The sequence below is a fragment of the Drosophila guanche genome, unplaced genomic scaffold (assembly GCF_900245975.1).
Source record: "Drosophila guanche unplaced genomic scaffold, DGUA_6, whole genome shotgun sequence".
Taxonomy (NCBI): domain Eukaryota; kingdom Metazoa; phylum Arthropoda; class Insecta; order Diptera; family Drosophilidae; genus Drosophila; species Drosophila guanche.
The window spans coordinates 7,126,650-7,197,162 of record NW_022995744.1 but is presented as its reverse complement, the minus strand read 5'-3'; the positions used below and the strand labels follow the sequence as shown (position 1 = coordinate 7,197,162).

General features: G+C 44.4%; 5 protein-coding genes across 9 annotated transcripts; 2 read left to right on the top strand and 3 right to left on the bottom strand.

Annotated features, from left to right (window-relative positions):
• Positions 1-10,474: 10,474 nt before the first annotated feature.
• On the bottom strand, positions 10,475-13,606 carry LOC117580117 (zygotic gap protein knirps). 2 transcript variants are annotated; one of them, XM_034266406.1, is made up of 3 exons: positions 13,575-13,606; positions 12,614-12,691; positions 10,475-12,475 (listed from the first exon to the last, which is right to left on the bottom strand). In XM_034266406.1, exons 2-3 carry the CDS (start codon positions 12,689-12,691, stop codon positions 11,078-11,080), a joined length of 1,476 nt encoding a protein of 491 aa, XP_034122297.1. In that variant the 5' UTR covers positions 13,575-13,606; the 3' UTR covers positions 10,475-11,077. The 2 variants fall into 2 exon arrangements, with proteins under 2 accessions (XP_034122297.1, XP_034122296.1); XM_034266405.1 differs by lacking the exon at positions 13,575-13,606 and adding an exon at positions 12,795-12,869.
• A 17,409-nt stretch (positions 13,607-31,015) lies between these two features.
• On the bottom strand, positions 31,016-59,633 carry LOC117580121. Of its 2 annotated transcripts, none has more exons than XM_034266414.1 (6): positions 59,553-59,633; positions 33,954-34,524; positions 33,157-33,287; positions 31,577-31,770; positions 31,389-31,516; positions 31,016-31,324 (listed from the first exon to the last, which is right to left on the bottom strand). In XM_034266414.1, exons 2-6 carry the CDS (start codon positions 34,361-34,363, stop codon positions 31,306-31,308), a joined length of 882 nt encoding a protein of 293 aa, XP_034122305.1. In that variant the 5' UTR covers positions 34,364-34,524; positions 59,553-59,633; the 3' UTR covers positions 31,016-31,305. The 2 variants fall into 2 exon arrangements, with proteins under 2 accessions (XP_034122305.1, XP_034122304.1); XM_034266413.1 differs by lacking the exon at positions 59,553-59,633 and adding an exon at positions 36,044-36,158.
• Positions 32,000-33,164, top strand: LOC117580126. Its single transcript, XM_034266419.1, has 3 exons — positions 32,000-32,065; positions 32,128-32,445; positions 32,897-33,164. The coding sequence occupies exons 1-3, from the start codon at positions 32,000-32,002 to the stop codon at positions 33,050-33,052; spliced, it is 540 nt and encodes a 179-aa protein (XP_034122310.1). The 3' UTR covers positions 33,053-33,164.
• On the top strand, positions 47,976-62,106 carry LOC117580118. 3 transcript variants are annotated; one of them, XM_034266410.1, is made up of 4 exons: positions 47,976-48,414; positions 54,259-54,576; positions 60,044-60,828; positions 60,859-62,106. In XM_034266410.1, the coding sequence occupies exons 2-4, from the start codon at positions 54,486-54,488 to the stop codon at positions 61,270-61,272; spliced, it is 1,290 nt and encodes a 429-aa protein (XP_034122301.1). In that variant the 5' UTR covers positions 47,976-48,414; positions 54,259-54,485; the 3' UTR covers positions 61,273-62,106. The 3 variants fall into 3 exon arrangements, with proteins under 3 accessions (XP_034122301.1, XP_034122300.1, XP_034122299.1); XM_034266409.1 differs by having other exon boundaries at positions 47,976-48,296; positions 60,044-62,106; XM_034266408.1 differs by having other exon boundaries at positions 60,044-62,106.
• On the bottom strand, positions 54,747-56,480 carry LOC117580125 (putative gustatory receptor 77a). The gene is made up of 2 exons (XM_034266418.1): positions 55,271-56,480; positions 54,747-54,952 (listed from the first exon to the last, which is right to left on the bottom strand). The coding sequence occupies exons 1-2, from the start codon at positions 56,405-56,407 to the stop codon at positions 54,791-54,793; spliced, it is 1,299 nt and encodes a 432-aa protein (XP_034122309.1). The 5' UTR covers positions 56,408-56,480; the 3' UTR covers positions 54,747-54,790.
• Positions 62,107-70,513: the final 8,407 nt, after the last annotated feature.

The window sequence follows — 70,513 nt, the reverse complement described above, 5'->3', positions numbered from 1 at the left end:
ACGAATCCCTTACAAGTAACAAGGAAACATTTAGTTCTTCCGATAAAAATTCATATCATCCCTGGGGTTTTTCTCTCTCTCTCTCTCTCTGTCTGCCTGTCACTTGCCCGCCTTCTGTTTGGATTCTTTTGGGTAATGCATCGCCGTTTAACAATTCATAAACATGGCTCTAACACTGACGCCACTCGTCTCGGATTTATAGAGCACACCACACACACTCCTTCTGTGTCCCCCTGGCACAAGGGAAGTAGTGCAGACAGGGCCTTGCTTATGTATGCAAAACTAGTTCTCGTTTTAGGGCCATGTCTGGGAATCGAATCGAATGGGAATCGAAACCAAACCAAACCAAAACCCAAATGGAAATGGAAAACCGAAATGCAATACTATTTGGGTAGGCACAAGGAGCCGAGGGGAGGATGGATCGCTGGCTGGCTGGCTGGCTGGCTGGTGCGGGGGCCACGCATTTACACGGCCTGGAAGACCATTTTGCGTGTTCGACAAATTTGTAGCTGGCCGCCTGTCGTCCAGACCAGAGGGCCCCCTGATCACGTTTTAATTGTACACAAAGCGACGACAACAAAATGTTTTGCTACTGTCCAACTGTCGACCGTCGTTGTGGTAGTGGTAGACTGGCGCCTGGGCCGCAGGCTAATTAACATTAAGTGTGGGGGTGGAGGCAGAGGCTGAGGCAGAGGCAGCAGTGCCCCGGGGGGATGGATGGTTAGACAGTGTAGTGCAGTGCAGTGTGGCGGGTGGGGGGAAGGGTAACTTTCAAGTCCACAGCCAAACTATCCAAAGCCAAAGCCTCTTGGGTTGTGTTCCCATTCACACTCCAGCTAAAACGTTTTACTTTCTTAAATCGTTTTTAATTTGTGTTTGTTTGTCAAATGGCAATGTGAAACCGATAGACGGCATTTGATAAGAGTGGCAGGAAAGCTGAATAGGGTAGGGGGAGGAGTGAAGATTTGGAATTGGTGATGCGCAAGAGTCACGCAGGGGGCAGGCAGGAAGGGATTTAAATTTATGCGAATGTAGGGAGTAATTAGAGTTGATAAACGCAGTAGAAAATATCACTTGTAACCATCCAATATTCAGATACTGTAAGGAATATCTATTTATTTTAGTAATAATAAATAAATCCTTTAATAAACTCTTCTCTTGGAACGTGTCACGAGCACATCTAAAACTAAAACTCTAAGGAGAACACTCAAAGCATTAACGAACACCTTTGGAACTTAAGTTTGCACTTTCCAAAGTATTTTTCCAACAATCTCTATCAAACGCTTTCCATCTCGTGTCACGGGCACATCCCCAGCTCATTCGGACTCCCGAGAGATCATTGGAAAGCGCTCTCTGGCGTAAGTATCTCAAGGGTTAGCCCCCTAAAATACAAAAAAAAAAAAAAAGATTGTTATGCCTGGCATTTAATTGCCTTGTAAGTGAGGAGCACCGGTAGCAGCTTCTCATTGTTTCGATGTCTCTGCGCTTCGATTCTCGCGTTGCACGCATTTCACAGGCCACAGAAGAGGCACACAAGCAACAACAACAAACAACAGAAGCAACAACAACAACTGGCATATCTCGGGTCGGGTGTGTTCGTTTTCTCCCTGTCTGTGTTCGATATAAAAGATATCGAGTATCGACGACTACTTTGGCTACTGATTTTTGCACCTGTTTAAATGCTTTTGATATTTGTGATCCCATTGATAATGGCCTGGACATAAAACTAGGATGCCATTTAACGAACAAAACACATGCCCCGAATGCTGCACCTTCCCTCCCCAGACCAGAGTCTTGATTGCGGAAATGAGTCGAAAAACGATTCCAGCGAAAGAGTCGCTGCTGCCGCCACATTTATTGGCACATTACCAAGGCACGCATCGAGGCACGAACCAGCAGCAACTTGCCACAGTAGCAGGGAGCGGTGAGGCAGAGGGCAGGCAGCAGTTTGCTTAAACTCTAAATTATATATAAAGCACATGTCACGGGGCACATCCCTGCATACAAATGATGGCCAAATGATGGATTGGCCAACTTCTAGACAGGGCCCAGAGCAGCAGCAAGAACCGAATGGATATGGCTAAGGGCGCGGCTCCAAAAGTCATTTATGGCTGGGCAGGGGATCTATAAATATGCCAAGGAGTTTAGTTACTCGAAGGGGTAGCATCTATGGATCTTACAGTATCTGTATCTGTAGTAAAATAACTTGAACGAATTCTTATGATGTTCTCTACGGTTAAATCCATTTTTGAACCCTTTTTTCAAACTACTCCTTTGGGTAGAGTATCACAAAGTTTGTCAATTTATTGTATCTGTGTCTAGAATTATGCAAATGAGTTTTACCTTGTGGCTTTACCAGAGTGGCATTACGCTGCGCTCAATGGCAATTGCAATTGCAAAAGGTTTAAGCCAATGGATAGGCAAAGGGAAGGGGGGACAGGGTAAAAGCCACTTGCCCCAATGTATCTCAAGCAGCACTAACAGCAACAACAAATGCACAGACACAACAGACATGATGCACTCTTGGACCATGGTCAATAAAGAGACACAGAAGACGCAGCACCGTAGACGAGCGAACGTCTTGTGAGGAGACTGAGAACCAGAACAAGAACTCTTTTGATGTGCAGCCGCCGCCTCCGAACAACACCAAAAGCGGGGCCATTCATTGAAGTCGATTCTCTGACACCTCTGCCCGAGTCCCGTGTCCGTGTCCGAGTCCAACTCCGAGTCCGACTCTGACATCCACTCTCAAATGGTCTAAAAGGCCGCGGCCATTAGCCAATATAGCAGCCACGCAACGTTTTGTATTTTATCATGTCTACAAAAGTCAAAAAGCCATATTACATCATAACCGAAATGGCAGGCAGGTCTCTCCCCCCGTTCCACCCTCCCTCTCTCTCTCTCTCTCTCCATCTGAGAGATGGAAGATGAAAGATGCGATGCAGATGGAAATCGAGTTGGGATTGTGGAGTGGTGGATTGGAGGGGAGGGGTTTTCGTGCCTAAGTGGCCTTTTGGGAAAAGTGTTCTAATAACAAGCCAAAAGGAGATGGAAAATTGTTTGCATTTGTCAAATACTCGCCCCGAAAAGGGTTTCCCTTACCCAACCTCCTTCGCTCTTCTCACAACTGACCGCCGCCGCCGTCGCCGCCAGAGAGAGAGATCGCCAGAGAGATCAATCGGAGATGGGGGCGTGAGGGCCGCCGATGATCGTGACTAACGTGAAATGCACAGAAGAACTCGAAGTACAGCGGGGAAAACTCTTTTCCTTTATGTGTGTGTGTGTGTGTGTGTGTGTGTTTGTGTGTGCTCTTGTCACGAGCTCCTCAGTTGCATCGCATCGGGTCCTTTTTTCCAATGTGTTTCGGGCAAACAATGCAACACCCAGAGAGCGGAAGAGAGATCTCTAGAGCCGTTCTAATAAGCCGAACTCTGGGCCAAACGATCATGTTGTGCAAACAGGAATGGGAGTGAGGGAGTAAGGGAGTAAGGGAGTGGGGGAGAGAGAGCAAAGGCATCTCCCCGCCTAACAAGGCCATGAAAGGAGTTCATTGTGCGTCGCTGTCCATCGCGTCGGTCACTCTTTGAGTGTCATAAAACTGGTCAAAAGAGACGCGAAAAGAACTTAAAAGCCAGCAAACAAAACGATCCATCCACTGCCCTGGCCTTAGCTCTGCCCTGCCCTGCCCTGCCCTGCTCTGCATTCTGTGTGCTGCCCAGCTAGAGCAGTTAATTAGAATGTGAGGATGGATGTAGGTAGGGATGCTGTGGGATGGATATGGCTATATGGTGTAAAGGGTTCCCTTTCAACAGGTATCTCCCACTCCATGCCATTCCGCGGTATTCCATGCTATTCCATGGTATTCCACCATCGATGGCTGCTAGATGGATGGATGGATGGATGGTGTGAGAGAAGTGCGCTAGACAAACAAGCTGGAACCGAAAGGCGGCTCTTGATTGAGTGGCTTGCATATTGAAGAAGGCTTGCAAGGCAGAGGCATCGGCACACACACGAAAAACTCTCTGTATGGAAAATCAAATCAAGTCACCAGCCATGGCCATGGATCCCCACTAGTTATGGAGTCACGTCAGAGCAGAAACTGCAGCTCTAGCTCCTCAATGGCGTGGTGCAAAAGCCTTGGCAATATTTACCAAATGTCAATGCAAAAACGTAGAAGGTGCAATGCAGCAGAGTTGTGAAGAAATACGAGGAAAATAAACCAAAAATCCAAAAGCAAGCGAAAGGGCAACGGAAACAGATCTCCGGCAAAACGAATAGAAAATGCTCTTATGGAAATGGGAAATGGTAGCACAGAGGTTGCCATTCATCTACGGATTCTGTCACAGTCTTAACGATCCTTTTTGCCTTTTCCGAGAGTATAAATATCACTAAACACAGGCGCAAACGATCGCGCACGTTTGGTAATGGATCACACGATCTTTTCTCTTCTTTTCTGTGGCTGTGGCAAAAACCCAACCAAGACTTGAGCCAAGTGCATGCCCATGGCCTGGGTAGCTGTGCCTGCCAATGGCTCTGCCTCCGAGGAGTCTCTGACTGTGGCTCTTCGTTCGGGGGTCTGGGGTCTCGGTCTCGGTCTCGGTCTGGGTCTGGGTCTGGGTCTTTGGTCTGGCAACTAAAATGACATTGACAGTGACACTGCTCCAGCAACTGCTCTTGCAGAAGCCCAAGCGATTGAGTGTGGAGTGCAGTGTGTGGAGCGAGCTCTGGGTTTTGGGTTAATACGTGCACTAAGCATATCAGTTAACCATACAATAACCCAGAGAGCAACCAGCCAGCCAGCCAAACGTTCGCATAAGTGTTGCGAGCTGCTGAAGAAGCTTTAAGTGTCAGCTCAGGTGATTGCTGGCCTGAAGTGGAAGCCGTGGCAAGAATGGGCCATGCAGCAGCAGCCGGAGAAGAAGGTCGCACACGTTGCAATCGGAGCACAGGCACAGCACAGAGACCCCAAGCCACACATAGAAGAGGAGATCTGTCCTAATGATGTCAACCCTTTCCACATACGACACATAGGTGCATCCACATGTGCTGCATGGGATAGGATAGAGGGGATTTTCAGCCGCTGAACTGCTGGACAGCTGGCTTTGCCCCATTAGACTAATTTAACGAGCTGTAACATAAATTCTCCATCCATCCATCCATCGATGAGGAGGCTGAAGAGGAGTAGGACGACTCAGATCAGAGCTCCTGCTGCGGTGGTCGATCTACTGATCTCTGGATCGTTGGATCGTGGGTTTTCCCACTAAAAAAATTTGTGACTTTTTGACTTCTTTACGAGCTATCAAAATCACTTGTGAGAGAGAGAGAGAGAGAGAGAGAGGCTCAGGCAGTGGCGACTGCGTGAGGCCTTTAAATCTAATTTCGTTTTCAAAAAATAAATAAGGGTAACAAGATAAGACAAGGCACTAAAAACCAACAACAACAGCAACAGCAACAGCAGCAACAACAACCAATAATCAGGCAACCAGATACAGGCCCGGGCCGTTGGACGATAAGGATCAGGCAAGAGGGAGAAGGAGAGGTCCAGACCAGACCAGAATCGAGTTGATTTTGTTCTGTTCTTCACTTTGTGAAGTTGGAGTTGGAGGAGTTCGTTAGGCGTTTTGTCCTCGTAAATGTTTGAGGTGCTGGATGCACAAATTAATATTGTGGATTGCGGTGTGCGGTGTGCGGTCCTCTCTCTCCCTCTTCACTCCTCTGTATTCGCTGTCGGGGGCCAAATACACACCGTAAACGAAGACAAAAGGACATCATCAAGCAACCAAAACAGAACAATGGGCAAATTTGTCGTAAAGATGCAGCAGCAGAAGCAGCAGAAGCAGCAGCAACATAAACAGCAACAGAGAGAAAGTCCACGAAAGGATTTATGCAGCTGTAACAGTGTCTGGTCTGGTCTGGTCTGGTCTGGTGGTGCTCTGGGTCTGGGGGTTAGGTCATTCTGGTCATTACGATTCAGGATGATGATCATGATGATCATGGAGGATGCTGCTTTATCGTTGGCATGCGTATGCCTGACCTGTAAGTTCACTGGACACGCATGCGCCTCTGCAGAGCAAAAGAATGAACTGAAAATGTACGAAGAAATGGCAATTGATGGACCCAAAGGTTACCCTGGAGGTAGTGAAATGTACTGAGAGTAGAATGGAAGAAGTAAACCTTCTCCACTTGATGTTGGACTCGATATACCTCTTATTGATGGGTCAGACACACACAGGAATGAATCCGAATGAACGAAACAGATACGAGAAGCACCAGAGACCAGACCGGATCAGGTCGTACCTTAATCGCAGCACTTTAATCGACACGCAAAGTTCGTTTAAGTTAAATAAACGTTTAAACGAGAACACGGCGCACAAGAGAAGGGCACGGGGAACGGGGGCAGAATGGGAATGGCAATGGGAATGAGCCGCAACAAAAGGCCAGAAAAGAACAAGCGAACGGCATGCGCTACACGCAGAACTTGTCCAGAGGAGAGACCAGAGATGGGGAACACAGGGGAAGGCAGGGACTCGTACTCCACGAGTCGTTGGGTAAAAGGGCCACAAATGGACAGAGAGAAGGAGAACATCCATCCGAAATGCGTGCCCCGGCTGGGTGTGTACGAAATGTTTAAATTAAGGTGCATATCAAGTGCACCAGATCACTAATTACCAGCGCCAGCTACGGACTACAGCTACAGGCCAGAGCCTGACTTTGGGAATCCCTTTTGGCGTCTTCAGTTTTTGCAGATCTCGTGTGAGCCAAGCGCCTACATGGATCAAGAGAGACAGAGAGAGAGAGAGAGAGAGAGAGAGCGGGGTTAAAGGTGGGAATCGAAAATCAATAAAGATGAGCCCCAGATATTGTGCGGGGTATTTGCCAAGTGCCGTGTGATTTGCTCTTGGCCAGCTTTAAGTGGGTTAATGTCTTGCTGGAAGCAAGAACAATGGAATTGTCCATCAACCGATGGATGCTTGGGATAACAAATGCATACGAGTATCTGTATACGATTGGGAATGGAATGCCATGAATGTTTGTTCCTAGCAGCAAAACTTCCTGAATTCTTAAAGCTTCTTCAACTTTAATGATCTCTGACTGGCAATCACACAGCTAGATAGATACTCGCACTCGCACTCGCACTCGCACTCAAACTAGTACTCGTTTTGACTATTTGTCAGTGATTTGTGGCATTTGCTAAGAACACGCCCCATTCCGCTGCCTTTGGGGGCTGCATAAAGAAGTCTCTCTCGAGAAGTGATTAAGGCCGCTACCGGACACACACAGTCGCTGGGTGTATGACGACGTTTGCCTTTTCAACAACAAATTTAATGCAAATTTGTGCATAAACATGTTTCCATTATAATGTGTCAATAATAATATTTGCCATTATATTTCCACATACGAGCATTTCTATGTATATTGTCTCTCTTCCATTCCATTGTCAGAGTTCTTAAAATGCAAATTTTGCAGCCACTCCACTGGGGTTGCAATTATTTAATTTAATTTCATAAACATGTTCTTACGTCTCCTCCGTGTATTATACGACGATATATGCTTTGCATGCATTCATTTGAAAGCTGAGGGAACATTAGCATTAGCATTGCGAACGGTGATAAATAATTAAAAAGCGACTGCTGCAGGTGCTGCTTCGCTTCGCGTCTTGAACTATTTTTAAAGATGTGCTCAGACGACGCTGTCGCAGAGTCCGGCACAGTCTTTGTCTCCAGCTGCTCCACGGAACTCCTCCATTAGTAATGCATCTTTCAAACACTTACACACACGGACAGCAAGACAGCCAGCCAGCCACAGACAACGACTCACCTGTTGTTAGATTGAGAATGGGGGGGTAGAGCATCAATAAAGCATCTTGAAAGCGTTCTTTGGCGCCATGTACCATGAGTATCGATCGTAATATGATCCTCCAACCCGCTTGTCTACACACAACCAGCGACCATGATGGGCCCATCGATGTGGCGCCTGCCCCGGGCCTGGGCCTGCCTTTTTGACAGTCAATAAAATTTTGAAATGTTATACTTTTTGGTTCGATTTTATTTTGTAACCCCCCGCTTTGCGTGTCTCTCTCTGTGTCTATCGTTTTTCGTCTAAATGGCTTTTTGATTGGAGAGAGATTGGGAGGCGATCGCGATGAGATGAGATGAACCACTTTTTCAGCCACGACAGCGAGAGAGGCAGGTGGAGGGGCCATAGAGACTTGACGAATGATATTGATATACCACTGAAATCGGATTTAAAGAGTTGTTTAGCTTAGAATGTGGGCTTAGCTCGGATGCCTTTAATGGGAATGGTTTAATTTATTCCATTTTATGGCTGAAAGAAAAACCAAAGACTTGGAGAACGAACTTTAGGCGCGGGGAGAGAAATTGTTAGAGAAAAGCATTTATTTGCTATTTATTTATGGCTGTGGAGTCCACGGTGTGGACTAGCTCGAATCCCTTTTAATTATAATTAAATTATTAAATTCAATTCAATTGCAAATTTCTCTAAATTCAAGCAAATAATTGTAGAATATATAAGAGATGGGTGATGGATCCATTCTTTTAGTTATCATTAATTTGTTCACATCTTCAGCATAAATCCTTCACATTTATTTTCCCAATTTAATTGATTTTCTAAAGTTTAATGTACTTTTTGTAGCTTTTTCTTTTCTTGAGCCTAAACCCTTTTTTATTTATTTATTTTCTGTCTGACTGACTGTCGCTTTTTCTTTTGTTTATTTACTATGACTGTTTAATAAACTATAAAAATAAATTTAGAAACAATGACGACAAAACACACGTTGGAATGTGGATCGTCAGTCGATGATTGTCAGGCGGTCAAAACGCACAATGGCATGGCGTGCGCTGCCTCCGCCTCCGCCTCCTCCTCCTCCATCCCCACTCTAGCTGCTCCATTATGCATATTGATGATATGTGGCAGCTCCCAAGCCCTCCCCCCTGGCCTGCTTTGATGGTTTATTGTCATCCGTTAAGGCGTCAACATATCTGACATGGCCAGAAGTCAGAATCGGTGAATATAATCGTAATGTAATGCCCGATTCTGCATCCAAGATACTTACCGACCGAATCCTGTGCCTAGGCTCTCTCGTGTCGCTGCGAGTTGTCTCATTCATCATTCAACGCCGTATTGAATTCACTTTACGGGGCACAGTCGGGTACGTCGGGCCATAAACAAAGTTTTGGGCCGTTCGGTGGAGCCCTGCTTCTGGCTGCTCGCTGCCTCACTGACTCCCTAATTAAGTGATTAAAATTCTGGCCATCAACGAGGCGTATGACTTTTGTATGTGTTAATATAAAGTTTATTATTTGAAGCAGCACGTGGTCGGTCGGTCGCCACTCGACAGTTGCCAGTGCTCTTGCTCTGCTCCAGGGATGGCTAACGCACTCTTTGGGCCATATAGGATCCGACCCATAGGCCTAATGCTCATGACCACAGCATATCAAATAGTAGAAGTCACCGAGTCGAACCGAACCGAACCGAACCGAACGACAAATATCTGTGCGTAACATTTGTGGCATTTATAATTTACAGCAATCCATCCATCGATTGCAATAGGCAGCACGACAGACAGACGGACACGGACAGACAGAGACAAAAGGCAGGCACTTAACGGCCTGCTATATCGGTTTTATTATCGACCATCGGGCATCGGTCGGTCGGACGGTTGGTCGATCGACTTGCAACAAAATGTTGATTGAATTTATGCCAAAGCATTCGCTTTTTGGTGTTGCCATTGACAGGCCCCGCCCCTGTTTTTGGCCCGTGTTTAGAGTAAAGACACCGCTCGCCCGATCAGATTGGATATTTGGTTTGGAGCAGCACTGATTTTGATAAAAGAATGGAATGGCGGCTGAATACCAATATAATTTATTAGCTTTGATCCTAAGAATGTTGTGCGGTAGCCAAAGAACAAACTCAGCTGCTGACAGCCAAATAGATACATCCGATAGCTAGCTATGGACAGAAGAGACCTGACAGGCATACACCATACCTAGATATATATTTCTTAATTAAAAAGGGGCATGAAAAGCTCTTCTTTAGCTATGAAAATATCTTAATTGATCGTTATTTTGATAGTACAATCAACGCAAGAGATACTTAAAGTCCAAACAGAATGAGCACGAGTCTAAGAACAGTTTTGAATGAGAGGATCTTATTTACTGATCATTTTGATGGAATTTTCAACGAAAATCACACCGTTTCCATTCCAAAAAGTATCCTGCTTTCAAGTATTCGAAGATATGCGATTATATCTGCTATTATATTCCAAATAAATGATGTCTCTGTATATGAAAAGTATCTTTAAACACATTCAAATTTGTATCCTTTCACACCTAAGCTGTGTGATGTTCACAGCCCAAAAAATAAATATTAAAATAATTTGAAAATTTAAATTTTCATAATAATTTTTATTATTTTCTTTTGATGCATAAAATTAAAAGCCAATCTATATAGATAGATACGTATGTATATAGTAACTACAACTAAAACTACAAATATAAAAATATATAATAAAATACTTAGCACAGAATTAAGATCGAACCTTAGACATGACAATTTCTATGTACAATAATAGCATTTTGAGGGTGTGGGTCGGGTCGGGACTTATTTTCTTGCTACTTTTCTCACTTTTGTTTATACTATAGATCCTAGACTTCCTCTTGGATACAATTCAAAATGAAGATACATTATGTACAGTTTCTTTTTCAAGGAGTTTGGGTTGGGTAAAAGGGGAAACATTTTCTCTGGCTGTAAAAATAATTTTTGGATTTGAGCTCTCAATAGGTGTTCGAGTACGAGTACATGTGTGTGTGTGTGTGTGTGTGAGTGTGAGAGAGAGTGCGATGCAACTATCTGGGCATCTCTTTCCAGCAAACCAGTCTATCGCCATCTCTGTCTCTGTTGCTCTCTGTCTCTGTCTCGTGTGCGAGTGAGGCCCGCACATGAAATTAACATTTAACAAAAAAAAATACACTAAAAAATCAACAACAAGTGGTGTAGGGTGGAGGGGGGCGAGGAGAGGGAACTGGGGCTCCTCCCACCGCTCCAACGATCGATCCGCTTAGACGCACACAAAGATACCGCGCATCGCACTGGCCGCATTGTGGGCCACCGCGAAGCCGCTGCGTGCCGCCGCTGTGGCTGCCCCAAAGGGAGACGACACCACCGCCTCCTGGCCACCGCCCAGCTTCTGCCGCTTGACGGCCTCGTGTTCGCTGGAGGAGGACGAGGAGGTGTGGATGGAGCTGCTGCTGCTGCTGGCGGTGCTGCACTCGGCCTCCAGCTGATAGAACTTGCGACGCGGCGCCTGCTCCTGCTCGTCCTGCAGGCTGCAGGCATCGCTGTCATTGAAGCTATGCACGGAGCTGCGCGACGTCTTCATGCTGAGGTCCATGGGTCCATCCTGGGCAACTGTGGAAGCGGGCTGCTTCTGCTGCGGCTGCTCCTGCTGCTGCGGCTTCTCCAGCTGCTGGTGCACTGTGGTCTCACCGCCAATCGAGCAGACGGAGACGGGCGACAGGGATTGCATTTTGGCGGCAAAGCTGAGGGGGCTGCTGCTCTGCGACTTGGCCATGGGAATGGGGCTGGAGTGGTGCGTAGAGGGGTGGCTCACGGACAGCTGGGTGGTGGGTGTAGCACGGATGGCGATGGGATGCATCAGCGTCTGGCTGTGGTGACTGTGATGGCTGTGCAGACTGTGATGGCTGTGCACGGACTGCACATCCTCCTCCTGCAGGCACACATCGATGGGAGTCTGTGGGCGGGCTGGGGGCGAGGGCACTGCTGCCACACTGGGCGGTGTGTAGCGGCTCTGGGACTCCACCGAACCGGCCGAGTCGACGCTCTGGCGGTGCTTGTACATCTCCTGGCGGTAGGCGGCATCCGCGGCCGCTGCAGCCGCCGCACTGGCATGGTAGCCGGGGAAGAGCAGATGCGGGGGCAGTTGGAAGGCCGACTGGGGGGTGGCCATCATGCTGAAGAAGGGCAGGGCCGCTGCAGCGGCGGCATCGGCGGGATGGCGGGCGCCGAAGGGCTCGGCCAGGTAGCTGGGATACCCCAGGAGGGGCATGTGTGGGTGGCGTTGGTGCTGCTGCTGCTGGGCCTGGGCCTGGGCCTGATGCTGCTGATGCTGGTGATGCAGATGGGCGGCGGCTGCGGCCATGTCCCCGAATCCAGGTGTGTGTGGGGAGCCGACAGGCGAGGAGGTGACTCCGCCCGCGGACTGTACCTTGCCGGCCGCAGCGGCGGCCTGTTCGTGCTCCTGCAGCAGGCAGTGGATCTTGAACCAGTTGGAGCGGCGGCCGTACCGCGAGCCGCCCTTGGACATGCCCACATTGTAGCACTTGCGGAGGCGGCAGGCCTTGCAGGTGGTGCGGTTCTTCTTGTCAATGATGCACTTGCCATCGTTCTTGCACTCGCTGATGGTGCTAATATTGTTGTAAGATCGGCCAAAGAATGACTGCAAATGGGAGAGAAGATGAGGAAAATAAGGGGTTAGTTGTGGCATTCGATAAAGAGCAGAACGAGCAGGGATTTTGCAGTCCCATTCCTCATTCATTCATTCTTCATTCAGTTTTTTCATGCGATAGAAACTTACCTTGCAGCCCTCGCAGGTGAAGGCTCCAAAATGGAAGCCCGCCGCCGGTTCGCCGCACACTTTGCATGTCTGGTTCATCTGTAATTAGTTGAGAGAGAGAGAAATCCATCGTTAGTAAGGGTTTAATCCACTGGTAATCCATTGAGTGAGTTGTCGCACGTTTGCCGCTCTGAACACTAACCAAATTGAACACCATCTTGCCAGGAGTTCGGTTTTCTCTTTCACTCTTTTGTTCTCGTTAAATTTTTCGGCACTTTTTCTTCTCTGAGAGAGGACGCTGCTGCTGCGATCTGTTCGTTTGGGACGCTGCTAAGCAACTGATGCTGACTCTCAACGGCACAGGACATTTATAGTAGTAGTACAGAAAAGACTCTACGCTGCGATCCTCGAAGGCATTTTTTTACGACAGGCAAAAAACTTAAGCTGCCGGATTATGCAACCCTACTATGCGTTCATTTTTCAGAGTTTCATTTTTTCGCGCTGTCCAGTCATAAAACTCAGGTAGCAAGTTTCCCTCCCTCCCTCTCAGTATGTACTGTTTTTTTTTTTATAGATGAAGTCATTACGCGGCAGGGCAGTACGGGGCCTGTGCAATTTCCATTACATTTCCCTTAAAAAAATGCAACAGCAGTCCAGACCTTGACGTCTGGCCATAAAAACACATTTCGAGAGTCAACAAACAGAAAGAAGAAAAAAAACGAAGATAAACCGAAAATATGAAAATTCTGTTCTGTGTGCCAAAAAAAAAAAACAAACTACACAAGAGATGGAAATGTTTTTCGCGTGAAACTGTAAAAAATCAAAGTAGTGCAAGAGATCATAAAAATGTGCTCTGCCGACGGGCGCGACCCAAAAAAAAAAAAGGAATACAAAAACGTGAATTGACTTTGCTTGGTGTCTCCCTCTAAGGCTCTCGCTCTCTCATTCCCAAAAGATCTTCCCAAAGAAGAGGAAAACTTACCTTTAGTTTTTGTTGTGTGTTGGGTTGTTGTAGATTTGTAACTTGTGTGTGTTTTTGTTGTATTATGAATTTTTAATTGCACGTGTGGATGCAGCAGCACTTTTTCCACTTTTTGTTCACTGAGTTTTTCCTTTAGATTTTTCTCTGATTTCTCTGATTTAAATTTTGGTTCTCACTTTTTTCGGTTCAGTCTCTTTCCGCTGATCTGATTGATTTCTTGACGCTTGCGACACACACGATATGCGATGATATTCGAGAGGCACTTCCAGTACGTAACGCGCTCTGGTCTCTGGTCTACTCTTTCGGTGTGTAGTGTCTCTGTAACTGACTCTTCGGGCCACTAGCTGCGACTGATTTCTGGCTTAAACCCGTCTCTGGCAAGAAGCATTTCTGTGTGTCGTGTCGCCCCGTACTGGCCCAAAACTCTGCAGCCTTATGTACACGCACACAGCCATCCAGCCACACAAACACTTTGATGCGGCGTTTACCCGTTTCTCTCTCACTCTCTGATAAATCACGATCAAACAACCACCACTGCAGAGCCTCACCACACCATCAACAGCAAAGCGGAGATCGAGAGCGGAACATCCGGAGAGCATTCGAAACACACGCACACACACACACACCCAGTCATTGAGTGGAATGTTAAGTCGCTGTTGGGCCACTGTTAAGGCTCTGCTGTTAGATGTGAACAGCTCTCGCTCTCACTCTGTGGGGAGCAGCTCTATTTGCATTGCTCTGATATTATTCGTTATTCGGTTATTTATTAAAGAGACACTCCACTTCCACTCACATGCTATATGGCTATAAGGGCGTCTGGAATTGTATCTCTCGCACTCACTCACACTCTCTGAATGCTATTGACTTCATTTTTAACATGGGGCGGGGCCTTTACGATCGCTCTGAAAATCGAAATGGTTGGAGGAGGCTTTTTCCGATTTTGTTATAAAAAATATCATGGAAGATCCGTCGGTGCATGTGGGGGGTTTACTTTGAGGAAACTACGATTGATCTAGGATTTTATGTGATAACCGCTATATGAATCATCTCTGACACAGCTCATGGAAACTACTTTTCATCATAATTGGCAGATATTTCAACAAATTCATAGAGGAACTATAACTCTACTTTAACTCCAACAATTCCCTATGTAAATTACCCAATGAAGGCTTCATAATATTTTAGTTCCATGTTTGACCACAAACTAAAGTCAATTTGCAGCTTCATTTCCTATTTTGTGCATACAAAAGAACCTTATGGTAGCACTTAACTCTTTTTATGAGAGCCAAAAAGGAAGTTAGGAGCTACCTGTTCCACACCACACACATCAACCTAACCCTTTTATGAAGCCTTTTTCCTTTGTGCGCCTTAACCCTTTTATGGAACTGCATTGTGCCCGGAAAGGGTTCGCTGAGTGGGAGATGCGAACATCCTTGACTTTATAATTAGGCAATTTATATAGCCTGGGGAGTATCTAAGCCGATTTTAGGTTTATATCTTGGCCATATCGAATGTACTTTTTGATGTAAAAAACATCGTTAGGGAGTGGATTCCTGGAAGATTCTGTAGTTTAGTTTCTGTTGCATCAACCGGAGGCTCTTCCATGTAAAAAAAGTGCCAACAAAGGCTTGCAAAAAAGTCAAAAAACATCTAGAACCCTCCTCGAAATGAGCTATCTTCCTCTCTCTTTCTGTTGAACCTTTCCACCGTGTTTTTTTTCTTCTTTTCTAATCGATTCATTTTTATTGACTCTCTGTCTGGTTCGCTGTCTGCTTTTCTCACACACCATAAAAAAATGAAGCAGCGTCTTGCGAAAAATTCTCTTAAAAATATAAAAAACACAAACGTTTTCGCGAATTTCCGCAAATGGGTAATTTTCCCCGAGTAATTAGTTAGCCCGAAAGGAGGGAGAGGAGGGGCATAAAAACCAAAAGAAACAGAACGAAAAAAATAAGGACAATGTGACTTTAATCCGGTTTAATCCCCTGGCTTAAGTTTTTTGCCGCTTTCAGCCGTTGGTCGTTCAGAGAGAGAGAGAGAGAGAGAGCGAGAGAGAGTGGGCAACAAAAAACCAGCCGCGGGAGTACGTACTCTGGAGACGACGAGTTGAGTGTCGCGTCGGCGGACACCGAGCACCGGTCACCGGTCACCGGGCATCATCATAATTATGATCCTAGGATAATCTGCAGCTTAGGTAAGCTGATCCCGCGATTAGGTAACGAAATCGCGAGCTTAGGTAGCCACAAGAATTGGCCTAAAAAGTAACCTAAACGCGACGAGACGCTCGGCCACGCACACGGCCGCGGGCATAGGCACGGGAGGAGGAGTCATAAAGTCAGGCTGGTCGGCCTGCGTCCTAACCATAAAAAGTCGAGCAGCAGTTGCCCGTAACCCGCGCCAAAACAGAGCAACCCAACAGTCCACCCATCCACCCATTTACACAGTTTTTTAAGTGGAAAAGGGATAAAACCGACCGTTGGTATCACATGCTCACAAATGTTTCACCTTGAGACACGGCACAGGGCCTCAGTTCATGTCCAGGACCTCATATAAAAAAGTCAATTGCTGCGTAGAGTTGCGTAAAAAATGAGTTTCCAGGGAAAACAGCGTCAAGGTCGCTAGTTTTTAGCACACACACGTTCCTTTCCAGTGCAAGGAGGCTGCTAAAAAACGGTCAACGCTTAAAAAACACAATAAAAAATAGAGTGTAACAGAGCTGACTTTTTGACTTTTCAACTTCGCTTAATTGCCCAAAAGTCGTAAATAGATGCAAACCAAAAGTAAATACAGACGGAAATGTTAGCTAGCTACTAAATTATGCCAGGCAGTACGAGCTCCCCCCGTCCGTTGCGTATATCAGGCCTCAAAATGTCAGAGAAGTCAACTCGTTTCGCATTTACATAGATTTGATTGCATCATTTTGACCAAACGACTGTATAACCAGCACATATCAATCACCCTCAGAGATGGGCAGACGGACAGGCACAGGCACAGGTCCAAGCCCAGAGTCGAACTTGCGCCTCGGATTTAGACTCGTGTTCGCTCTCAAAACTAATTTGCATATTTTTGATTTAACAGCTCGGACTTAGGTTAGTCGGTAACAAAGCAGCCAAAACACTGGACCCCCAGATCATTTTGTTTTTTTTTGCCAGCCACATCGTTATTGTTATTGTAATTATGTGTGAAAAATTTACATTTTGTCGATCCCTACACCAAGTTGGACGCGTCTACAAAGATACGCCAGATTAAGCCACGAATTCATCTTATTTTGTTAAATACTTGAATGGCCAACATTACAATTAGTAAATTGATGGCTTACAAGCCACAGATTTGGGCATAATACTTCAGATAAACCAATGAATCACATCACATCACACACATCGGGGATCGGAGATCGGATCGGATCGGATCGCCTTTGAGTTCGAGTCTGCTGCTATGGTTTTGAGATGTATTCATTATATTCGATGACTATTCAAGTTTCATTATAATACGAATACGAGTATTCACGAATACTGGCTGTAAAAATAGCTTCGATGACGACGGGCAGCAGCAGGAGGAGCCACCATTATTATTTGTTATTTGTTATATAAAAATAAGGTGGAAAATGTTTATTGTTTACAACAAATTTTCCCTCAGATACTAATTGCTTGGATCTATTATTATCTAGACATGTTTAGGAACTGCGGAATGTCTTGAAAATGAAAGGGAATTCTTTGCTATTATTTTATTTAGAGAGTTTTTTATTGGAAATCGGAAACCTCTCCCCAAAATCCCTACGTATAGCTCATCGAATGCTTCTCCTATACAGCACACAAATAATCATTTGCCATTTGCGAAAAATTAGAAATTCATTTGGAGGAAGGGGAAACGAAAGCAAGAAAAGTCAATAAAACTTGTTTCGCTAATTTCTCAGGGGCATTTGGAAGTGAAAAAGTTCTTCTACTGTATTTCGGTCTTTGATTTGTTGTCTGTTTGGTTCCATCTGACAAATGTCTTGTGTGTTTTTAATTGTGTGTGTTTCGGTAATGTCTTCATTACCTTACCCCTTTTTGGCTGCTCTCCTCCCTGCCCTCTCTCTGTGCGGATTGAAACTCGTTCTATGGTTTAATGGGCTTAGCATTTGGGCAGATATGTATGAATGCTTGATATATGGCTAGCAATTTTATTGATTCTCGCAACGGGATGGAACGCATGGATGGTAGTTGGTTTATCAGTGGACTGATCGGACAATTGGTTATTGTATTGGAATTATGAAATTATGCAAATATCGAATTATGATCGAGGCAGCAACCAAGGAGACACACAAAAGGGTTGAAATGTTAAGACATTTGGCAAATATAAGATTTATAATCGAGTGTGACAGCATAAATAATAATTACGCTACAATTATGACATTTTTGTTCGGGAATTATTCATAATTTCCACTGATAAGCCATTGGCCCAAATCTGTGGCTCTTGCTTACGCGAACTTCTGATGGAGTTTCCACCGATTTAATGTTCTGTTCCACAAACTTCCCACGGATCACACGGATCACCAGATACCAGATACCAGTTCGGAGATCGCCAGAGATCGCTAACGATATGTTAATGTTGGCTAGCCAAAAGAACACGAGTGCAAGAGCGAGTACCCACATGTTTAAGATTAGACATTACTCTACGACTCGGACTGGGACTGGGATTGGGATTGGGATTGGTATTGGGATTGGCAAAACCCCCTAGCGGAAGTCGAAGCTGCGTTTGCGGTTTGCGTACCGTGCCACCGCCGCCTGCTGCGGGGAAATGCAACAAATTTTCCAAAGCGTTTCGCGGTTTTTCACACACTCTCTGCTGATCTCAATTAAATCCGTTGCCAGACTCTCAAACTCTGGACTGGCTCTGTGGACTCTCTCTCTCTCTCTCTCTGGACTCTTTGGACTTGTTTGATCAGAGTATCCTGGCTTTGGAATTTTCGAAAGATTGCACAAGTAACACAAGCAGAGAGGAAAAGGGATCGCTGATCGGTTGACTGACTGCCTGGGGCAAAACATGGTCACCTAATCCACGTCTAATGCTCGTTAATCCATCGCCAGGCCACCGGCTAGCCACAAGTTAAGCTAACTGGGAAAAAACGCAGTCAATGGACAGCCTGCTGGGAAAGTCCCCGTTCTTCCGTCAGTGACCAACATCTTGTGCCTCGCCATAGCATATTTACTACGAAGTAAGTGAGAGATCACTCTGATCGTACAGATTAAACAATATGACTTTGGCAATACCCAAGGGAGAGATCATACATAATAAGTACAGGGAGAACGCACGGAACAGAGACTGGAGAATCTGCAGAGGAAGTGATTCCCCACTCTATAGTTGTTCCTATAGTTTGAGCATTTCTTGCACGATCTATAATTCCCATAGAAAATTTCATCAAGTGCAAGACCTCACATTTATTTCCTGGAATGCATATTACTCGTACCCGTACTCCTAATCGTACTCGAGTATAAATATGATTTCACTTATCAATTTTAATGATCGCTATAAAAATACTGACCGGATGCGAGTCCCACCCAATCCTCCCGCGTTGCCAAGGGCCCCAACCCATTGAGGGTTTCTGTTGGGCAACAAGTGCAACAGCCACAAACGCCCCCAAAAGCAGCACCAGCAGCAGCAGCGCCATCGTCATCGTTATGGCGTTGGCTCGGCCACTGGACACAAACAAACGAAAACAGAAAAAAAAAACACTCAGTTATGCAAAGCGCATTTGTGCAACGATCGGCGGACCATCGAGCGAACGATCGTTTGGTTTGGAATGGAATACGCCTTGGCATTCAGAACGCGCTGCATTTCCTGCCCGCCACAAGAGTCGGGTCAAAAAACTCGCCCACACTTCATAGAGCAAAGGAGGAGGAGGCAACGTCGCCAGAGACGAAGTCAGTGTCCAGTGTCCAGTGCCCAGTGCCCACAGTACCCACAGCCAGTGCCAGTGCCAGTGCCAGAGTTCGTTTGTCTAACTGTTATAATGCTTAATTAATTGATGTGCCCTTTGGCCGATTTAAAATGCAGCTCAGCATTGCTGTGGATCGGCCATAAAGACGTCTGGCTGGCGCCGGTTGCCAGAATTTAGGGGTTTACCCTTTCGAATCGATGGCCAGTGCATACCCTAAAGGGAGGACTACGGACCACGGACTCCGAACTCCATTCATGCCGATCACTGTTCCATTTCCAATTAGTTGCACGTTCTCGCTATGCTAATGACTGTTGCCTGTTGCCTGTTGGCTGTTGCCTGGCAGCAGCAACAGCAGCAAATGCATCGAATGTTCTTCTTTGTCGTGGATTTTTCCACCTTATCATGTCCTTCCGCTAGCTTTTGGCAGACCGCTTTTGCAGCGGCTTTCTTTGTGTCTTGAAGTCTCTTTGACTTTTTTGACAAACTCACATGTCATTTGATTTTATGTTCACACGGGACAATTTATATGCTAATTTGCAGTAGGGGCCATCAAAGGAAAGGCGCAATCCAAGCCGTGTTGACGCTTGACGCTTGATGAAGGTGTTAGAAACGTAATTACGTTGCATTTAAATGCTCAATTAGTGCGCAGACAACGACACTCGACAGTCGCGGCGGGCTCCCTTCAGAAGATCCATTCGACTCCAGAGGCTGATGATTGGTGGAACCGCGCGCATGTCACAAACGACGCGAAACGAACCTCAAACGATGTCGTTCCAGTTCTCCCACCCACCGTAAAGAGTGGTTCATCTGCTGGCATAGCATCGTGGCTAACTAGGAAGATGCTCTGAAAGGAGTTCTTGGGAGAGAAGTCTACGGGGGAACCACTCTAAATAGTCGGTGCAACTTTTACTCTGCTTTCTCTCACAATCAAAACTATTGCCAAATCCATTTGTAGTCTATTTCCTTTTCAGGTCACTTACTTCGTATCTAAGCACTAAGTGGATCCTCTGATTCAGTGTGTGTGTGAAAGCCTTTTGTCCAGCGGAAAGGCAGTCCCCTCCCTCGCCGACTCGATCTGGCGGGGTAAACTCCTAAATTATAATAAACGTGTAATCGTAATGTGTGCTTATGAACATAATCTGCGGGTGATTTCGCATGAATTAGCGATGCTAAATGTCAAATCCATATGATATCAGTGCAGTTCAAAAGCATCGCCTTGGATGGTGGTCTGTTCAACACAGGCCAGAGCTCGAGAGACGATCCCCAACCGGTCTCTGTCATAAAAATGCAGAAAGAAAAGAAAACCAATCCAAAGGCGAATCCAAAGCAGAGCCAGCCACATCTTCTGAGTCAGCGATTGATTCAAATGTGCAGGCGAACGCATTTCGCGAATGCCAACACACACATAAAATCCGAAGTTGACTCTCTAGAAGTGGTCCACAGGTAGGTCCATGGGATGCCAGGAGGACTCTCCAGCTCTGCGAACGGACCAGGCACCCAAAACACTTTTGCACTTGTTCTGGCAGCCGTGCGGGTAAATAAAAACCAAATTTGCATAGCATTTTGTACACCAGAGCAGAGCAGATCAGCTACGACTGACTGATAAACTGGGGCTGCTCTGGATCTACACCCCCCTTACCCTTCTTCTCCTCACTCTCTGTCTCCATCTGCTCCTAAAGCAAAACATTTTGATGATCGCGTCAGACTTTTACGACACACTTGGTGGCTATTTATGCGGTGCATCTACGAATAACCGCATCTTGGGTGGTATATCGAGCATTCGGAGCGGACTCTCGCACTCATTAGCCGCTACACTACACAGCTACACACAGCTACACACTGCTACGAGTTGTGTGGGTCATAAATATATTGATTTGTGGCAGATGCACAGCCACGGCCACAGCCACTAAACAACAACTGGAGTAGTCTCCAGTTTAATGAGCGCGGGAATGGGTTGGGTATGGGTATGGGTATGGGTATGGCTATGGTTAAGGGGGAAACGGGCAACCAATGGAAGTCCGAACCCAGTTGAACTTTGACTTGAGAGGATTGGCTTGGCTCTCTGGTGTTTAATGGCCATCGTTCACGGCGGAGAAATGCATAATAATGGTATGCAAATCTTGTGAAAGCGATCGCCGCAAATTGAAAATCATATTTGTCTTGCCCACCTCGAACGGTATTACAATCAAAATGTGGAACAAGTTCAATCGAAACGCCCTTAGGGGGGGTAGAAACACAGCCACAAAAACAGCAAAAGGCAGGGGAAAAGTACTAAAAATTCAACGCCAGTCAGCGGCGAAGGCGAAGGCCCAAGTCCTCGAGATTTGGCACAAAAACCGCACCCGCACCGCCAGGGCAAGCGGCAAGCGGCAGCAAACAGGCAACTGAGGCAGCAGGCAACAGGCAGCAGGCAGCACTCGTGATCATTGTTTGATGTCTGCTGGATTGTGCCCATGGATTTGTGCCGTGTGGGTGTGGATGTGGCTGTTACTGTTACTGTTTGCTGTTCCGTTCGGGTGTCTGTAGGAGTTGAATGATCTTGTGGCCACAGAGAGCAGCTTTCCCATGCCCCAAAGAGAGGCACAGAGGCGGCTCTCCCCATGCACTTACTTTCGGGGCAGTTTTTGGAGCACCTCTCGAGCAGCAAAACGATCAGCAATTAATGATCTCAAAGGTAGTTTATCTGCAGGCTGTCAAATGCCGAGTTCATATACTCGTTGCCTCTCCGCCGCCACAAAAGATCATCTTCCCCAATGGAATTCCAAAGGTTTGTCAGCCGCTCGTTGGCCTCTTGGTCACCTGAGCTGGATTTGAACTGCTTTTAGACCCAATCCCAATCCCAACACACAAACCCAAACCCAAACCCCAATGATAGCCACGATTCGATAAGTTTTTCTCACACACGAAACAATGAGCGAAACGAAGAGCACAGCTCTCGATGGAAAAATGGAAAGTCAGAGGCTCGCAGATCTCCACAGAGATCAGCAGCGAGATGGCAAATATGTTATAGAAAATTGAGCACATACCACCGCAAAGCCATCGAAGAGCGGGAGGAAGAAGGGAAGAAGGAGGAAGGAAAACCGCCGAAACATTTGCTCACTTTGATTTGTTTATTTCGATGCCACACGAATCCGATGCATCGGATCTGCCCATGCCAATGGCACACACAAACAACACACAGCACACAGCATTGAGCTCCCTGGGCAGCAGTTTTGTTGCCTTGAATTGGGCTGTGTGTTGTGTTGTGCCTTTTCTTGGCCACAGCTTGACCTTTCACTCGAATCCGAATCGGAATCCGAATCCGAATCCGACTGCGGCGACTCCCAGCTTCGATTTGCCGGAAGCGCTTCACCCAAAATATATCACCAAGCGAATATCTACAAAACGATGATTGGAGGGAATACAGCTCCAGCATCAGCTCCACACAACAATGAGAGGGCACAGCCACACGGCCACACTGCCACATGGACTCTGCGACTCTACGACTGGACAGCCTACAACCTACGACGAGTATTTGGAAAATTTTCCAAACAATATCTGTAAAAATAAAAACGCCCAATGCCGCCGACGCTGCTGAGGTTACTTACATATAAAAATGCCCCATTGTTGTCGAAGTCTTCTGCAAATGTAATGCAGTTTGAAGTCAGAGCCAGAGTCCGATATGTGCCTCCAGGGCATTATTTCCTTCACTGCCAGCATCCACGCTGGAGCCCTCTTAGGAAGCCAAAGTTTGTTGGGGGATCGGCAACTTCGAACTTGGAGTGCAGCAGCAGCAGCAGCAGCAGCAGCAGCCCACGAGGAGGGTTAAATGCGATTGAACTAGTTAAATCATTTGAATAATCACTGAGCAATCGGTTACGGAATTGAATTTGGGTTGAATGGGAATGTCTAAAATGTTTGTGGCAAACAGAAGGTGACCCTGAAGATGAGAGTGGGGAGTGCATGAGTAAAGGAACTGCACTATGGGTGTCAGCTGGAATAGATGTTGTACTTCTCTTGCCTCTACTTTATGTGAGTTCCTGGCATCACTTTCCCACCTCCTGCAAACACTATCTAAATAGAGCAATCAAACATATCCATTTGTCACCCATTTGCTTGGACACTGTCTCTCACTCGTTGCGATAAGATCAAAGTGAAATTCCAACAGATGATAGACAAGCTATGGCCTAACCATAAAATGCCATAAATTACTCTATTCGAATCGAATCGAATCGAATCGCAGAGAGCAGAGGAGTATGGGGTATGGGTATGGGTATGGCTATCCGATGCCAGCAATCTTCTCTGGCATCAGCCACGTCGTGCACTTCTTACAAATTATGTTTAATTAAAATTTCTGTATTAAATATGACACAATGCTCCGAATTCCAATGCGAAATGTCTACCCCAATGGAGCGGGACTGTAATTATTATAGCACCCGTCTGTCCGCTCGCTCCATTCAACTCAGCCAAGAGACCGAATGCGACTCTCGAGCGCCCTCGGGCGAGGGCAGCATTTATGATTTTATTTTATTTATAAAATGCCCAACCAATGATGATATTTACAATTTTTCCCTGCGTTGCCTCTTTATATCCATTTTTTTTGCTCTTCTCTGCTGTGCTGCTGTGCTTTTTGTTCGCTTACATTTGTCGCATAGTTTGGATCTCCTCGAGTCTGAGAGCTGCTCCTGTCGTTTGTCTTTTGTCTGGGACGAGCGAACAGGGCTCGAACGTTTCGCGCCCAGAGCAACAGCATCGAATGTCCATATCTGGTGTTATGACAAATGCTGTATGTAATTATTGCCTGTACGAGGAAGGAGTATTCTATAGCATCGATCGGGCATGGCCTGGCCTGGCCTGGCCTGGCCTTCTTTCTTGCTCTCTGCTGCCCGCAAAAAGATATCAGAAATGTCGCATATTAATAACGCCCTTCCAATGGCGGAGAAGGCAGGCAGGACACAAAATACGTTTTGTGCCTTAATTAACCCTTTTTAAATTGGGCATAATTAGGGGCAGTGCAACGAGCACTGAAAGAAAAAGTGGAGTTACTGTAAAGAGGTGATCCATAATTATAGTTAAAAGGAAAACAGTAACAGAGAAAATGCATAAGAAATTCCATCAAGTACTTTACATTTTCAGTTTTCAGTTAATAAGCAACCAATTTCTCGCTGTGTAGCTGGTCCATCCATCATCTCATCATTATATCATTCACATTCGTTAATATTTTTGAAATATTTTCGCGTAATTTGTTGATATCAATTTACACAGAGCGGCCCTTGCAGGCCGGCCGTGCACCATAATTATATCATTTCGATTGATCAATGCGCCCGTGCTCCACCAAAGCTCCACTGAAAGATGTGCATAATGGCATGCCACGAATACCTGCCGGACATACAAAACCGTATAAAACCATGAATGTAGTTGTAGTTCCGGGCAGTGTATGCCGCGCAGCTCATTACTGGGGGGCTCCAGTTAGAAGGCTGGCAATCAGAACGAACCCCATACAGCACTCGGCACAGCGGGTGTGCCTTGTATAATGTATAATTAAAGATCTTCCTCTATGTCTCCCACTCTCTGTCTCTCTCTCTCTCTCTTGCTGGTGGCGATGCCTGTGCCCCGGGTGCACAGACAGGTGGTGCAAGGCGTAAGAGTGTGTTTCTTTAGCAGTGGGCCATCCGCCATCGATTGTCCGTCAGTTGACGATGATAAATGTGTCGCATGAGCCCAGACATAAATGGTTTGATTTGGTGGCAGCCTCCACTCCACTCCAGTCACTCCACTCCACTACACTCATTCCATTGCGTATCGCAGAGCAGGTCAGCAGCAGCGGCAGCAGAAGTCGTCATCGCCATCGCCTCGATACCGATATCGAGAGTATTTAAAGCAACTTTCACACTACACTCAATTGTCTGTTTTAGGGCCAGCAGCGCCCTAAAAGGCCAAAACACGCGCAGACTCAACAGGCCAACAAACAGGGTGGAGGCAACAAAGGATGTGATGGAGTATTAGGATACCCAGTAAAAAGCAATCAAGAACAAACGAGAGTGAATATTTCACTACTCACTGAACTGTCCTTCCTGCAGCTTCTGTATTTTTTAAGCATATCCCTGAAGTACAACCATTCATCAACCCTCCACCCGTTTACACGGTATCATAACAAAAGCTTAGTAATTTTGCCTCAGTATTTATTTGTATGCTGCACAAATTTGGACACATGTTGCATACCAAAAAATGCACACAACGTAAAAGGATACTTTTTATGCCCCGATTGCTCGATGGCCCAAACCCCGAACCCGAGGCCCAGGCCAAACGCCAATAATTTATAAAGCGGACAATAAAATGTTATCAAACATAAAAAAAAATATATATATAGAGGAGAGGCAGTGCAGAAGAAGAGTCAGAGGAATACTTCGTACGACAGACAATCGAGAGTCGACAGGCTGAACTAAATGCCGCACGCCTGCGCATGCTGAACAAGCAGGAGGCAGAGGCGGGGTGGCAGATGGACGGAGATTGCCTGAGGATCCTCCTTGGGAGCTCTGGGTCTCTCTGATGATATATGAAATCATATAACAGCAATCGGCAGGCGCAGGCACAGGCACACAAGAGCCACAGAGAACGCATAAAGTGTGTGTTGTTTATTAAGCGCGCCGGAAAAATGACACAACAACAGCAACAACAGCAACAACAAAACAGAGATCGTTGGTTTGGGCTTATAATTTATGGGAACTTCAGCAGGTTGGCTTAGAGAATTTGCCACAGTTTATTTATGAGAGGCACAAACCACAACGAAGCATCGACGAAGAGCCGTGCAACACAATAGAAATGGAAATGAAGTCAATCGAGAGATCAACAATCGAAGGCAAAGATGGAAATGAGATTGGCCATGTCAGGAAGTGGGCTAAGCAATCAATCTGATTGAGAATAGCATCGAAATGGATGGGTATTGTAAGGTAAACTATGTTATGAGAGAATAAAATATGGATCTAGGAAGGGAAGTTTAGTCTGAGGCGTTATAGGAGGAGCTATAAAGTGTCCCTTCTATAACCAATTAATATGCCCCATTTTTTTAAGTACACTTATTTATGACTAATGATCAATTTCAATCACATTCCAATAAGTATTCTTTACCCTTCAGTCACATGATATCCGAAACCGTAGAGCTGCCAAAACGGAATACGTAAACGAAACCTCCAAAATTTAAATAATTCGCTGAGGCATTCAATCTATATTTAAAGCGAAAATTGATCATAAAATGTGCCAGGCACGTTTCGAAATTAAATCATTTTAGTTGAGCATGAAGCCACGCCAGCCACGAAGGCTTTCGTAAATTAAAATAAAGAGACAAAAAACAGAAACAGAATAAAAACTAAAAACAAAGAAAACGGGTAAAATCAATCGAATCAAATCTATGGCAATCTTCGCTTTTAAATGATTTTTATAACACTTCTGCGGGTGATTTCTTCAATAAAACAATAACAAGTCACACGGAATGCCACGGCGATGGATTTAATGGTGTGCCAAAAATTTAATGACATCAAACGCCCCAAGACAACCCCATCCCCCTTCCTATTGTTTGAATTCTACTCCTCTTTTAATGGATTTTTCGTTTCGGATCGGATCGGCATGGTTTGGTTTTGTTTCTTGTTTGATTTAAAAGGTATAAACGGGACCATAAAAACATAACCAGAGCTGAGAGTGTCGTGTCCCCTGAAAGCGTGTTATAAATAGACTAATGGCTTTTAATTTTAAGCCAACGAACCTTAGAAAATGAAGCCTGAAGCTCGAGGCTTTTCTTTTGAGGGAAATATTCATATAAAATAATAAATTGAATAATTGATCGAGTGTGAGTGTGAGTGTGAGTGTGAGTGGATTTGATAAACTTTCTCTGAACGTCGCCCATTCAAAATTAAATCACTTTACGCACTTTAGGCTCCGCCTCGAGAGCGGGGCCCCAAGATTCGGGGCTCGCGATAGGCATCTCTCGGATTCATTGCGGCGCCTTAAACAAACAACAATTTGCCTGTTTTTGTATGCATGTGTATTGTTCAAGATACATTTGCGTGCCAATGGAGTAATTTACCACTTAACATATCAATTGTGCGGCTATTAATCAAACAACAGACGAGTCTGAGTCGAGTCTCGGACTGGGGGACTCGTAGATCGGGTCTCCTCTCTCTCTCTCTTTCTCTCTGTCCGATCCCTGCTTTGATTTGTACGCATCGCTTGTCAAACAAGTGAAACAAAAGAAGCAAAGATACAGAAGACAACACCCGTACACACACACACGCACACTTCTCATATCGTAAATGTCCATCAAAGTCTCGAGCAAAGCAGCAAAGAGGCAAATCATAATAAGAGCATAAAAAGTAGAATTTTTAACACCTCACTCCTCCGCACTTGAGATCTTTTGTTCTGCTCTGGACACAGTAGCCCCCCGTTTGGTTTGGGTCCCCCCCTGTCTGTGGCTGGTACCTCATTGGCAGTTGGACATCCCATCAGAGGGCGATCGATAAACGCTTCGGCGCATTCCTCTCGAGACATGGGGCCCAGGGGCCAAAAAACTATTCCATTGAGGCTGTCAGATGACGCCGTCTAATTGCTTTTGTTTGCTCCACTAAGGTGCCTAACAAATTCGAGTGCTCGCAGAGCACACAGAAATATAACAACTCAATACGAAAACGAAACAAATATCTCAAACTCCTTGAAATGATAGATGGAGATGGCAATGGGGATGCCAGAGAAGTGGAGGGAAAACACTTAAGCGCCAAAGTATATCTTTGATCTTTTGAAGAACTGACCCCACTCGACTGCTGACTGCCGTTGATGGTCGAGTTTTAGGCCAAAAGGTTTTGCTTTATGTCTTCATTTGTTTCGTTGTTGTTGTTGCCTTTATTTTGTTCTGGTAGTTCTGATGATCCGAAGAGCTGCAGAAGAGGAAATGTGAGACTGAATTTATATTCCTACCATATTCAATCAACTTTCAATCCTAAATTAAATAATTTTAACCGCCCAAACTTTTGAATTTATCTGCTCACTGGCGCCGCCACGGGACTACGTGTCCGTTTTGCGTACTTTCTTTGCGCCGCCGCTTAAGAGTTTGCTGCAAACGATTGACTCCTCTGTTACGCTTTGACGTGCTGTTACTGGTGGCTGTTATAATCTAACAGCGCGCTGGCTGTTATACTTGCATACGCTGTTAAATAACATTAACGAAACGAAATTTAATTCAAATTAACAACAACGTTACTTTCTTAGCACTTACGTGTATAGATGGACCCGGATTCAACTTTCCTGGACATGGATGGACATCTAAGCTCCAGCAACAGCCAGCATCAGCAGTATGGCTTCGAGCTCAATGAGCAGAATGGTGAGGGTGGCATTGACTGTTCAGCGGCTTGCAGGACGAGGAATGTCAGCCCGGAAATAAGTGAAAGTGCTTCAACGCGAATGAACATTGACAGAAGCACATTTGCAAGTTCCACGTAAGTAAACCGTAAAGAAGTTTGATGAAGATTAAGCTAATTCAAGGAACTTTTTCAGCTACAAATTGTGCATCAATTGGCTGCCATATCATGGAAGCAATACAACGCATTTCTTAAAGCTTCACTTCATGAAAAGGGATGAGGATCTTTAATACGGAAATATGCTTCAAAATGGAGGGGCTGCTGTATCTGCTCCAAATATTCGATATGCTGGCAGTTCAAAACCATCGCAGTTAGCTTGGAGTTGTCAGCCAGCTCCAATAAAAATATTGCCCCGATCCAGCAGAAACTCTGTTAGAAAAGTAAGCCAGAATAATCACATAAATAATATTCTTAAATTTGTAATACAATTATTTTTTAACACGCCACAGGACGTATCTGGAGAGCCTGCACAAGCGTTTAACCGCACACATCCGTTTTGCCAAGAAATTTGAGCTGAGAAATTTGAGTCCAGGTGCTGGTCTATTTCGAGTCGCAAACGATTTACTTCGTGAAGAAGATGGAGCGGCCGGGCGTCCACCAGCGAGAGGTGTTTATCATCAACGCCTGGCTGGTCAAGATGTGAAGCAAGAAGAAGATTTTCCATTCCACAAGAGACTCGCTCTGCGCCGCGGCTATCCGTTCTTCATCAGGCGGTGGATGGCAAGATCCCGATCACCTACAATGTATTTTCGTGCAGCTAAAAATGAAAAACTATAATTAAAACAATAAACTTGTACACATATACATATGTACATATGTTTGTACATACATATATAAATATTTATAGTGACAAATCTACCTATTACCTATAATTAGTTAGCTAATTATTTTAAAATGTTAATAAATGAGAAGTTATAACATTAATTGTAGGAGCCTATTGTTTCAAGTCCTTGATTTAAAGAACCTTGGCAGTAGGGATGTAGGTCGAGAAGTAAGGTAGCACAGAGCTGCCCTAATTGGAAGAAAAATAGCCCAGTAATTGAGTTTTAAAATAATAGAGGATCGATGTTATTCTCCTGATCACTAAAGGTATAGGGCACTGCCAATTCGGAAAAAAGAAACGGCAACTTTTGTTTAATCGGTAACCTAAAGTATGCAACAAAATTATGCAACAATTTAAATAAATGCAAAATATTTTGGTGCATATTTTTAGTGACTTGAGTTTAAAAAAACTGCCAAGTTTCATAGCAGCCAGCTCTTGCCACGATGAAGAAAGTTAAAAACCAGCTACCTTCTGCTGATTTATGTTCGCCTAGTACCTTCGACCGAAAATTGCCATTTGTGCGAGGCAATTTCAAAGTTGTTTGTTGTACAACAAAACATTCAAACACCAGCACCCAACTCTGAGCGGTCAATTCTCGAACTAAGATTTCGTAGTTCCAGAAGTGGCCGTCGTGATCCCGGGGGCGCCACTGTGGAAGCAGCTTGGTTGTTGTACAACAAACACCATCTTGTACAAATACAACAAAAACAACTTTTGTTGTACATCAACATAAATTGAACAAGAGGACATCATTTTTGTTGTTTTATCCTTTATTTGTGGGCCGATCAGGACGTGCCGCACCTCCTTGTAATCGGGACAATGTCCCGGATCCTACGCAATCACTTCGGATGAGAGGACATTAAGGATAATGCCATTTTACCGTTGTTATTAATTATAGCCCTTACAAGGCTATAACCCGGCCGTCTCCTGTACGATAAGGACATTCAGCACCTCCTTGTAATCGGGACAATGTCCCGGAATCTACGCCATCACTTCTGGTGCAAGGACATTAAGGATAATATCTTTTTTTAAATAGAATCCCTACATGGCTTTAACTCGGCTGTCCCCTGTCGGATCAGGACATGGCATACATGGCTCTGTTAGTGTTACGTTATTAAATTAGAAGTGTAACGTTAAGTTCTCAAATCAAATTCAATTAAAACAACTTGCATTAATTTTTGTTCACTTAATTATTTACTTATTATTTGCAACATTATTTGTAAAGCAACAACACATACACAAACACATGTGCGTAAGTGTGCGTTCAGTTTATTGTTAATGAATATGTACTCGTATGTATGCGGTTTGTATTCGGTTTTGTGGGGCGGGTTCTTGAGGAAAAATTGCGCGCAATAAAGTAACAAATGTCTTAGGATACGATACACATACAATTGCTTTATTTTATTCTTTAGATGTATGCGTTTCCCCTTTTGTATATGTATAGGTATTTATGTACGTATGCATATGTATTGGTATTTATAATAGCCATATTATCATTTAGAAGTAAGCATACTATCTGTACAAGATCTTTTGTTTGGTTTCTGTTAAGTTTTTGGAGAACATTGAGAGAGTAGAGGACGTTACATATGGCTCTGAATGTGGCTCTCAATCGTCCAAGATGATGCTGAAAGAGTGGCATACTTAGACATTGCTAGGGGATTGCCCTCGGGGGACGGGGACTGACTTACATGCGTTTCCTTAAAGATTTTCGCTTTCTGCGGAGCTTTTTGTACGTGAATTTGCTCGGTGAGATTTTGTAGTCTCCATCGAATTCCAATTCGATTTTAATGAGATTTTGCAAGTTTAACTGGCAGTCCTGTGAAAACAAAAGACATTATTATCCATGCCAGGAATATTTTTGGGTTTCTTTCTTTACCTCCATGTTCTTGAAGTGCCAACGTGAATCATTGGGGGATGCACCATCGCTGGACAGCTCGCTGAGACAGGTGCGCATGATGGGCCAGCACTGGCAGCGCTTGTTGGTGATCTCGCAGCCCGGCTGCAAGACAATCGACTCCCCCTCGGTACAGTTGTCATGCGAAGAGGTCAATGCGGTCAGATGTTGCAAATCTACACAGAAATGAAGCCAATTTTAGTTATTTTTTATATCATTGGCCCCCGTATCAGTGGAAATATGCGGATTAATAAACACATTAAATGTTCATCAAGGCATTAAATTAACCTTTGATTTTGGCAGCGCATTAAAAGCGATTACCATACAAAGTGTTCAATTTAAATTCAAATTACGGCCAGCTATATAAAGAGTAGAGCTTTGAACATTTCCGCTTAGTTCGAGAGGATGTTTGCCCGTGTTGCACTATGCTTTTTCATTCTAATTCTGCGACTGGAACTGGGACACGCAAGGGTTTGTCCTACCACAACCGCATAGGAGAGCAGAGAGTAACGGCCCTTCTTCGCATTCTATAGAACTATGAGATCATTTTGAACAATCTGAAGTGCCGCGCTGTGAAGCCATCGGCCTTCACTGAGATGACCTGCATTATCCATCGCAAGAGAACACCCATAGTAGCCGGCCGATTTATTCTGAACGAAACCTTCCATCAGTTCGAAATACACTCGAAATTCGATCTGTTCAAGAAGGATAATACCCGCATGAACGTGGCCGAGCTGAAGATGGATGGCTGTAAGTACTTGAGCGCCATGTATGAAAACAATATCCTGGGCAAGCTCTTCAGGCGTTTCAGGAAGGTTACCAATCTCTCCGCAGGATGTCCAGTGCTTAAGGTGTGTACTGTTTGATGTGTGTGCTGTGTGTGCGTTGTAATTTGAGTTGAAATTGTGAAACATTTAAAGCACACCAAAATTTGTGCTGAGCGTTTCCGCTTCTCACTCCCACTTTCACTCCTAGCACAAAGTCTCGAACAAAGACAAATATTTTCGTTTGCACAAAATAACTTTTCAATAAATAGAAGCAAATATTTGTCAAAATTCAGGAACAACAGCATGAGCAGCTCAAACCTCGGTACTATGTTTATTTGAAGAGTGGAGAGAAGCCTCCACTTCACTTCACTTCATTTCATTTCCAATTTCAAATTTCAACCCAAATTCCGTCGCATCGCACAGCCTGCCCGTGGGGGCGCATTACGACTAATTCGTGTGCAGAAACACACACAAATTACACCAAAAAACAATTGAAAAAAATTGAAACCGAATTGATGTCCAACGCATTATGCAGGGAAAACTGTACGAGATACGCAACTATACATTCAAATCGGACGAGTTCCCGCCCAACGTGCCACAGGCCAAGTGGCAAGTGAGGACGAGGATGCTGATTCGAGCGGAGGTGTATGTGGAATTATTATTGGAGGGCGAGCTGGTCTATAATACGTGATGTTACTGCATAATGGATGCGACTAAATACATATGCGATTTAACCGCCATAACCCATAAGTCCCCCCTCAATATTCTGCACACTCCACCCCGTGGAATACTCACCCATGCACACGCCCAGACCGCTGCTAATGGGCAGCTTGGTCACACACTGCAGGGGCGGCTCACATTGGCCGGAAAAACCGCCGGGACCGCCGCAGGATTCGCCCAAGGTCTTGGCACAGATGCGACAACATCTGTGAATAGAAATGAAGTATATATGTAGATAGGGATAGGGATAGAGATATTTGTATGTATAATAATATCGTAAATGAATCCCAGTGGCAATTGATTCGATTCTGACTGGGGTTTCGATAAGCGTTAACAATTAGTTAACACCCTCAATTGAATCGGGGGTTTAGCGTGGAATGCGTGATGCGTGATGCGAATTCGAATGCGAATGCTGAAATGGAATGTACGTGACCCACGACCATCTAACTATATTAATGGTAATTAGCATCGGTGTGTCCTAGAAAGCACTAAATACTCGAAAGCAAGCCAAAAGAGGTTTCGTAGCTTTACTTGGTACTTTTCTAATATTCGTAGAGTTTCATTTGCGCATTTTAAATGAAATCATGCCCAAGCCTTAAGCTACAAATTCTCGTTAAAAAATATTCTAAATCTCAGAAACAAACCACACATTCCGCTTGCTTGCTTTTAAAAGCCCAAAACCAGCATCGAAAGAGATTCTTGGAACACCCTGGTATTTGGATAATCATATAATTAAGAGGCTTCGCCCCACCCACCACCACCAGCACCACCACACCCACAACACAACCACACAGCCGGATGGCCACACGCACCAACGAATGAGATAATATTTGGGGGTGTGGGATAGGGATTTGGGTGGGGAATCCACTTACTTGCACGGATCCCAGAGCATCAGTCCCTTGCCGGGGCAGTCGAGCGAGCGTATTACATCGCATTCCTTCGGATTGCAGTAGCATTTGAGACCATTTACCACATTGTTGCTGCCACCAGATGCGGCCATTATCAGCAGCAGATAGCACCACAAGTAGATGAGGAACACGCTCACGTTCAGGCGGCCAAAATAACTTCCGTTCCGGCGCATCCTATGCGGAAGTTTGTTGGCTTTGTTGTACTGTTGGTCTTCTCCTCCCTCAATACTGTGGGGTTCTGCTTCTACTGTCGATGCTGCTGCTGCTGCTTCTTCTGCTCCTGCTGTTGTCCTTGTGCGTATATCCATGGCCTCCATATCCAGCGAACGACCGCCCTGCCTTCCTTTTCCCCTTCCTTCAGCTCTTCCGGCCATTTATAGGCAATTTTTATTGTGCTTTTGCTGCGGGTCCTCCTGCTGCTGGTTCTGCTTCTGCTTCTGCTTCTGCAGATGCGGATGCTGGTTCTGGTCTTGGTGCTGGTTCTTTTTTGGATGGGGATCGGCTGTGGGTCCGGCGCAGGCAATTTGCATGTTGACTGCAAAAGGCAAGAGCGTTGTTAAATGATTAAAAAGCCATAAACTAGGACCACTCCTCCACTCCACACCACACCACCAGCCCGCATTCCACGTTCCTTCCCTCTTTCAAATGTCCCTGAATTGGCCTCCCCAATTGAAAATTGAAAAGTTGTTTTGCGGAAATCGGTTTGCCGTCTAATTTCATTAAAATTTCATCGCGCTGCCAAAAGGCAAATTGATATGCGAGTGCCAAGAGTGCCGTATTTTTGGCCATCATTTATTTAAATAGAATATCTTTGGGAAATGCGATTGGTAATTGGTTTAGGAAATCAACATTTAAATGATTGCCAGCTGCAGAAAAAAGTTAATTGAATATATACAATATTTGAGTTATTTCAGGGCGAGGTTTTGCGACCTATTTAGTACACCAATTTCTTCCGAATAGCTGTGGTAAAGCGTAAATAATGTTTATAATTGCTAAATAAACTTTAACCTAATGAGCTGCTCAGCCTTGCTTGCGGGTTCCTGTTTCTACTTTTAATAAACATTAACTTTACATTTCGTTCCGCTCCAAAGTGCTATTTGAACAACAATTTTCGACTATCGACGAGTTAATTAACCAAAAACTGTTAGGGAGGAACTGCGAGGGACCGGCCAAAATCAGAGAATGGAAAATGAACTCATGGCCAAAATGCTGAGCCGAAAACAAAATAGAACGCAAAAACCAAAATCAACAAAACACCAACAAGCAACACAAAAATACAAAAATACAAAAACTTCACAAATTAATTTGAGCGAGTCCCCAAAAGTGTGCCACATGCCGTCCAAAGTTGTTGAAAGCCAGAGGGAGGTAGGGAGACAAAGCATGAGCGAGAGAAAGAGACAGCGTGCGAGAGAGTGAGAGGAAGGAAAGAGACAGCGTGAGAGAGAGAGAGCGGGAGCCAAAACGAATAAGAGTGAAATGAAATTTGTTGGAAACACATGCCAAACTAATTTGTATTTAAACGTTTGATGTCGCCCTTCGCTGTGTGTGCCACCGCCCCCACAGTGCGTTCCCAGTGCCATCTCAGTAGTAACACCCTGCCGCCTGCCTGCCTGCCTGCCTGCCTGCCTGCCTGCCTGCCTGCCCTCTCCTGACATCCTTTGATGATTTTCCCTTGAAATCAATGGGAGAAATAATCAACTCTTGCTTTATGGCTCTTGATGTTTTATTTTTGTTATTTCATTCGGTTCCTGCACTTTTTGGCCAACTACTCGACTGCCATTTACTTTTGGCCAGGGCCAAGAGGACACTCAATGCTAGCATTTGTGTTGTAGCTGTGTTTTTCTTTTTCAGTAGGTGGGTCTGTTGTTTGGCTGTTTGTTGGTTGGTTTGCATTTGGGTTTTGCCTCTCGTCAACCACTTTCAATTTGGCATTCAATTTTGTGTGTTGTGTTTTTTTGTTGTGTTTTTGTAGCAACGACACTACCAATACAAACACACAGAACACACACACAAAAGTACACACACTCGAAGCTGACACACAATCGCACACACACCTCGTTACACCTAACGACAGACGTTTAGGGCCACAGGAGGAGTAGCTCGCTCACTCTTTATGCCGTTGCGGTTTCCCCCTGGCTGTTGTTGTTGCTGTTGTTATTGCTATTGTTGTCACAATCCACTGACGAAATGCTACGACAACACAAAGCGACAGAGACGAGGACGAGGACGAGACTGCACAACGACTACACTTTAGGACAACGACGGCGAATGATGATGGAACGGACCGCCACGATATTCTTATGAATTTTTCATTCGCTTTTGTCTGCCGCACGCGGCCATTTAAGTCGAGAGACTAAACTTAGTTGATATCGCCGCCTAGACCTTTTGCCAGTTAGAACGCAGCGCCAGGCAGCACAAGGCAGCGCAAGGCAGAAGGCAGCAGGCAGCAGGCAGCAGTAGCAGCAGAGACGACGTCCCGACGTGGGACATTTCTTGTTTGTGTTATTTGTAAGCACAAAATATCCCTACAGGAGCTCTCACTCTCTCTCTGTGAGCCTGCGCAGTGGGTGTTGAGCCTGGAAGGCAAAGTTATCAGCCACAACACACGCACAGTAACACTCACGACTATGTTTATGCAGTGTGAAAGTACGTGATGTTCGTTACGTGCGGAAGGGAAATTTTCTCTCTGATTTTGCCGACATAGTTTTACAATCTTTCAATGCAAATTGAGTTGGAAAAGATTTCTGGCAGATTTTTCTGGGATTTAATGAGGGTTTGGAAGTTAGTGGGAATACTTTTGGACAACAAATGTGTAGAGTTTGGCAATATAAAGTAGTGTGTGGCCTTTTTGCTAAAGGTTTATCGTTCTGAATAGAAGTTCTGGCAACTCTTTTGCAAGCGATATTATTTAAGTACGTAAATTAAGTATGAAATATATAGAAATACAGTTTTTAAAGGTATTACATAAGATTTTAAGCTATTGGGAATCAATCAAATGATGTGCCTTTAAATATTTTTCATCGGACTTTTCACTATTTCTTACAGAATCAATTAGGAATCAATCAAAAAATCCTTTTAAACATCTTCCAATAATGATATTTGAACTTTTGGTTCACCTTACTAACTTTTTTAACTATGGCGCGTGCTTACTCGCTTTCACTGCCATATTTCTTTCATCGCAAACCATTCCGCCGCATAAACCTCCCATACACACACACACACACTGGCAAGGGATCCACTGAAAACTCGTGAGCGAACGCGAGCAAACAACGGATGCAAGAACATCCTTCAAATAATAAAGTCATTTCTGTTTATTATAATTACAAGCAAAGAAGAGCTGGGGGGAGCAGGATGCAAGGGCTTATGACGTCCCACTCTCGGCCTCTTTTCGGCATCTTGAGCCTCTTTTGGGCCAAGTGCCGGCAGAGATTTCCTCTACTGCTGATAGGCGGTAAAGTGGCTCCCACGCCACTCCACTCCAACAAGCCGCGCCGCGACAGGGCAACATTTATCCGGGCTAATGGCCAATTTAAAAGTATGAAATTCTCGTCGTTTGTCTCTCATTATTGCTCTTTTTTTGGGCCGAACTTTGATGATGAGGCCCGTGTCAGCTGCTAATAAGCATCGCTCTAAGCAATTTGCCTCCAATAAAAGCCACACACCGCACTGCTGATGCTCCCGCTGCTGCTGTGGCTGCCCTGCCCCCCCCCCCCCCCCCCCCCCCCCCAAACGCGTGCTGCTTCTAAAAACAGAGAGACACTTGTAAAGAGAGGGAGGAGGGGTGCAAAAAACTTGCAACTTTTCCAATTAGCGTAAAACAGACGTTTGAGTACAAAAATACACGATAGCGAGAAAGAGAGAGAGACAACGAGCGAGAGAGTTCAAGTCCGAGCAGCAGCGAAGTGGAAGCCACCCACCGACTGAAGATGAATCCAATCGCACAGTAAATGTTCCGTAAAAACAACTGCGGGCTCAGAGGCTGCTGGCAACCGCATCCCAATGCCCAGTTCCGTGCCCTCCTTCAACCAGATTTACAATTGAACAAAAGAGCAATCGGGAATTATGAGTGGGGCAAAACTTTTTCCACAACAATAACGAAAAAGAAACTGGAGGAAAAAAAACTTACAAAAAATATATACCAAGAATATGAAAATATGGCTGAAAAGTACAAAAAAAGAAGAAACCCAAAAGAGAAGAACTACAGAAACATTAAAGCCGAAGTTACAGATACACTCCGATCTGTTGGGGATTATAAGAATTTATTCAGTTGAAAAAAGAGTGTATCGATCCTTGATTTAAGCGTTAAATTCTTTGGTTTCTATAAGACTAGAGCAGCTATTTGATACAGCTGTCGCACTGACAGGGCTTAAACCATATAGATTTATGACTAAGAAGCAAGTGTCCAGTGGCCAGAGACTGTTGGAGCACATAAATTCTGGGCCCCATCTGCACCATCGAAAGTGTTGGTGAATAGCTGAGAATACCCCCAGCGAGAGTATGGAAATACACACACACACACACACACACACACACACACAAATACGAGTATATCGAGGAAACTTGTGCGCTCGACTTGATACGCTGCAAAAAGTAAATGTGCAACAATGTGGTGGGAGCAGCTTAAATTGTAAGAGCAGAGCACCCATTCCACAACCATTCACTTCGGAATGGTGCATTTCGGCTATTAATTCTTGAACAATTGCCAGAGGCAAAAGTTTGTCTTGCTGGGCGGTAGAAGTGGATGTGGAGGCGGCTGCGGAGGCGGTGAGTGCTTGGGCCCACTCGGGGGCCACACATTTATTTTCAATGTTTCATTACTTAACAACTTTTTGATGACAGTTTCATTGGCATTTAAACAAAAATTGAAGTGTTTTGCTCTCCGCATAAATACCATATTTTTACACATTTTTTTGTACTTTTCTCTTGTTTTTTTTTAGTGCGCCATAAAACATTAAACACGAGAAAAAACTCACAAAAGTTGGCTATGATTGCACAGAGGAAGAGGCTGGAGAGGCTGCTGCGGCTGCGGATGCGGCTGCAAAATGAGACCATCAAAACCGAATGAAAGAGAGACAGAGAAGTGACAGACATAGAGAGAGAGAATGAGAGGAGCAAGGGGAGTGATAAAATATGGTTTGTAATTGCCCGTTTATATTGAGGACTTCATGCAACAATTTTCCGCCAAAGTTCTGTGCAACTTTCTGCAACGATTGCCACACAAATTATTTGTGAATTACATTATGTTGCAGCTACTCGTACTTTTATTCAAATAAGAGTTTGGGCAAATAAATTAAAGGAAATTTCAAGAGAAACATCAACAGAAAAACGTTCTTATGTTTTTGCACTCAGCTTTCAAGGGTTGATAGACAGCCAACGGACAGCTTCTAATTAAGGAACGGACAGAAGGAAGCATGCAAAAAGTTAATTTTAGTTGCACTTTAAGATTGTAGATTTTTCTTACATGTTAAACGTCAACAGTGCTCCTCTTTACGCGGATAATCAGTGGAATTCATTTAGCATAAGATTTTGGCGTGTAATTGATCGACTTAATAAATTCCCCGCGAACTACCGAGCTATCTTATACTGCCATGTACTATAAGCCCTTCCCTTCCCGTGACTGTACTTACATTTTAGAAGTAATCTCGAATGTAACTCTGGGCCTAATCCACCCCTGATCTTCTGGCGTTGCCAGATCATCGCCGCGGCTGCTGACCACCCAATTAACCATTCGCTGGAAATAAATTTGAATTACAAATTAATCCCAGCCAATCCCAATCACAATCCCAAAGAAGAAGAAAAGAAACCAAATTTACGCAACGCCCTTGCAATTTATTTTGAGCCATTTTTTTAGGGGATTACTTGGGGGTAATTTGCGTGGTGTTTTTTTTCCGCAGCGCTTTCGACGGCTTTGGTGGTTTAGGGTGTGGAATGTCCGCAATGGCCAAGTAAGTAATTTGGCACTCGTCCATTTTAAATTACATTAGCTGAGAGAGAATGAGCGAGAGAGGGGGGATGTAGGGGAGTGGGGGCTGCTGCTGGTCCTGGTGGAGTTCTGGTCAAATGCATATTTCTTGTTTCAATTATTTTCTGGGTTAGGGAGAGGGACTGGGAGTGGGTTCGAGAGTTGATGACGGCGTCTAAGCCCGCGGCGGATTTTGCCACAGCACTAGCGGAGGATATGCCACCGCTAAAGGACTCCCCGCCAGACTTCTTTCAGCTTTTCTTAATGAAATTTGCATATAAATTGCAGGACCCAAAGTTGGAAGTTGAAAGTTGATTTCGATTATTTGATGGCCCAACTTTCGTGGTGCACAGAGAGAGAGAGAGATTGTCAGAGTCAGCGTCAGGGGCAGCGTCAGAGTCAGAAAGTCTTTCTCCGTAGCGACCGTCATCCATTGTCTGGTTGCCATTTTTTTGCGCTTTTCTCCCGCATTCTTATGATGTTTTTGTTTGTGTTTTTTTTTAGGTTGTCAAAATGTTGACTTGTTTATCTTTTACATGACGCAACACTGTGGCACCATCATCATCATCATCGTCGTTGTCGGGTCGGGTCGTTGCATTCTTCATGCCACGCCACACGAACTGTGCGGCATGCCACATGGCCAGCGACGCGCACATAGCTGTAAAGTATGCAACGCTCCACACGCTCCACTCGCGCTGCATTCCAACCATTCCACATGCTCCAATCCTCATCCACATCCACTGCATGTGTCCCTGTTCACGTCCCGGAAAATGAGTGAAACTAAAGCCGAGTGCCTGAGTGGCATTTAATGCACAAAACCAGGACACGCCGTCAGCAACACAGGAGAGACAGGAGAGTGCCAGAGTGCCATAGAGATAGCAGCCCACATAGAATGATGACTGCACTCAACCCGGAAATATCCTGTGATGTTCAGTATCTATTATGATGGATGGAATATGGTGGAAGACACCAAGCGTGCAGTTGGAATGATTTTGGGCAGATGTTTTGAACACTTTAACACTTTTCAGGGTACTTTCTAGACAATTGCTGAAGAATTCGACTTGAAAAAACTTCACAATATTAGATATTGTAATAAAAAAACAAACCGCAAATCTACTTAAGAACAAATGAAACTGAAATCATGGCCATATTTCAAGCCAGAAAATCCCAAGCCCAAAGGCAAAGGCCATGTCAGGCAGAGTGCAGACAGAAAACAATGCCCTGGGGGGAGTGGAGACGGAGACTGACTGTCCGGTCATCCAATTGTTTTTACTCGCATTCCACTTTCCGGGGGGGCCTAATCTACCTCTGGTGAACAGTGTGTTATGGCTAGATGCCATTCAATATTCGCCAAAGGGTTGCCTGGCGGAGTGCCTGCCTGCCTGCCTGCCTGCCTGGCATGAAATCTGCTGCTGATGCTCCTGGCAGCCGTTGCTGCATGCTCTGTCTACGTGTCTGTGTGTCTGTGTGTCTGCGAGAGTAATATGTAATATAGATGCCATCTTCCATCCGCTCCTTTGTCAACCATGTCATATTTCATTTCGCACAAGTCTTAATACCTTATACGTATTCCTACATACATATATTATGTATATGTACGAACATATATGGCAACACACACACTGTGGGAGAGGAGAGACCACGCCGGAACACTTAATGTCGGGGCCGTTCCGTTGATTTTGCCAGCACATGAAGACGGGTCCGGGCATACAGCAGCTATACGACTGCCACTGCCACTGCCACTGCTCCAGTTTCGGAGCATGCAAATTCCGGGGCCGCCTCTTCATGCCTGGCCACACATGTCGGCCAGACTTCGCCTCCGTGTCCCTCTGTGCTGCTACTGTTTTCGTTGCTGCTCCTGCTGGCACTCCTTTGCCAGCTCCATCCATGGCTCCACCTTCTTCTGGTTTGTCGACATCGTCTCATCGAGTCAATGAGCAAATGAAATTTATTTCATTATAAAACAGGCCACTTGCCCGGCCCGACCAACAGAGGAGCGAGACCAGAGGAGACCATCACCAGACCGCACAAACATTTGTTTTAGCCTAAATGCCCCTTCAGCCGTCCAAGCCCCATGCCCAAAGCCTTCCCCGCAGCATACCAGTGGCTGGCCGCAAGAAAATTTCATTTTGAAATATGCTTTCTGAAATTATTTCGCTCTTATATGACAGGAGGGTTGAAAGCAAAAATTCTAATATTAATTTTGTGTACAACGTAACGACTCAGACCAGGAGGAATCCAGCCTGGAGAATGGCAAAGGCAGCGGAAGGAAGGAAGGATGGCAGGCAGGAGACCTTTGCCCCACCGCAACCTCCTTGGGAGGGGATCGGGACTTGGTCTGGGACTGGGAAAACAATGAGCAAGGATTCCCATAATGGAATTTGGTGGTAACGGGCCTCAAGGGGTCGTAGTCCCTGTCTCCTTGTCTCCTGTTTCCTGTCTCCTGTCGTTGTCGTCAAAATGAAAGTCAAGGCGAAACGGAAACTGCTCCGGAAACGGTTAGACAAGCCCAGGAAAGAACTGCTCCTCCAACAAACCAGAACAGAACAGAACAGAGACCGAGATGTAGATCTTTTTTGCTAACTTTATTATTGCATTTTACCCATTGTGATTGTGCGGTGGAGCGGGGACAGGGGAGAGAGAGTGACTGTTACGGGTACTGAGGGACTGTGGGAGGAGTGTGGCACTGACTTCTCTATGAGAGTGTAAAATTTGCTCCACTAAATTTGTTCGGACAAAAGTGTCGCCTGGGAATTAAGCTCATCAACGCTTGATGTTCTCCCATGATTCAAAGTCCCGTAACCAGAAAGGGAAAAAAGAGAATAAATACTATACGCCCTCCCACACTCTCGCTCACTCTCTCTCTCTGTCTCTTGGTACTGCTGGGGCTTTGCTCTGTTGTAACGGGTCTTAGATAAGCATTCAAGAAGCGCATGAGAAGGGGATAGAGGCAGAATAGAGCAGCAGAGAGCAGTAGAGAGGCAGGAGAGAGCAGGATAGATAAATATGAACGATGGAGCCCGCGCGCGCGAGAGAACCAACTGAAAAATGTTGCAATAAAAACAGTAAAACAGAAAAAGAAAAATAAGTAAAAGTGGAAGTGGAAGTCCGAAAGAGAAGAGAAAATCTGCTGTTGGCATTGGTTTTGGTTTTCTGCGAAAAAGGTAATCAAAATAAATGAGCGACGTTTTGCAAGCTCTGATGAAGAGGCAAAAGCCGAATGGACAGACGCAGCGAAGAACACTCTGTTGATAAAAGGGGGAGCGGGTAAAGCTGGACAGCCAGTGCGACAGAAAGAGCAAACACTTGCTAAACCTCAAGAAAAGGAAAAGATGCTTAGCTCTTGGGGGTTCTTAACTTGTAATACTCTTGCAGATAAATTAAATATATTATAAATGCATTAAATTTGGAATAGTTTTGGAGTTTGATTGGATTATCTGAATAGATATAAAGGTTCCATCAAGAGTAGTTTTGTGCGCAATAATTCCTTTGACTCCGATCTTTTAAATTCTTACAAATTATCGACCTTATAATAATGGAGAATTGTATGTAAAGTTATATTGAAATGTGTTAAAAACTGAGAGACTTATTGGCAAAGAAGCCTTATATTGCTGTGATCCGTTTGTGTGGGTTCCCCAAACATTAAATGAATACTGAAGTTTCTTTCACGCTTAGTAGGAATATCTTTAAAAACAACAAAGGTTTACAGTGAATCGAATAGTTGCCATAGAAGCAAATGGGCTGCGGATCAATAGAAGGCAAATATTTATTATAGAATCGAAGAACCTGCTTCCTTCACTCAAATTCCAAGTATCCTCTTCGAGGGTATAAAAATAACTCGTTGGCCCTAAATAATGACCCCTGAATGAAGCACCGCTGGACAGGGAGTGGGCTGTGGGGCACTGTGGCGTGGCAAGTGGAAAGCGTAATGTGCAAAAAAGGTACAAAAAGATGCTGTCGCTTGGGCCAACACAGTTCTCGGGGAAAAATTATGAATTGTTTGTCGAGCAGGTGGTGTCAGGTGCTTACCTTGTGCATCTACCCGTAATCACTTGGGTAATCGCTCAAATGCACACACAAAATCATGTTGAAATTTGCTGGCCGCGCTTTCTCTTTCTTTATCTCTTCCTCTCTTCTTTCTGCCTTTCGCTTGCCTACTTTCCAGTCGCCAGGCACCAGGCACCAGGCACCAGGCACCACTGCCGTCGAGTGTCATCTTCATCATGGCGAGTGTCTGTCTTGCTTGGATGTCAAGAAGAGGAGCAGAATGAATGTAAGATGATGGGTGTGGGGCGGTTAAGGGGGTAAAGAGTGCTCTTGAAATGTGTGTGCGTGACCTTGGGTCCGGGGAATGAAGGTGGAACGAAATTAACTCTTAATGGATTTCATAATAAGCTCTTACTTGGGTTACAATTTCTATTTTATGAGCAAATCTATTAGCTACAGTCAAGACTCTTTTGAAGTGACAGCTGCCCAAAAGGAAATGTCAAGTAAATGGAGTGCCATTGGGACTTTTCCCACATTGAAGTAGAACACGCATGAAGACTATAATCCTTACGCTCCTCTATGTACTTATTTACTTTACATAATGTAGATACATATGCATGTAGTATCCCCCCTTACAAAGATTGCGATCAAAAAACTTTGTCCGTTCCATAGAGCAAGAAAGAGAGAGAGAGAGAGAGAGAGGGGAACAGGGAGCTACTTTTTCTTGCATTTCTTTTAATGCTCTTATTTTTTCTTATGGCTCCCCCAACCCGCTTTTATTTCTTTTTGTTTTCTTGTTTCACTTTTCTTGGTTTTTCTTCCCGGCTTTGGCTTTGTTTTACGCCACAAAGCACCTCTTCAACTTTCCCCCTTTTGGCTTTATAACTCACTCAAGTTTCATTCCAGCCATAAACTTCCTTTATCCACCTGCCCATCCATTCAATTTACCTACACCCCACACCCCCATCCCACCTCTCGTGCTACCTGCCACTCAGTTTGCAGCATTAAGTCGAGTGGAACTGTTGATTTCCCTCTTTTAATTCCGTTTCACCTAAACGTAGTCAGAATACATCCGGGGGAACCCCATACTCACGTAAATCCATGACTGGGAACATTTATCCTTAACAATATTTTCCTGGGTGCCACCTCCATTTACCCTCCCCCCTGGCACCAACCCAATAAGCAGAGACAGAAACAGAAACAGAAACAGAAACAGGAAGAAAAAAACTGTGACTTTTGCTAACAGATTTCATGACGCCTCAAAGATTCATAGAGTTCCGCCCATAAATTATCATTTGGCAGATTCCGAAAGCAGCAGCAACAGCCACGCCCCTACTTAAACGCCTTTCAGGACACTAAAAGTCATGGCCTGCCGGATGATTCTTTCGATGTTAGGGAGAATGTGTGTGTGTGTGTGTGTGTGTGTCGGTTGCTGCTGCATAGCAGTATATGCCGCACATTTGCCGCAAGTCGTTTTCTTATCAGTTCTTCCTGCGGCTTCCGACTTAGCCACCCACTCTACTTCTGCCATCTTCTTTTGGCCAAGGGAACTGGCATCTGTGGGCTAACATGGAGCGAAGAAGTTTGGAGCTTTTGGACCCATAATGACGTTGCCAAGACCAAAACTGACTCAGAGACTGAGACTGCGACTGAGACTGAAGCCGACACGTTCCTTGGCCCCTTATCATCGTTTATTGTGTTGCTACATATTTTATTTTGTCGGGCGACTTTTGCTAGCAAAAGGCGCAACAACTTTCGCCAGTGCCTTGGCTCGTTATTATCCTATTAGGATGTGACAGCGCCCCGCCAGCAGCACAGCAAAGTTTTCATTCACACAAACACACACGTACGCACACAGTTGCAGAAACTCTGTCTGGCTGTGACCCACATGTCGTATACATAACGCGCGTTATATACTTTTCGCCTTTGAAAAGCCGGCTCAAAGACATTACAAGCTCGTTAAAGTGAAATCAATGTTGTTTTTGTTTTGTCCGTCCATCCGTCTGTCCGCCTGGCCGTCCGCTTGGCCTGTCCAGTTTATTTAGCCATATATTTTTATTTCATTATACGGATTTTGCCTGCCTCTTTGCTGTTATCTGTTGGCTCTTCTGTTTATGGTGCAGCACAGCAACTTCCCGGCTAACTGACCATGAAAACCGCCCAAGATGTGCGCAGCAGAAAGAAGGAAACGAGGGGTTGTAGGGCAGCGGGGCAGCAGAAATAAAGTTAAGTAAAATATACTCATTGTAAGACAATACTCGCACTGAAAGGGCGTCAAGATAGGGGACAAGTATTGTATTACCTTCTTTTTTATTCTCTCTGTTGACCAAAGTAATGGACATTCCGCACGAAATGGGGAAATTTCTTGAGGGTAAGAAGGAAAGCAATTTCAACAATTCAAATTAAGGTTAAAGTAAGATAGAAATTTTAGTCAAGTTCTGCAACAATATGTTAACTCAAATTGTAATCTTAGTAAAGTCAAAATCAACGCATCGAATTCTGATTCTGTTGCCATTACTGGGATAGATATTGTGACATTTAAATTGATTAAATAACGACACAGAAAACAACAATTTGAAGATGATCCAAGTATCGTCTGCAATCTTTTCAGGAACACAAAAACAACTTTTTCAGTACTTGGAAATAATCTCCATATAAACAGAGGGTCGAATCGCTCACATTTATGTTTATCAGAAAGCTTTTGAAAAACAATGCAATTTCAGGGAGTCGTAAACCGCTTTTCAATGACTCTTAATTTGATCAATATTTATGCATGTGAGATGATCTGGGAATAAGTATGTAAATACAATAATTCCAACAGTACTCCTCGAAATTCCCTTGACATTGTTGCAACACACAAGAATAAATAAACCTACGAATACGATTCCGAATTCGAGACAGAGATTACTCACCTCACCCATCAGCGGTGGCAATTAGTCACCTGAGAGCGCACTTGTGGCCCGATCAGCAAACGGAATAAATCCATATATCTCTGCGCATACCAATGGAAATATATTTTTTTAATTTTTTCCATGTTTTTTGGTGGCGATTTTGCATTTTACATTAATCCGTGCTGACGATGTGGGCGTGGGGAGAGGGTGTTGTCATGGGATTGTTGAGATTTGCATTTCGCACACGCCTTGGCCTGGAAATGCGGAATGGAGGCAACGATCTTTTACAGTTGCCATCTTCCCTTCTGTTCTTCCCGTCCCCGCAATTAATATGCGTGTGCAAGTGTGCACAACAGTGATCGATCGTCGGTGCAGCGCGATGATGCACGTGACGCGTGCGTGCGAGCGTGCGAGCATGATGCACTCATCCGAAATTCCAGCTGCCTTTCCTGTCTCTCTTCTCTTCTACTTTTTGTGTTTGTGCAAATTTACGACCTGTTGGAAATGAAATTGTTTGCCGCCGTCGTGTTAGTGGCCTGCCGCGCTGATATCGATCTAAGCTTTTAAGCTCTTTTCTACTGAGAGCGTAGCGTGAGAGAATAAACAAAACAGATGCCGGCTAAATAACCGGCAATAACCGGTGAGTGAAGAGAGTGCAGCTGAAAACCAGACAGGAAATTCTTGCCTTTGCCACCGAAACTATTGATACTCTAACAGACTGATCTTTTTTATGGAAGCAGAAATACCTCTAAGCAAGGGAAAGAAGGTTTGGATATTTAGTTATAAAAAGACTTCAAATACAGTAGGACAAAGCGACTGTAGATGCTGATCAAAGCATAACACGCCATCCTCTCTAGGGTATAACAAATATGGCAAATTGAAAGCGCTGCACTTGGAATGCGGGCCAAAAGAGAGCCGAGAGGCCAAGCCGATCTTCGTTGCACAAAGCTATTGCTCTTACTCTGTCTCTCCCCCACTGTGCTTTCACGCTGGCCTGCTTGCGATCCCTCTTTCTTTTTCTCTCTCTTAGTAGCGCATCAATCGCGTCATCGCTCGAAGAGAGAGCTCATTCGCTTCGCTCTTTCTCGCGATCGCAAGGTTTAAATGTGTGCGGCGCAAGCTTGGCGGCTCAGTCTTTTTGGGCTTTCAACGCGTGAGGGAGCTTTGCCAGCACCACAGCAGCAGCAGCACCGTGACAATTGCCGCCAATCAATTAAGTTCCGTTTAGTGATGCAAACACCGAAACTGCTCGTATGCTATAATAGAAGCCATAGTTAAACACTCTCGAAAGGCGCTATCCAACAAACAAACAAATAAATGAAAAAAGTTAAAAAGCAGTGAAGTGGAGAAAAGTAATATTCAAGTGAAAAACTAAAAACAACAAAGCAACAAACAACAACAAAAAGCATGTGATGTGAACAACAAAAACGGGACAGTTTTATGCTCGAAAAAGAATTTACGTGGCAGGTGTGTACGAGGGAGCCAACAGCACTGAGCGCACTAGCACATAGCTCCAGAGACCAGCAGTAGTGGCATTCCACAGAGAGAGAGAGATTGTACATAATCTACGATATATATTATATAGGTATGAAAACTGAACCGAAATCATTTTTCAAGTGTGTTGCAGGGCTTCGTTTCGCTTTTTGCCACAGTCTCTCCAACGTCTCTCCACCGTCTCCATTATTCGCTCTCTTTGTTGTTCGCCCCATTATATAAGCCGCAGCATAAAAAAAAAGTAGAAGGGTAATGTCGGTAGCGTTGCTAGCGTTGTTTGTTGGCCCATACCCAGGCAGGCAACAAGGGGCACCCAATATGGCTATACAAACAAAACCTACACACTGGCAGGCACAGTGGGACACACACACACACGACTCACCCACTGTCGACTGTCGACTGTCGACTGTCGACTGTCCGTCCGCGTACATAGATAAGATAGCATAGCTAATAATATAACAAGAGGAAAAACTGTACGGAATAACGTCATTTATAAAATATTTATGGATTTTTTGTTGTGTGTGCCGCAACGTTGCCTTTTGCCTGTTTTCTTTTTGCTCATTTTCAATTCAATTTTCATTCAACAAGGTTTCCAGATGCTGTGTGCGTGTGCTTTATATTTAAACATTATTCACAGGCATTTGCTAAATAATAAACAAATTATAAATAGGTAACTTAATAAAAAGGCAAACAGCACAAAAAACGCACACAAGATAAATAGAGAGACAAATAGTCAAAACAGATAGACAGACAGACAGACAGTTTGAAAGCTTTTTGTACCCACTACACTCGTATGCTTTATGTATCTTTGTATCTGTCCCACTCGATCCAAACCGATCGGTTGTCTCTCCGTTCCTCTCCTCTCCCTTAGCTGCGTCTCGTCGCGCTATTTGGCATGTATTTTGTTTACACTGCCACAAATCAAGGTTAAAAGCGTCAAGCGCGCAAATGGACAGAAATTAGGCGCATAGGTGGAAGTGAATTTATCGCAATGATCGAACAATTTGATTTCATTAGCCATTTCTGTCGGTGCCTCTGTGTCGCTGTCGTTGTCGGTTGCGGTCGGTTCTCTCTGTGCGTGTGTGCGTGTGTGCGCCACCTCCCCCCTCACATATTTATGAACGCGTTCCCCCTCGTCGCACACGCACGCACGCACCGTGGAAGACTTATTACTTGGTAGCTTACCCACACAGATCTGGAGAACGGGGCAAGGGCTAGCTTTAAAGAAATACTCGAAATGCCGAAAAATATGAAACCAGAGCAAGTAAATAAAACACGAGAAAGCTTATGGGGCGGCCATGGTGGCGAAGTTTATATACTCTGGGGAAACGTGCTAATGGATAAGGGATACACTGGGCTCGGCTCGCATTTCGTATGAAAGGATTCAGCGAACGATGAAAGATGAATGAATTTTTGTTAGTACATTTTATAAATATTTCCTTAATCGAATTTTGGCACGAGCTGATAACTGGAATAGAACAAATAGGGTTCTTGAAAATGCAGCAGATAACTTTTCCTCAATAACTCGAAATTGTTCATCGAATTGAATCCCTTGAGATAAAGATTACCTTGAATTTCATAAAGATAAAGCTTATTTTTGCCTATGAATAATCTCAGCTAGAGCCACTCTTGGTTGAAGATCTGCCCCTATCAATACGAGAATGTTAAACATTTTTCATCCTCTCCCACCACGCATAACCTTTTAACCTCTCGAGTACTCTTGTTAAAAAGTTGTGCATAAGCATTTATGCCATGTTCAAAGCCACGAAACTAAAAATGTAGATGAAAGTTTAGCAGGTGATTGGCCATGCCGCAACCACCTTTCATCCCGTTCAACTTTGCTGGAAAACTTTGCAGACTTCCACTCTCCTTCCACCATGAAAAAAAAGGGGTAGGGTATATCTCGTACATGTGAAAAGCGAGTGGCGGCTGTGGCGCTGGCAACGACGGACGGGCAGGGCAATCAGAGGTCAGAGCCAGGCAAAGCAGCCAAAAGACGAGACGAGACGAAACGACGACCCCGACAGACGCCAGACTGTGACTTTTGGTCCGAAATACGACTCCGAATTGCAATGTGTGGAAAAGAGATGGGGAGGCAACGGCAACAGCAACTGCAAAGAAAGAGTAAGAAAGAGAGCAACGGAAAGAGTAATGCTTCAGCCAAAGCCTCTCTTTTGATTTCACCCCCACCATCACCGCCCCACCAATATACCCTTTGTAATCATAGTCTTCATCTCTTTCGACCACCACTCTGAGACGCCTTCCGCTCTTACTTTAGGCCCCCCATTCAGTACCATTCAAATCTCTGTTTTCTTCCCCCTCCTCTCGACCATTCCCAGTACCCTTTAACTCTACCATCCTCTTTCCTTTCGTACCCTTCAACTCCCTCTTCGACCATTCTCTTTCAGCCATTCAGTATCTTTCAGTTCTCCCCTTCAGTCTCTGCTCCAGTAGCAGTTAACTCCTCTCTGTCCCCCACATCAGACCCCCTCTCTCTCTCTCTCAGCGACTCAGCAACATCAGCAAGCAGTACCTTTCAAGTGCGGGCTGCTGCTGGCTTTGGTTTTGGCTTTGGCATCGGCTTCAACTTCAGCTTCTGCTGGCTCATCAAAAAAGCCAAAAGTTGTTGAACGTGAAATTATTGTACGCGAACACGAGTAAATAGCAGCAGAGAAGGCAGCAAGTCAGCCCCACATGAGACTGTGTGCATGTGTGTATCTGTGGGCTTGTATAAGTATTTATGCACACACACAGAAAGACATGAAGCGACTTTTGACTGGAAGGTTTTGTTGTTGTTTTTTTTTTGCTTTATTTTTTTGCATGTGTTGCGACGCGACGCCAAGATAAATAGCAACAACACGAAAAGAAAACGGCAAAAAGCCGATGCTAGCCGCTAGCTCTGACGTCGCGACGTCGATGGCAAAGCAGAGCGTAGCATAGATGCATCAGATTTCGCATTCAAGTGAAATTTATGGCAATCATAAAGCTTAACTTGCTTTCGAGGTAAAATATGATGAACGGCAAACAGCAACAACAAAATCAACAACAGTAATAGCTACATCGTGAAGGGGAAGTAGGAATAAGAATAAACTAAGAGTACAGGCAAGCAGAGAGGATTCATCAGTGTAAGCAGAAGAGACAGTAGTAGCCGTCAAAGTCAATGCAGTAATAAGCAACGGTAAAAGCTGCAGCGGAAGCAGAATAGGAAATTATAGACGAGGCTGCAAATGCAGAACAGCTTTAGTATGGATGCAAACTGATAGGCATTTAAATACACTTTGAGTAAAAACCACAGACACAAGTAAACGCAGTCGCTTTGGCAGAATAAAAGGAAGCAAATGCAGTCGAAAAAGCATCTACCGAAGCAGTAGAAACAACGAGAAATTCTGCAGCAAAAATCAGAAAGCATTGGCATTAAGCAGTGGAGTGGAATCAGTGGGAGGAGAAGGAAAATGCACAAACGGCAATGGCAGAGGCGTGTCAGCAGAATAAACTTACAGCTAACATTCGGCATACGTCAGCATTTCATAGTTCAGTTGACGCACCGCCTCCCGCTCTCCTTCGCACCACAGAGAGCAAGCAACAGTTATCGCTGCCAAGGCATTGCAGCACCACCCATCTCCCGTAGCAACAGTACCACCCCCGCCGCCACCGCACAGGTCTTCGATCGCGAGACGTAGACAAGAGAAGCGCTGCCTCAGCGCATAGCTTCTTGCTGGTTGCTGCTGCTATCAACAGATTAGTCATCTACACAAATATGCGATTACACACAGAGACACTCAGCCACATGCACACAGATATACTGATATATTCAACAGATACAAAGATACATAAGAAGGGGTAAAAGAATGCCCCAAAGGTACTTAGAGTATTTCCCCCTCAGTGTACACACTCGTACACCTGGAACAAACAGAAACTTTTGATCAAACATGTGCTTTAGATAGTTATAGATAGATACGATACATAGATGGAAATCTAACCCTAGTTACATACGCACACAACACGCACTCGACACACTCAAGAGTTCGTGCCACAAAGGAAAGTAAGAAGAGTGAAAAGAGTGAAAACAATGGTCCAAAGAGGGAGCAGGAAGATGAGAGAAATCAGATAAGATCTGTACTCGAAAGAACTTTCGCTGGCTGCAGCTATGCACACTTACGGTTTCTATTTTTCTATGTTTTTGTACAGCGAAAGTGTGGCATAGACAGAGAACAGAAGAGGTGTTAAAACAGGGAGCAGAGATTACTGAAGGTTTACTTTAGATATATGTGTATTCGTTGCAGTCAGCGAAAGTTCAAAGCAGATAAGATTTGATCTGCACTCCAGAAAGTTATAGATAGATTGATACAATAGCTGAATGATGCATCAACAGAAAGTTATTACCAAGAAATGCAGAAAACAGAAAGAGAGCGAAAACATTGAGTGTAACACAGGAAGCTCAAATCTTAGGATAAGATAAGATCTAATTCCTTAGTTAGCATCTAGTTGTATTACCAGAGAATATTTAGGAAATATTTAACCATAATTTTATGATCAATTCTCTGCTCGTTTCATCCAACTTTTGGGTTCTTTAAACTTGAACTTTTTATTGCTCTATTATTTCACCATATATTCGTGCGAACTGATGATTAACTCTTTTTTCAAGAGCTTGTGTACTTAATGTGTTACTGAACCTGTGTGACCAGCAGGTATATCTACCTAGCTAGGGTAGAGAATATTTGTAGTACAATTCCCAGAAATTTCCATGAGCCCCAACTCGGTTTACAGAGCAGAGATATGCAGAATGCAAGGCTCTCGGGTTTATGTGTTGTGTGACAACAGACAAAAGAAGCCCCAGTAATTAAAGCGGAATTCCTGGAACTCATCTACGTAATCTGAGATAAGATACGAGCGAACAGGCTAAGAGATACTGCAATTTAAGCCACACAACCACAGACAGATGCCAAAAACGATGCCAAACTCAATTTAAGGACCGACATAGAGAAGCAGTCGGCGGTAAATGGAAATCCCCTGTCCAGGGACTCTATCATCAGTCTCTGGTTGAGACCATAAATCTCCGTACCCTCTCCTCACCGCTGCCTTACCAGCAGCACCTACTGCCATCGAAAATGAGAGCAGACGGGATACGTTTAGAATTTGATTGAATGAATGTGAAAAGCAAATCATCGTCTGGCATTCAATGCCAATACTCCGTAGCACACACGCAAAATTTGTTCGATTCGGTGAGATGAGATGGCTTTACCTGTGGAACCCCATGAAAGTTCCTCCTCCACTCCTGCCCCATGCCCCATGCTTCTGTGTGTTGTTCTGGCTTTATCAGTCGCCCGCTCGTTTTTTGCTGTTGTTAGATCTCTCTCAGCGGGTCTCTGGGTATTCGGCGCACAAACATTTTTCAGTTGCGGCCTTTCGTTTGCTCTCTGTATCTCTCCCTGTCTCTCTCTCGCTCTCTGTCTTTTGTGTGTGTTGCCGGGGAAATGGGTGACCCCGAGACCCGCGTCGTGCCGTACTACCCCTCGGACGGACAGACGGACGGACGCACTGGCAGGCAGTTGGTCATTAAAACTACTCGCAGTGTCGAAAAAAGGTTTCTATTTTTAGCAGTGATACAACAGAAACCAAACCCCCAAAACAAAACCAAAAACCAAAAACCAGAGCCAAAGCCAGAGAGAACTTTTGCTCAATCAAATCGAATCGAAAAACGAAACGTTTTTCGGTGGGGCAGGCCACCTTTCGTTTACTCTCATTAACACTTCCCCCATTTCCAGTGCTAGTTTTTGTTGCTGTTGTTATTGCTTTTGACATCCATCAGTATCTGTATCTGTATCTGTATCACTATCTGTATCTGCTCTGAATGCAGTATACAATTTCATCAAATATATACACGTAATAAATTCTCATCATCGTCTACCATTTCTTTTTGCTCTGTTTTTTGCAGTTGATTTCGTAGCCGTTGAGATGCCAATTGATTTTGATTTTTGCAAATTTTAACAAGACATTTATATGATTTGATATCTCGACGAAGAAGGAATTCGCATACAAATTACAGCTGAATTTTCGAGCAGGAATTTCAGTTGGACCGCACCGCACTGGTCTCGCACGGGGACGGGGCAAGGTCATATCGATTGTCATCAGCTGCTGTCATTGCCTCACACTCACACAGACATGGCTGCTAGCGTGCTGCACAAGCCAGGGAGGTGCTTGCACCATATGCTTATAATATATGGACTAATATTTGTATGCAGTGCAACGACACGTAAGTAGAAAGCACAGAAACTCCCACAGCCAAACTCCACCCTTATCCTCATCCTCACTCCCACTCCCCCTCCCACTTCCATGCATCTTAATCTGCTCGAATGTTTATCCATGAGTTATTAAGTGTCGAGAGAGAGAGAGAGAACATTTTAATTTATACTCTCACTCGCTGTGTATTTATTTATCGCACTTGTCATTGCTCGACGTTGTCTCGCCTATTTGTTTATGACCATATCAAATTGTATGAGTATCATCAGGTAGTTCAACATCCCCTCCACAATGCAGAATAATAATACATTATTCAGCTTAAACAGTCCACAGGCGCTAACCTCAAATATGTGATCGGCATTCTTCAGGTACAGTCCGTAGTAGTGAAGCTGTGGGATTGACAAATCGTTTAATAATAGAAAGAAATGACGGCACATATTTCACACCCAAAGCATCAAACGCTAAGACAATTTGTAGAGCAATTTTGAGAAAATATTCAATTAAAAGTCTAGTGAAATGTGACGCAGAATGTTAAATAAAATAATAAATTATCGCAAAATATCAGAAAAGGCTTTAGAATGACAACAAGCGAATCGATAAATGATGCCTCATGGTTCAGTTACTTTATAAAGTTCACTGATTTGGCACAGATTTAACTCTCAGCTTAAACTGAATAAAGGATTGGGGAAACCCCTGCACAAACTTACAGTTTGATTGAGCTGTTTGACTGTGCCACCCGGTGGCAGCGCCAGCACACCACTCCTGAGCGCCTCCCGGGTGTGGGCGAAGCAACGGCTCATCCGATGGGTGAGAAAGATGACCAGAATGAGATTGGTGAAGAGGCCCGCCATGAAGACCATGGCGTAATAGTTCAAGGGGAAGGGTCGCTGGTATTTACGCAGGATGAATTTGCTGTAGTGCATGAAGTAGGTGAAGAACATGTGCATCATGCAGTCGAGTGGCACCAGGCCCACAAAGCAGACAGCCTGGAGGCCGGTGAGCGAGCATATCGAGCGGTATAGGGCCAACAGTTGGTGGTGGACATTCAGCAGGCGCCAGAGCTCGAGGGCCAGCCACGTCTGTTGGCTGCGGTAGAGCTGTTGACGCCGCCGAATGATGCCGTAGCCAAAGGGCGGACGCAGCGAGGCAGCATCCGCTAGGATTCTGGCCAGCAGCTGATTTGAATGACGCCCCAGGTGGTCGAGCAGCAACAGGGCCAGTACGTATAGTCCTAGGGAGAGCCGCAGGATCAGATTGCAGGCGTAGATGAATACCAGGCTGAAGGCGTACAGAAAATTGGCCCTAACCGCGGGGTCCCAAGAGAGTATCTGTACGGTGTGCACCGGCGACAGGATGTACACCACGATGAGCACAGCCACGATTAGAAGGTTACTCCTCGTGGACAGGTGGTCGATGGATTGCCGCAGCTCTGGGGTGTGCATCAGGCGCTTCAACTTTCGCCGACAACGGAGCAACTGATTCAGACACCCGACGATCTCCTTCTGCTTCGTGGTGTGGATGTAGAGCGTGGCAAAGGTGCAGACCAAATTCAGGACGTAGCGATTAAATCCAATCAGCAGAAGCAGGCGGTTCTGGCGCAGAAAGGCCATCCGCTGGTAGACCGAGGCGAAGGCAAACGGCGAGAAGCAGCCCACAAAGATGAGCATCACATAGCCATGGATGCGCCAGTACAGTGACTCCCGCACTCTTCGCCCTCTGTGCGGCGTGGAGGCAGCCATCAGCCCAAAGACCTTGCTCAGTCCATAGTGCAGAAGTAGCGCTGCCACGGCCACTTTTTGTATCCAGTAAAATGTCCAACCCGACAACGAAAACGTCGACGACATATCGCTATGAATGCAACTGGCATTCTGTGTGTGGTGCGGCACAGAGTCGAGGACACATAATCGAATCAAGCCAAAGGCAATGGCGCATTGGCGCATTGGAGCATTGGAGCATTGGACCATTGGTTACGCCAGCTATTAGCCTGATTGAATTTCATTTAGCCAAGGCGTTCACTCAGCCAGATATAATCTCTGGCTCTCTGTGGCTCTGGCCACATATAACACACATTGAATGGGCAGACACCGCCCACAACAAAAGGGTTTTCATGGGCTACGATGGATATGAATGGATGAGGAATGCACTGAGCAAATGTTTGGCACACTTTTGATGAAGGGAAATTATGTGAAAACAAAAATACTAGATTTATCTTTCAGAGAGATAAATCTCAGAGAATTTAAATAAAATATTTGGTTTATAAATAGGGACAAATAAAATTCACCTTGTTCTCTTTTTTCGCTATAAATATTATTAAAATTTCAAGAATTTGTTATCTGGCTGTACACACAAACCTGTGTGTTCCTGTTCCTGTTCCAGTGTCGGAAATCCTAGACTTGGATATGAATAAGCAATTTGCATCTAAGTTGAATATTGTATCTGTTGGATACTTCAATAGAAAATTAGTCGAAATCAAAGAGCTTATGGTCTGTGGCTTACGCTCGACACTGTCTCTCGGCTCTGTCTCAACTTCAATTTGAGCATCCAAATCAGTCAATTTCCAAGTGGCTTTGCCCCATTTCTCACCTGTGAATGGGGCTGGAGTGTTGTTGTTGCTCCCAATTTACGGGTTAAGATGGATTCAATCTGGGATTCCAATCAATGTCGTAGCGAGCGAGCAGGCAAGCGGTTGGGAGAGGGCGGCGGCTAAAGGGGGATAAACTAACAATTTAAATTCCTGACACAGTTCGTATCCGTGGGCTGTTGCTGCTGTTCCATTGAGTGATTTCTGTGGCTCTGCAATTCTGTATTTGAGTATTCGTATCTTTATCGAGTATCTGTATTTGTATCTCTGTATCTGCAGCAGCAGCCGCAGCAGCAGCAGGAGAGCGAATAAAAATCGTTGTACCTCTCGTTGTCGTTGGATTATTAAAAAAGTTTTTCGCTTTTTAAAGGGGCCTCCCAGCCTCCTACCCCCCCCCCCCCCCCCTGATGTTTTTCATTCATGCTGCTGCTGCTGGTGCTGCTGCAAACACACAAATAAAATGCAAAACACTCGAGTGTCTATATGCGTATGGCGGTGTGTGTGTACTTTCATCCTTTATGAAAACTTTCCACGAGGCTGTTTATAAGTTTCGCACCAACCAACCAGCCAGCCAGAGAGCCAGAACAGAAGAGAGAAGAAGTATCCCCACCGTGTATCCTCGGTACAAGTTTGTATGCGCTTTTGTCCTCTTCCTGTTATTGCCGCACCACCACCACTCTAGCACTTTTTGTATCTGACGGGTTGATGCTGCTGCTGCTGCTGCTGCTGCTGCTGCTGCCGCTGCATCTCCATCTCAACCGCCATCTGTGGGGCTGCATCTCTATCTCTGGGTTGTGTGCCTCCAGTTCTAGTTTTGGTTCTGGTTCTAGTTCTGGTTCTGGCTTTATCTGAATAGGCAGCCAAGTGTGCGGTTTGGTTTTTATCTAGGTTAGGTGGCTGCTACTCCAGCCTCCGGCTCTCCCGTTCGCCGAATGGCTTGCCCTGTCCACCATCTGACGGCTAATTCATTCGCACTTTTTCGTGTTTTGTGTACTCTATAGAACCCCTCCAACAACCATACAATGGTATGTACACTTTTGCAAGTCAGTTTGCCCCGCAGGCTGTGTGCAGTTTTCATGGGTTTTTTGGCACCTCAGTGTGGTAGATTTTGGACAAATGAAAGTGTGTAAGAGTGAAGAGAAACTTTGACATGGCAGGCGCATAAAAAAGGAGGCATTTCACTTCCATTCAAGCCTTAAAGTAGGATTTTCCCATAAAAAGTTGCTTCAGACAGCAGCTACAAAGATTGCCAAAAATATAACAATGGGGATAAGAGATTTGCAGCCCAGGGGGAGGCAATCATTTTCAGGTGTCTGTGATTCACAAAAAGAGTGTGCCTTCGTCTATGTAATAAGAATTTACATTTGTATGTGTCATCGGCCTCACAAAATCAAGTTGAGCAGCATTTAAATTGTTTGCATTCTTGTTTATGTTTTAAGGCATTTTCGGGGCATGCCTCGTTTAAGTCTAACCTCCCGCTGTCGTTGTCATTGCCGCTGCTGCTGTTGCCGTTGGCTAAACTTCAAAGTCAGTTTGCGCACTCAATACGACAGCGGAGTGAAGTGGAGTGACCCTCCCGATTTGATGGCCCGACTCCAACAACTGTCCCAGCTGTCCCGCTGATAACACGACAGCGAAAGAGCGAAAAAGCGAATGTCAACGGAACACAAGACAAACTTTAATTAAATAAAGTGTAAGAAGTTTTCGAGGGAGCTCTCCTCTCAGTCAAAGCAGCCGTCAGTTGGAGTCCAGCAATCCCAACCAATTTTCCCAGCAAACAAAATTCTGTGGCAGCAGACCAGACATCAAAGTGCAGGTCCAAAAAAATCCGATAAAAAGAACGCACAAACCAAAGAAAAGGAAAAATAAAAAACTAAAGTTTTTAATATTCGACAGAGAAGATGCTTGTGCTTAAATTAAGTAGATTTTTTCAAGCAGATATTTACTTTGTCCTGGACCTGACTTTCGAACCCTACCGTGAACCCCAACAATTCTACCCCGACTCTCAAACCCCTTGAACTCTCGATTGTTTGTCCGCTTCGAAAACACACGATAAAAAAGGGGGAAAAAAAGCAAAGAAAATGGTGGAAAAAAGTAAACGTCAAAAGGAGGAAAATTTTCCATTATATGGGCGAGTGAAAATGACAAATTAACTTGAACAATGGAAACCCTCTATCGTACGGCAGGAAAAAAGGAAAAACTGTGGCAGAGAAAAGTTTCCAAAAATTCAATAGAAGGATAAAGAGTGTCCAGGTACAAAATACGCGTGGTACTTGTCGTACAAAATTAATGGAACGCCAAACAAACCAAACACAAAACACACAAACACACAGTCAACAATCAATAGAGGGAAAACTTTAATTGGTTTACTGCGGAGAGGGTCCACTGTTCGGCAATGAATCACTTACCCAAGATAACCGAGGGACCAGTAGTCGTACATCAGATAGGATTTGACCCTAATGCATTTGGTCGCTCCTTAGCAGGAGATTCTGTAAAGCAAAGAGGAGAGGATTAATTAAGTTAAAAATATGCATAAGATGACTTTAGGGTAGTAGAAAATAGAAATATTTATAATTAAAACATGTAAAAAGGGAAGGTTCTTCAGCAAAGTATATTTTGATAGATATTTAAATGAAAAAAAATTGTCTTTACAAAAATGCAATTACATAAAGAAGCACACATACATTTAACATTATGATTCCTCATTCCTTTTTCTCACATCAATCAATTTTCCCCATTTCAATTAGATCCCCTTGTTGGGGGAACCTATTGACATTCCTTCTAGCATGCCGCCTGTCCACCCATTTAAGCCACCACTAAGAGCTGCCTTCATCTTTTATTGACAAGTAAAACCACTAACGAGCCTCCGCATCCCTCTCTCTCTCACATTTCGTTACAGTTGACCTCCCTCCGTTGCCGGATTTGTGTGACTCAATTAAATGTCCGCCAGAGTCGGAGATGCAGTGCCCGTCGGATAGTTCTGTACGCGAAACACTAAATGCCGTGGACCTCATTAAATCGAATGCGGTTGACAGTTCCATACCCACAGGAGAAGGAGCAGAAGCAGAAGCAGAAGCAGGGGCAGAGGTTGGAGCCGCTGCCGCAGTCGTAAACGCTTTAACCGCAGCGGAGTCACAAATGTTGTACAACACGAGCCTCATACCCGACGAGGCCTATGCCCAGTGCTGTCTTGCGAAGAAGTGTGTGTGCCGGACGTGCTACATACCCGACTGCGACACGGCTGCGGGGGAGGTGGTGGTGGAGCTGGTGCCAGAGGCGATGGACACGCCAGGCCAGTGCTGCGGGGAGTACCAGTGCCGGAAGGAGCCCAACTGCACGGAGGTGCGGGAGACGGACTTCTATTGGCTCCAGCAGTGCCAGCGCTGTCAGTGCACCTCGGGGGCGCGCATCTGTCGCCAGAGCTGCGACGAGGCGGATGCCGAGAAGGTTGAATCGAATGCCATTTGCGAGTCGAAGAACCTCAACGAGTACTTCAAGGACGGCGATACCTGGAGGGACGAGTGCCTCGAGTGCGAGTGCGTCCGGGGGGAGCAGAAGTGCACGATATCCTCCTGTGGGAATGTCGACTGCCCCAGTGAGCGGCATGTCTTCCTCAAGGACACCTGTTGTCCGGTATGCTGGCCCGAGGGTCATCCCGTGCCACATGAAAAGCCAAAAGACGATGCAGATGCAGATGCAAATGCAGATGCAGGAGGAAATTCCGATGTCAGTGACGATTACAAGGAGGAGGATTCCAATGAGGAACAACCAATTCCCCCATTGCTCCCCGAGGCCACACAACGGACCACAATTTCAGTTAGTGCGGAGCTTCTGGCCACCACAACAACGACAACGACAACGACAACAACAGCAGCTCCATCAAGCCCAGCATCCACCTCCACCTCCCCGCAGCAGCATCCACAGCAGCCATGTTGCCAGTGCTCCTACGAGTTGGAGCCCAAAATGGTGGAAGTTGTCAGCGATGATAATGACTTCGACTTCTGGGTGGTGGCCTCCATTGCGGGATGCCTGATCTGCATCTGCCTGGGAGAATTCTATTACATTCTGCAATTGCGTGCCAAGAAACGTTCCTACGATCCGGTCTCCATTCTGGATCATAGCATCTAACGAAGGGAAAACCTAAACTAAACTTTATTTTCGTGCCCATTTTTTTTGTGTGCTTTCGTTTGTGCGAAAATTGATTAACAGAATGACACTTCTTTGATCGGACATGCTATAATTTATTTCTTTGTCAAAAAAGGAATACCAAATACCCCACGGGTGTCCTTTCGCTTAGGGGAACATCGAAACGAACGATGTGAATGTGCTCGCTGGCGGAGTGGGAAAACCCAATATTTCTTTGTTTATTTGGTATTGATCTCATTTTTAAATTTTCCTTTTTTTTATTTTCAAAATTTTGCAAACAAAAACATAAAAAAACGAAAATCGCAACGAAATTTCCGCAGCAACAACAATCAAAAAAGTATTCTTATGAAATTACAAAAAAACAAAACGATAAATATTTAGAACAAAGAAAGAAAAAAGGTTAAGAAATGTCAAGAGTTACTATTACTAAACAAAAATACAAAATTAAAAACACAGAAAAGAATAAATATAAAATATAAAATTGTACATACAAGTTAAATCTGAACTCTTTTCTTTGATCTAAGAGAACTATAATACCAAAACCAAGGAGAATGAAGAGAAGAACAAAAAAACAAGAAAGAAAAATAGTTTTTAGTTGTAGCTCTTAATTTAGGAAGTATGTGATATATATGCTAATTAGCTTATGGTTATTATGTCAACACAAACACACACACACACGAAGAAAAGAAACAAGTATTTGCAACACATACACGCGACACACACACACACACACAGATTCCATCCCCCAGAGTACTGGCGGGAGGAGTGACTCCATCTTTAGCTAATGTCATAATGTTGCCACATAAATGTATACTACTATAAATATGTAAACAAGAAAAGAAACATTATTTAAATTTATGTTTTAATGTGAAAATAAAACAAAAAATTGGTATGCAAAGCGAGTAAAAACCAATTAAAAAATCGATTGTCTCCATTCATCGTTTGATGAATTATGCCGCTGCAATTTGTTGCAAAGTTTTGCTGTTGCTGCTTTGCTCTTGTTTGGGGTAAAAGTTTGGTCGTTTGTTAAATTTTCTTCAACTTATAATTAGACTACAAGAAGGCTAGTTTTCGATGCAGCTGCAGTTCTGCAATGGAATCGATCAGGGAAATGGTTTTAAACATTTCAATTTAATTTGTGGAATACAGAATTCTTCAAATGCATTAATAAATATTGCGTTGTATATTTTTAGGCGCCTAAACAGCAATTCTGAAAACACCTTGGCATCTCGAAACGTTTTTTGTACACTTTAACCTTTTTTTAACAAAAAATAAAAAGACCCCTACAAATGCCAGCCTATCCAATACCCAGAGGATACTCATCTAAATCCCAAAACCAACATTGTGATCCGGACTCAACCCCAAAAGCTCTGTCATCGATATGATTGCCATCGAAAGTGCCCGACTAGAGGCAGAACACCACACACACAAAACTAATACCCATGGAAATCCTCTCTACCAGCAAAACAAAATCTCTGCCCAAAAAGTTACGTATACAATTTTAAAAACGACCTTCACAAAAAAAAACCACAATAGAGAAAGAGAGAGGCAGAGAGAGAGAGAGAGAGAGAGAGAGAGAGCTGAATGCGGTAGTAAGGGTAAAAGGTCGTTCGTTCTTTTTGGCAAATTGTATGCTAAGCATAATGTCATGCCATGATATGATTTATAATATGTAATAAGTTCCAGGCAGCCAGGCAGCCAGGCAGCGGCGACCAAGGCACCCAAGCATTGAAGTGGGTAACATAAATAAATACATAAAGGTAGGAGCAGAGAGAGCGCTAGAACTGGGTAGAGAGTGAAGAATGAGCCTCTGAAAAATACGAATATGCATGGGAATTGGCTGCCACCCACATTCCTTCTTTGTCGAACGAGAATTGAGTGAGTGGGGCAGAGGCAGAGGCAGAGGCAGAGGCAGAGCCCCGAACAATGTCATACATTTTGTTTAGATTGTTATCAAATGCTAAAATACCATGAATAAAGTAGTATATGTATACGTAAAAGGTATGGGGGGTAGGCCATATATATTTATGTAGTTGAGTGGGTGGCATAGTGATTTACAGAGGCATACACCTAATAAAAATGCCACTTGAAAGCAAAGGAGCGGGCGGCGTGGGATTCCAATCGCTTCGATACCGGCTCTGAAAGGCAAAAGCAAATAATGACACCCACACAATCCACCAGAAATATCCTTCCGTCCGTCTGTCCTTTTGGTACACGTGTAACCTCCTAACGATTGCAACCGTCAAACGTTTTGTATACGGATAAGAGCTACAGGATGAGGAAGCCATAACAGAAAAAAAAAAAATACAAAAATATACAACAAAGGCATAACACAATAGACTTCAAGAGTTTTGGATGACACTTTGAGTTATTTTGTTGTTGATGCTGTAAAAACACGCAAGAGAGGGCGAGACCAAAAGAGGGCCCCAAAGATATGCGATGGTAGATTTATTGGGGGCCACAGAGGCACAACAAAAAGCAAGAAACAAGGAAAACGAACAGAAAACGAGAGAGAGATAGAGGGAGAGCCGCTGCTAAAAAGCTTTGCCTTGCGATAAGGACAAGGACAAGCGCCCACTACACAGATTTGCTTTTGCACGAAAAAGTGAGTAGATATACAAAAAAGAGAAGAAACACTGAAGCAAAAAGAAGTATTGGAGTAGAGTATAAAGTGGAGTGTAGCGAAACAAAAACGAAAAGTATACTGTTGAAATGTATATCTTAGGCACATTCTACCATTCAGCACAGCAATCGTCGGGTACGACAGGCGGTAGAGAGGGAACAAAGTATTGAAGTGGAGACAGGCATTGAAAAAATAGTGGGAGAGATCTGAAAAGGGCATTGAAAGGCATCCAAGCAATCAAATTCATGTCTCAAAAAGTGAATGGCTATTGCAAACATTGCACAAAACGCCCAAAACAGAATGGATAAGAGGGAGAGAGAGAATGGGTGGGTGGAGGACTTGAAAAGAGATTGGCAAATGCTGACAATAAATAGGAGGACAGCAGAGAAAGGTAAAACGAAAGTAAAGGAATCCCTTTAAAGTTCAAACGGCGATGGAAAAACTATCAGCCAGCAACAATGGATATAGCAACAAAGGAAAGCAACTGTACCGTGATGCAACAACTGATGGGGCAGCACTTAAAGTTTGCTTTTTGAAAAGAGGAACTAGGAAATATACGAGAACTAGCAAACATAAAAATAAAAGCCAAACAACAATGGGAAATCAATATTAAGTTGCAGAAATATGGCTTCAGATATTCTCTTTTCTCATTTTTATGGGCAGCACTTAAATTTATTGTCAAATGGGCAGCACTTTAACATATATTTCATGCTATGAGCAGCACTTCAGTCTGTTCTATTCTATGGGCAGCACTTGACAATATTATGTAATATTCCGACATCCAAAAACCTAAATAAACATTCAGGGCAGGAAACGGAAGCCACTTGATTTTGGTCATGCATATATCTGAATTTATTTTAATGTCATTGCCATCAATCCAGCGCAGATCAGGGGTCGAGTCGAGTGGAGGCCATCTCATAGATGAAGCTACGCCAATTGTCACATGACATAAATGCAAAATAATGATTTATCGAATAAGGCAATCAGCAAAAAGACATCAAAGACGTCGCCCCACACACTCGGTACGGTGCTGATAGCCACAAATGAGTCTAAGCTATCATGAATCTATGTACATGTATCATGCATCGATATATATAGAGTTTATGTACGATAATGTGGCAACAAGAGAGAGAGACCTCAATCCATATATCAAAAGCACATTAGCTGAAATTTGAATTGCCAATTGCTTGACACATATACAATACACATAAATACGTACAATATATATAGACACACGGATTGTGGGTTTTGTGTGCGGTAAAAGCGTACATACGGATGACAAAACCCCAAGCACATGTCAAAATTAAATAATGTACCGCACGATTGCTGACTCGTCCTGCATATTCCATGGCATCAGCCTCCCGCACTCCACACTCTGCGCTACCAGCTCCAGCCCGCAGGACTTGTAGACACGGCATTGGCATTGGCTTTTATTTGAATTTCGGTGCGTGCGGCTGTCACTTGTCTGTTACATTCGCCATGTAAACACAACCGCAGGCAATTTTGGCAATTTGCGTCAACAGGCGAAACACGGAACCAAAAGCAGCAACCAAAAGCATCAGCACCAGCAACAATAAAAAGAGAAAACCCAACAATATTCCAACCCAATCCCAAACCAAACAAAACCGACAAAGGCGACACACAGCGAGAGAGGGTACAGCCCGACAGCCAAGAGACAAACGTCTCGCCGCCTTGGCTTAAGCCGAGAGGTAAATATAATCCATGGGGGCCTTCTGGGCCTAGACTTTGGTCTGGTCGGGTCTGGTCTTTGTGGCAGAGAGTGCCTGCCTGCCTGCTATGCAAAGTCGCTTGCACCCAAAAGAAAAGTGTTTGCTTTGCCACAGCGGAAGAGTGGCAGCAATGGGGGTGGCAGGTGGGACAAAGAACACGAGAACATGGCACAAAAAATTACAAAATACTCAACAAACACACAGGATGGAGGAGATTCGAGAATCAGCGACAATAAGAGAGAGTGAGAGAGAGGCTGTATGCCATGGTTACCCTGTAATTGGCAGACAAAATCCACAAGTTTCCAAGGTAAAACGAAACAAACAAACAAACAGAAAACAATCATGAAGCGATTATACTCGGTTGCAAGGGAAACACATAGGAGAGAGAGAGAAATTATTTAATTGTAATGATATTCCACACAAAAACAAAGGTAGAGAACAGGAGGAGAAAAGTTCTTGAAGGTGATTACTTTTTTAATATTTAAATCATTGGAGAAAGCAAGGAATTAGTGTCATTTTTTATATAATTTTTAAGAGCAGCATAAAAGTGTGCAGAGAAAGATGAACCTGCACTCATACTAAAACCATTTTGATTGACATTTTATAACTAGAATTTCGTTATTTAAAAGGAGAGGAATTAAGTTTTAGTTATTTCTGTAAAATAAATTTCTCTAACGCCATTAAATTCCTCTCAAAAATCTCTCAAACTTTACTTAATTAATTTTCAGCACTTTCATCGATAGTACGCACACGCCCCGTGTGCCATGTGCCTATTTTGTAGGGTGCAAAAAACGAAATATACAATAAATGCCACAGATACAAAAAAAAATTTGCCATGACATTACAAATATACACACAGCCGCCGCCACACAGAATGACACAAGGGGCAACAGGGGACAGTTGAGATATAAACCAACAAAAAGACACACACACATGGCCAAATACATGCACGCAGGCACCCATATGTATGGAGACATGCAGCAGTAATTTTATATATTATGTACACACAACACAATGTATAAATATTTGTGCAAGGTAAGCGGAATATTTTATATTTGTTGTCGCTTCTCGCGTTGAGCGAACCAAACGAAAAAAAAGTATCCACCAAATTGTGGCACTCGTACGTATACGTAACCAATTGAAGATTCTTCTTCTACTTCGACTGTATATAGGATGTGAGGATAAGGGGAAGAGGAATGAAAATGGTTATAGCCCTAGAGGATAAACAGAGTTTGGGGTAGGGTGGGGTAGGGTAGGGGAGACCTTAAAATCGGTTCAGTGTAAGCATCTGCATGCACCGCTAAAATAAATCAAGAAATAACATTTACACGTTCGTTTTATGTTGTATTTGCCACGTAACAATAAAAGACTCATCCCCCCACATAGACCAATTTTCACCCCCACACCAACGGCAGAATGGCACACGTAAACACCCTCTAGACCCGCCCCCAATGCCATTCGAGTGGATGAGGGGACAGTACAGGACAGGAGTGGAGCAGGACTTGGACCTGGAACCAGGACAGACTGGTGGAAAGCTGAAAGCTGCAAAGCCAACAACCAAGACAATGCCACAAAGGAATTATTTACTACGTGATACAACACTGAAGTCATTCCCGTATAAATGTGCTCTGGTGCTTTGGTGCCATGCCCCCCAGACAGCCACTGCCACTGCCATTGCCACTTTGGTTTTTTTTTTTTTTTTGTTGCTGGTGATGGCACCGACGCCTTAGCACTGGCATGTGCCATATTTTGGGGGTGCATGTTGATCGGACGCTAAATAGTGATGGCAATTTGACTTCTGTTAGGGGAAAAGGCAACAACTCTGAATATTTCATGGCAAATTTGCATAATCAATAGAGTTTCATGGCCATCAAATGGTTAACAGTCAAACGGCAGTGAAACTGCAATTTACAAGCGATGAGCAGCATTTTGGCAGCTGTTAACTGCTTAATAGAGCACAAATTGTGTTCACCTGTGTGTTAAGAGAAGCTAAAATAATGATAGGAATATCATAATCCAACCAATTAAATATTTTCCAATTGATATTTAATTTTTCATATATTTTTCCTTCTCCAATAGCCTAACTCTCATCACGTTGCCATCGCTAGGACAAAGCTCTCGAGTGCTAAAGGGAGTAAAAGTACTATTAATACATAAAGAAGGCATTTCTCACCCATAAGCACAAAAAGGCCATCGCCATCGCCATTGCCCATCGCCCATTGCCCACTGCCATTGCCATTGCCACTGCCACTGCCATGGCTCCAGCAGATCAGAACAGAGCAGCGCACGCGGCGCATTAAGCAAACGACCGTGGCGTAGCTTTGTTTTTGTTGTTGGTCCAGCTGCAGAAGCGCACTAATAAAATAAAATGCTGTTCGAAGGAGTGAGAAAATTGGCTTTAAGATGAGCACAACGCTCAGATCCACAAACACCCATCAAACAGCCGTGGAGGGCAATCTGTAGAGCAGTGAGAAGAGCAATCCGGGGTGCAGTCGGGCAGCAGGCTAATCAGTTGTGCGCTACGCTAAGTAAGTTTATTAGACTATTATTTTGAATTGGTTTTCTCTTCTTCTAGTTGGCTGTGGGCTACTGGCTAGTGGCTGTTGGCTGCTGGCTGCTGGCTAGTGGGTTATTCTCCGTTTGGGCTTATTTTGGGGCCATTGTGTCTGTTCGCTCTGGTCGACTGCATCTGGCCAAGAGCCGCGTGAGCACAGCTTCTAACGGCTTTCATTGTGAATCGCAGGCAATTGTTTTGGTCAATGGAGTGCAGTGGAGGAGAGAGGAGATTGCAGACGTGCTGCTGTGCAGTGTTCGGCAGTGCAAATCGGTGCCATAAACAGAGGGGAATTATTGCTAAATTCAATGGTTTATTGTTCCGCATGTCACTCTGCTGCCATCCAATAATTAATAGCGAAGAGCTCCGCAACATCCGAAACTATTTAAAGCGACTGCTCTCCAGCGGAGTGCCAATCATAATGCAGTTGATAAATGCCAATCAAATTTGAATAAAAACCACAGAGAAATGGCAGAAGAGCTCAAGCCAAAAGACATCTGTGTGCTTATACCGGAAGATGCTTAAAAGTGTTGAAATATTTATCGCATTTATGAACTCTTTGTGCTGTCTCCTACACGCTTTCCAAGACATCCGTTGACATGTTTCTTAGCACGCCAGCAGCACTCAACGAGCGCGACACCCAGAGAGAGGAATGAACTCAAGCAGAAAAAATACAAAAATGTCACATGTGTGGTACAGAGTACCAGAGTACTTGCCGAAATGTTAACAAATTGTAAAAGCGTTGTACATTTTTGACTTTCTGCTGTAAATATTTCCGCTCTATGCTGTCAAAGTGGTGCCCAGTGTGGCAGAACAACTGACAGAGTGCTGCCATTGCATTCAAAGATAGAAAGAGGAAATATTCCCAATCGCCATTCAATATAGAAATGTATGCCCAAACGGCGACCTACTTCAAGTGGCTAACACACAAAGCAGATGCCTAGATTGCGTTAACCAAATCGAATATGTACCATTCGTACACTTCGTACACGTTGTCAACCGAAGGACGTATGAGACAGTTTGACACCCAAACCAGTTAAAGGAAATAAAGATGAACACTTTCGCCCATAGACTGCCACTTGTCAGCTCTAATTGACAATAGAAACTGAAACGACAGCCAGTGACATGAGGGGCACAGCAGTAGCAGCATCCGCTGCTAGCATTCAGAACCCCAACACCCCAGGCAATGGAAGAGCGACAGAGACCCTTGTTGAAACTCAATCAAACGCCCACGTATTCAGTGAAAAGTTCAAACAATGAAGTTGCTGCCACTTTTGCACAGAGCTGGCTAAAAGTGCTTCCACTGTTGCTGATGAGCCTGCCACAGCCACAGCCACTGCTACTGCCAATCCTGGCTCCTAGTGGCATTGCTCCTTCTGCTGATGCTGCTTCCCCAAGTTAAATAGACAATTTTGCACACAAATCCATTTAATCTGGAGATAAATAACATTTAGGGCTCAACTCAACTTCGTCACGTCACCCGTCCGTTCCGTACCGTACCGTTCTCCTGTTCTAAACAGGACGCCATGTCGGTTAGACCAATACGCATCGTAATCTTCAAAAACTCAATCCCCTACTGCACTGACAGAGAAGCAGATCAAAGAAGGTGTGAAGGCTCATTGAGTTCATTGCTTAACCACACTGGGAGAAAGTAAAAATACTCAACGAAACGGAAAATCAATTTTAAGTTTTACCTATGTCAAAATCCTAGCTTCCCTTTTATTCTCCCAGTGTAAACCAACCAGTAAAACCCTCAACAAAAAAGGTTTTTCTGGGGGGCACTTAACGCACCCGAAAATTCTTATGCAGCAATGGAGCTGTGGAGGCAGCCCACAACCAGGAGAGGGTGACCCTAATGATTCCTTTTTCGGTAGCGTACATCCGTGCGATCCGCCCACAAATGGCTGGCAAAGGACCCTACCCCTAACCGTTATTCACTCGAATCTCGCCCCCCAACTTGCCTTCCGTTTCATATCGATTTGGTGTGTGTGTGAGAGGCGGCAATAAAATCCACTGTGATTAGGTTAAAACTGTTGACTTTCAAACAGGGGCTTCCTGTCTGTTCGTCAGTCTGTCTGTTTATCCCCATGCCAGTCTGTATATTGCTTTGTATATCTGTTGGATATTTTCGAGAGAAAATCAAAGTGGTTAACCCCTCGGTGCCAGGGAGGGGCGGAGATGTATTGGCATGGCATGGGATGACTGCTATCGAGTGACTCGGCAAATCGAAAGAGATAAAAATACCCGAAATAGCATTCAGTTTTAGAGAATCACCAGCAACCAGCAACTGAAATGTGATTGTGTTTTACCCCACTC

What these genes read in the sequence shown, in the direction of transcription:
- LOC117580117 (XM_034266405.1), bottom strand. An exon ending in TCACCTGCGAGGGCTGCAAG is followed by an intron (nt 12,476 to 12,613) that starts GTAAGTTTCTAT and finishes TCCCATTTGCAG; the next exon opens with TCATTCTTTGGCCGATCTTA.
- LOC117580126 (XM_034266419.1), top strand. Translation starts at nt 32,000, where the DNA reads ATGTTTGCCCGTGTTGCACTATGCTTTTTCATTCTAATTCTGCGACTG. An exon ending in TGGAACTGGGACACGCAAGG is followed by an intron (nt 32,066 to 32,127) that starts GTTTGTCCTACC and finishes CGCATTCTATAG; the next exon opens with AACTATGAGATCATTTTGAA. An exon ending in CAGGATGTCCAGTGCTTAAG is followed by an intron (nt 32,446 to 32,896) that starts GTGTGTACTGTT and finishes CGCATTATGCAG; the next exon opens with GGAAAACTGTACGAGATACG.
- LOC117580121 (XM_034266414.1), bottom strand. Translation starts at nt 34,363, where the DNA reads ATGGCCGGAAGAGCTGAAGGAAGGGGAAAAGGAAGGCAGGGCGGTCGT. An exon ending in CGGTCTGGGCGTGTGCATGG is followed by an intron (nt 31,771 to 33,156) that starts GTGAGTATTCCA and finishes ATTTCTGTGTAG; the next exon opens with ATTTGCAACATCTGACCGCA. An exon ending in GGCACTTCAAGAACATGGAG is followed by an intron (nt 31,517 to 31,576) that starts GTAAAGAAAGAA and finishes TTGTTTTCACAG; the next exon opens with GACTGCCAGTTAAACTTGCA.
- LOC117580118 (XM_034266409.1), top strand. Translation starts at nt 54,486, where the DNA reads ATGGCTGCTAGCGTGCTGCACAAGCCAGGGAGGTGCTTGCACCATATG. An exon ending in TGTATGCAGTGCAACGACAC is followed by an intron (nt 54,577 to 60,043) that starts GTAAGTAGAAAG and finishes ATTTCGTTACAG; the next exon opens with TTGACCTCCCTCCGTTGCCG.
- LOC117580125 (XM_034266418.1), bottom strand. Translation starts at nt 56,407, where the DNA reads ATGTCGTCGACGTTTTCGTTGTCGGGTTGGACATTTTACTGGATACAA. An exon ending in TCAAACAGCTCAATCAAACT is followed by an intron (nt 54,953 to 55,270) that starts GTAAGTTTGTGC and finishes TCAATCCCACAG; the next exon opens with CTTCACTACTACGGACTGTA.